Here is a 53,856-nt window from a genome sequence, read left to right as displayed (position 1 = left end):
ATTGTATTTCAGTGGCATGGATGTACTGAAAACCATATTTGATAATAAGCTTATCAATGAAACACCACAATGTTAAACGTCCATCAACCAATGCCGTTCTACGCACGTGACTTTCTTTCTTAATTTTTTTAATGCTATTTTCTTTCTTTTTCCCGTGCTCCAACATGCTTTTTCCGATTTGTTTGTGTGCTTTATTCATTTTACAATTGACACTATGCAGCATTATGTACAACCATTTCGAGCCTAAACCGGTAAAGCACTTTAATACATAAAAACAAACAAGGATACATCTCATCGAGTAGTACATAATCTTTTGATCATCTGTTTGAACGATAAAGGTAAAGAAAACGGCCTGACAGGTCGGTCTATGCGCACATGGGTCCGTGGGTTCGATCCAGTTACTTTTGTTTCATAGCTCGGAGGGATAATATTGCTTTGCTTGCTTGCCTATGTACAATCGATTTAGCCTAGGTGCAGGTCGTACGGAAATAGGTAACGATGATGTGTGTTTGTAAAGATTAAAGTAATGCAACAGCAAGGTTAGGTAGCAGAAAGTTAGTAATAGTGAAGCTGCACAGCTTTTCCAGAAGTCTTGTGAAGCATATGGCTGTCGTTTATCTGTTTAACATTGTTTTTTTTTTACATTCGATAATCGTGATTTGGCTTTTGTAACGTGTAGAAGTAAAAGGAACATAATATTAAGATTTCTCAAGAGTCTATATCGTTTGTCGTGTAAGTAAAACAAATCCTTTGCTAGAGTGTGACTGGTGATATGCATGTTTAAATCTCACACAAAAAAGGAGTTAAAAAAATTTCTAAAACTTTTGAAGAAAAATGGAAAAAAACGGTTATGACAGTGTTAGAACAAATGAAAACAGTACAAAAACAAAGTGCTGCAAAAAATGGAGACACACGTTTTTCGTTTCGTTTTTTGGACTCTATATCGTTCCGTTTATCCGTTGCGCAGTTTACAACGTTGATGTATCGAAGCCATACACACACACACAGGATTCAGCCTACCGGAACACGTATCGTTGCGGTTGGATGAATTTTAATTGGTGGTCACCGTCTAATTTATTTACATCGAGTTTCATTGGAAGTACTTGTAGAGGTGTATGAAGGTATGAAAGGGGTTTCTGATTCCTGATGAACGCTCCCGCTACAGTCGCCTACTCCCTGCCCACCAGTTCCCACGTGCCCACATGTTGGAAGCTTATGGATCAGTCTTGCTCGTACATTGTTTTGGTTTTTTGTGCTTTGTTTTTACGGTATGGTTTCGCCATCTGCCACAATGCGGCAACACTGGCAAAGTCAAACACAAGCGATACCTGGCGCTTTTCTTCTGCATTCGTTTATCCTACGCTAATAGGTACAACATAGAATCTTCTTACATACTAGGAACTAGGAACGACGCTCGCCCTCAGTACAGTCGGGTACGTAATGAGATGATGGCACTGAGATTACGTCTACCGTCAGTCAGCTTTCTTCTGCAGGTCATGCACATAATTGCAGTTTAGAATAAATTATTATAAATAACCGCCGCTCCACCAGCTTCACACGTCGTCCCCAACGTCGGACCCGGCACGATAGCTAATGACGCTGCGGTTTCCGGTGGGCAGGTAGACAACCACATTTGTATCGCCACCGTGCGCACCGGGCGGCGGCATGGTGGCGTGCGTGTTTTGGTACAGGTTAGCCATGGTCATTGCACTGGCGGTGGAGTGGTTCCAACTGTTTGTACTGCCCGGCACTCCCGTTTCACCTACTTTGATATAAAACTGCTGCTGCTTCTGTCCCAAGTTGTTTAGCGAAGACATTTTCTTCTGCTGCCCCGGATGCTGGACCGGCTGATTACCACGCTCGCTGGATGCCGTATCTTGCCTGGACGTGGACCGCAAACTGCTTACAATCGGTGTTCGGGATAGTTTAAAACGAGTTTTATTGGAACCATTTCTCAGTGTTCTCGGCATCTGCATCGATGCAGGAGGTGGTTGAGTGGAGCCACCCGATCGACCGAGGATGCATCCAGCGTCAGCAGCGTTGCTGCTATTACTGCTGCCACTGCTGGCACTACAGGCACTGTTGGCACCACTGCTCTGACCGTTCGAACTTCCGTTCTGACTCGGCACTAGGTGATGATATCCTCCACCGCTCACCGACGCGTTGCTAGCCGCCAGCAAGGACATCGTATGAGCTGCCAGCTTGTTCTCGGTAATATTAATTTTCTCCTTCGGATTGAAATATGATTCCGAGCAAGCGTTTCGACCGTAGCCCGCGCTGTCATTGTCCGACGGGGCGCGTGTGATCGAACCGCCCGAGTAGGCATCACCGTCGAAATACATTTGGCCGGCTGCCGCTGATGGCAGCAGGTGATGCAGGTGACTATCATTACCGGTTGCACTCCCCGGAGCAGTAATAAATCTCGAGTTTCCAATCAGTGTGGTTGTAGCGTACGGTGCGGGCGATCGAGTTCCGCCCGAACTGTACTCGCTCGGTGCCCTGCTGCCGCCCAGTTGCGCCGTAAGATGGTTCGCCCCTTCGTGGGGCAACGGATTGAAGGTCGATACCTCGGCGTAATCGCTTGGATAGTCTGTGTACTCTACGTAGCTGTTTGTGCGAGAAGCGAAATTTGAATGTAAAATTGTAAATAAAGCCAACGTCTCTCACTCCAACGCCCCAACCGATGTTGGAAGTTGGAAACCGAGTTTGCAGGGTGCATGAAAGGCAAGTGTGATTTTTCTCCCGCTTTGCCTACGACCGTATACTTACCGCGAGCGATTGTCGTGCAGCAATGTTTGCTGGTGTTGTTGCTCTAACGGGAGTGTAGAGGTCGTGCCTACTGGAGCGTAGTCCTGTATGTGGTCCTTGCTTCTTCCTGATGTCTGATATCCCCACACCATATTGGATGGATTCATCCAGAGGCTATCGTTGCGAGGTATCTTACGACACCTCCAGCGGGATGAGCTGTAATAGATAATGGATAAATTAAATTTCTATTATTTGGAGAATTTCTGGCATACTTCATTCACAAAAAAACCCCTGTCACGTTTAAAACACTTGCTCACCATCACCATCTTTGCTCACAAAAAATACCATTCATCTATTGCAGAAACTTACCACGTAAAGCGGCAAGCGCTGACTGTTTCATCATCATGTGCTTACGCTTGACGAACACCATTGCACCGAACGAGATCATCATGAGTACGAGTATGCAACCCAGTACCGCGATGAACCAGGGCTGCGTAAGGATATCGTCCATATTATTATGATTGATCGGGTATCGGTGAGAAGTTTGATCCAGTTGCTTGGTGATCGGATCGAGACGCAATGTTGCAGGACTGCTGAATGGTCCCAAGCCGGCGGAAGTAGCAGCGGCTATGCTGACCGTGTACGTTACACCTTCGGTCAAATTTGCAAGCAGCAGCGTTGATGAGGTTGCTTCAATCGTTACATTGCTAAGCACTTTGGAGTAGTTTGTACGCAAATCGACTCCTCGCACGATAATATTGTAAGTTCGGAGAATACCTAAGGAAAGATAAACTATCGCGGTTAGTGTTTGCGTTCAGCTTGAAATGCATGAAAAATTACCATTTTGTGCTTTTGCAGCCGGTGCTTTCCACTTTAGGTACACTGCAGAAGAGTTCAGCAGCAAAGCTTCCATGCCGTAGGGTGGTTCCGATGGTACTATTTTGAAAGAAATGCATGAAAAAAGCCTTGCAATCAAATCGATACGTATGACTAATCAGCAACGGTTCTTACCGTCTTCGAGTGTTCTTGCTAGACGGTAGTTCGATGGTTTGCCTTCGACCGTTTTGTAGAATGGTACCACAAAGAACTCGTACTCCGTGTACTTCTCTAGTCCCGTCACAGAACAAGACGATGCGCCAGCATTCAAAACGGTCATCATTTTGTACGATTGTCCTCCGGCTGCACGATCGGAGTTCGTGGTGGCTCGTGAGTAAATATAAAAACCCTCCACATACTTCCCATTGATGATCTGGTATTGTGCAAAAGGAAAAGACGGTATTTTTAAATAACCTGCTGATCGAACTCCATCCCCAACTCAACATTCCCTACCTCCCACACCAGCTTCATTGAGGTGGAATCGATTGCGGTAGCATTAACGAGCTCTACTACATCTCCCGACAGTAAACTGGCTCTGGCTTCACTCATGTCGATACCAGCACCAAAACTGTCACTCTGAAAAATAGATTCGACGTAAGATTTACCGTCGTAAGAAAAGAAAACAACAAACACGCAGTACGAGTGTCTTACCATTCCGAGCAGAATAGGTTCCGAAAGTGGACTTGGCAGTGATAAACCGTGAGAGTTTTCGGCACGAACTACGAAGTAGTACGTCACACCAGCGCTCAGCCCGGTCTGTGTGAAAATATTGTTTTGGAGACGATTCGCAACCTGCAACCAGCCTTCGGTTTGGTTGCGTCCAAACAGTTCCACCGTATAGCCGAGCAGGCTGGATGCACCGACCTTGCTACTGCTCGCCCAAGAGATTGTGATGGAAGTTTCGGTTATGTTCGTTACCTGTGGCTTACCGGGTGGCCCAGGGAAGGTAGCCGCTTCTGGTGCACGGTAGAATTTGATGTTTGGATTCGTTGGAACGTCAATCCGCAGCACTGCGCTCCAGGTAGTTTTGCCAGATTTGCTGCTAGCGACGCAGGTATACAACCCGCTGTCATCGATTTTGCTCAACTCGGCTATGGCCAGCGTTCCTGACTCGGTGATGTTTATCTTCTCTGTGGCTAATACCGGTATGCCATCCTTGTACCACGATATCACCGGCGGAGGCACGCCACTCGCCTTGCACGGCAAGATGGCAACGGATTTGATGGGCAACGTTTGATTGCATGGACCCTGCAGAATTAGGGGCGGCGGCCGATCATCTTGAAGATTTACGCTCAACACGACGCGCGTGCTGACGCTGCCGACACTGTTGACGGCACTGCACACGATCACCTTCCCATTGTCCATGCGGCCGATCTGTGTAATGGAGAGCACACTGGTACCGTCTGCGTTATGTGTAACCTCCAAGTTATCCATCCGGCTGCCCGGTAGCAGCAGCGTACGGTTGCCTTCTACCGACCAAAAAAGCGTTGGGTATGGGTGTCCGGTTGCCTGACATTCGAATAATGCTTCCGATCCTGGCTCGATAAGCAGATTTTTGGGCCGTACCAGGAAGCTGGGAGGTGCTGCGGTGGATGGGGCGAATGAAACGGGAGGTGGTTAGGGGTCACCAGAAAGTGCTTCGATTGTGGTCAAACGAATTAACGATGCAACTGAACGTTATATGTCTTAACTTACAATGCACCACCAATGTACCGGATGCGGTGATGGATCCGACAGCATTGTCCGCCTCGCAGCTATATTCGCCCATATCTTCGATTGTGATGTCATCTATTCGTAAGCTTCTGTCCTCCAGCACACGGACTCGTTCTGTTGGGGATAGGGCAGGCGTGCATACGTTAGAAAGAGCAGTTTATCTTTACCGAGTCTCCGATTTCTTGTTTTCAAGTACAACATATTCGGAAGCGAACATGGGGTTCAAATTAATAGAAATTACTGCCGTGATTTATGCTTCAATCGATAGCTCAAATGGCCGTGCGTCTGCAGCGTGGAAATGGTAGAAGAACACGAACGACTCTTCGGTATGACTGTTGTCTCATTGGTTGTCAATATCTGTGATAATATATACGTATATGCTATGCTTTCGACAGGATTGGCACAGTGGTTTCTATCACGGAAGGTTCGATGTCGGATTCGCATCGTATGCACCACGAACCATTTCGCGATATCCAGTGAAGAAAGTGCGAAATGAAATGCCAAGATCTTCCGAGGCTTAGTACCAAAAAAGGGGAGTAGACGAAAAATCAATCGATAGGTTTTGCTTAGGAAATATAAATCTTAAACAACATGATAAGCGCACTGCTGAACCTTGCTATCTACAACAGTTGGCGGTAGTTTTTACATCCTTATCTTTAAAAGGTTTTAGTTTTCGTTCGTAATTTTGTCCGAAAATACGTTTCTCTTCCAGCGATGCGCTTAGCACACGCCAAAAGATAACGCACCGAGGACACTTACGGTACGGTAGTATCGGTAATTAATTTATTTTCAACCGGGCCCGACCATACCTAGGCGAGTGGTGGTGTATATCCTGATGCGGTTCGTCTAGTTTCCTGTTTCGCAATTGCTTACACCAGTACAAACGTGACAACTTTATCCGGGCATTCGAATTTATGGGCAGCTAACCGCACAACCCTTTTAGAGGGATCAAAGTTGTACTCACGTAGCCATTTTCGTGGCTCATGGCCACGCTGACCGTACGTTGTTTGTTTTATGATAAACAAGCCAATAATAATACGACTAATGACAACACATAAAACACCATCCCATCCTACTCCCTACTAGTATTGGTCCATTCGCAGGTTCGCACGTTCGATTTCCAGCTTCCTGCACGGGGTTTCCGTTTTACGTTTCCGATTATCATGAAATGCGCTTCGCATACGTACCGAGCGGCATGTTGCCTCCGGAAGCGGTTCGCCTCCACAGAACATCTGGCAATGGTTCTCCTCCGACCCGGCACTGAAACACTACCGAGCTACCGGCAACAACGGTCTGATCCTGGGGCCCACGTATTAGAAATGGTTTCACTGTAAACAAAAGCAAAAAATCAAAAATACTTACTACCCCCATCCAAAAGGGTCCACCGAAAATGAAATCGTGTACCGGGTTTATCCCGGTGCCCACTTACCGTGCACTCGCAGAAAGGCAACGGTGGATTCGCGCACTCCAACTATATTCTTCGCCACACACTGATAGCGACCGTCGTCTGATTGGCGAGCATCTTGTATGGCCAAATTGCCACCGTCCACGATACGGATGCTGTGAAAGTAGTAATTTATTTGGACCGGTTACAATGCATTGCTTAGTTTAGTTGATGAAAAACGAGATGTCGGAATGCGAAAGATTAACTTTTACTAACGAGAGCGAGAGAGCTGCCAAAGTTCACGGACCCTTTTCGGCCATGGCCGGAAGTGTTGATAAGTATCATTATACCTCCATTATTCATGCAACAACAAAAAAAACGATCGCTCGCTGGAAGTTTGGTGGCACAAATAAAATGACCCAGCTTGCAAATGTTGTTATTCATGCCAAAGTTAATAAATAATGTGTAATGTGGTTGGTCGAAGGGACGGCAGGCAAACACAGCTACCAAACCTCTGTGTGACCGTGTGACTTACCGCTTGGAGCTGGATAGATCCAAAGTTTGTCCGTTTTTGCGCCAGGAAACGGTAGGTTCCGGTGAGCCTCTCGGTGGTCCGCATTCCAGCAGTACCGTTTCACCCTGCGCTACCCGTGTGTTTTGTGGTTCCAGGCGAAACTCTTCCCGCAGCACTGAAATCAAACATCACACGATGGAACGTACACGATAATTTTCTACATAAACAAAGTTGCAAATATCTAGCTTAATATTTAGGGCACCAAAAGTAGTGGGAAGTTAGTTTTGTTTCTTTACTTCCATCAACGAACGCTGGACCGGAGGGTTAGTGAACGATGCAGAATAAAATAACCGGATAGGTTGAGGAATTGACTTTTTACTCCGATACACCCAGAGATACATATAAATATATATAGAGAGAGAGTGTGTGTGTGAGAGAGAGAGCAATTCATATTGACGGAGTACGCTAGATGCACTGCGAATAATGTGCAAAAACGAAGTAAAATAGTCTCGAAATGCTCATTCGAGCTGACGGATTACCTTTGGCAGGAACATGTAAGTCCTTGGCTTTGGTGCAGAAGAGTTTCCCTGCCAAAGTTATAATCCACACCAAAAACCCCATGAACACTAATCTTACCCGGTGATAAAGACCAGGTATTAAAAACAACTTTTCAAACACGAACCATCCACGCCAAGTTTCCGAGTTCATACGTGAAACGGCAACAAATAGGATCGAAGTGTTTGCCCGGACGAGATAAAATGCCGCGCCACCCCGCTGCGTTCGGCCATCGCTGGCCGAACTGTGCTGCGTTTCGAGTAACTAATGTCACAGACTACGTTTGCAATACAGAACCTTCCTAATGTATCTTCTTCGATTTGCGCCACATAATGCCCCGGCACTGCATATCGCGCCGCTGTACGTACGATACGGTACACGAAAATGCTACGGGTAAGCTAAACAAGACCGAATGTCACGAAAATACGAACGCACGTTACAGGGTGTCGATTACATTCCACGGAACGTGACTTGCAAAACTTTACGCTAACCAATCTTGTATTCACCGTAATCCTATCGCAAAAAGTTAATGCAGAAGGACAACGACTATGTCCATGGTTGCGGACACGGCATAATGGCATGGTTTGCCAGCAAACGGCGCGTGATGCTGTTTCCGGTACGGAAACTCTCGCCCCTTTAAAAATCCGAACATAAGATTAATACGTGGTGAATTAGCCACGTTTTTGGCCGGGAGCCGATCGGGAGAGCATTGCGGGAATAAAATATGAAACCATTGATCCGTTCCAGGGCCTTCGTGATGGTGGAACAGCAGCGGGAGAGAGTGCAATCCACCTCGATTACCCGTGGACGCTTGTGGTGTATTATGTACAAGAGACTGTTCAATGAAGAATGACGAGCGGGATGGAAGGATCAACGAAATCATTTGTCAAATATCGTAATCCGCCCGATGCAGTGAGAATGGATTGTACAAATTGGATTAACTGGCGCTGAGATACATCCATGCTCTGCAGTAAACGCTATTAAGTTAATAGACAGCTTAAAGGCAAACAGTTAGCAAAGGAATCGATGTACAGCGGGTGTAAATTAGAAGGACAATCAGTTTGCGGTGAAAAAGCAAAGGCAGATTCTGCCAGTGACTATTTGACCAATTGTCGGATGCGATCGAAGCGATGGATGGTTCAATTTAAAACCAAAAAAGTACGATCCATCGTGGATCCCGGCTAGCTCATTCATTTATTCTTCGCGTTGAACGTATTGCAGCATAACCACTGCTGACCAGAGAACCACAACGGCGTCCTGTGACGTTAAAAACACAAGCAAGATTGCATTCTTATGCTGACCGGCCATCCTTGAAGGCGATCCCTGGCACCTTTTATTTATGACAGGGACTCGAATAAATATTCTTGCACATTTTTATCCGTTGAAATCTCCCCTTGGCCATTATTTTTCACACACTTGAACGCTTTTTCCTTCCCGCATGCTATCAAAGTACACAAGATGGTCCTACCGCAGGACGAGGACGATACGATACGTTTAGCGCTTGCAGTGGGAGCACTCTCATATGAAAAAGTGTAGTTATTTCAGCATTTTCAAATAAAAAAAGATACAGCAGCGTTCCAGCCAGCCAGCCAGCCAGCCCGGCGTACTTTAGTTTGTGGCAGTGCTGTGCTATTTTTGTGCAAACTCACTGGGTAGGAAAGATATGGCTGCATAATAAAAGATTCAGAACGGGCCATTAATATGCAGGCGGCGAAATTTGTTTCCCAAAGGTGTGGTGCAAAAGTGACAGAATCTACCCAAAACGTTGTTTAATGTAAACCTACACAAATAGTAGGCAATATACAGATAACAGATTTTTTGTCAAGCGTGAACTCTTAACATCCTTTTGTAGTGTTGAGCAAAATGATCGTTTGGTCGCAATCGATTGCGGAGTGGTCCGAAGAAAGATACAACATGATATTTGGTTGATTAAATATTGCCGTTTTATTGCATTTTTGAAATTGTGTCAACAGAGAAATGCAAAATCACATCGGAACCAAGTATTTCCGATTCCGAGCGCCCATCACTAATCCTTTGTGTTCTTTTATAGGTTGAATAGTTGAATAGTTGTACACAAAATTAATCTCCTGTATTTTGATACCACCTGACGTAATGCATGAACAGCAAATGATCTGTTCTTTAGTGCCCTTGTGAGCAACTCAACACATGATGGTGTGATTAAATAATTGGTAAAGAGCCACATGCGCACTTGTGCTGGACTAACGTCAGGTGGTAAGTGCGCTGTCAACCACTCTCAGACGATCCTCATCCATATATGAGCTCTATAAGTGCCTTTCAAATATTCGTCTCACAGCTAGACAATATGGAAGATGTTCATTAAGTTGATGTACAGCCCGTGGAGACAACAAAAAGGACAAACGCATAAAAAAAGGGTTTATGTATGGTTTTAGTGCTGTCAACCACTTTTGCTGCATTTGTTTCGATGAAAGTCTACATGCAGGCAAGCATTCTCGAGAGGTCTTGGTCTGCTATTTCTAGTTTCCTTGAGTTGATTTTTACCCGTTGCTGGATGGTTAAATCCTGCGTCCGGGCGTGTGATGATTGGCACCGCTATCGCTTTGGCTTTGGGTATCTCAAAGTAATTTATTCTTAATTCCGTTCGGCTTAACTCACGAAGAGAAAGCGAACGAAAATTTAATTCTACTAAGAGACTGGAATTAATACACAACGCACCGAGAGAAAGCGAGAGAGAGAGAAAGAGAGAGAGAGGGAGAGAGAGAGAGAGAGCAGAAGATTTGTTTAATCGCCCTCTGATAAAGCCACGACCAAAGACTTGAGCGAACACATACAAATACAGGTATAAAATGTGATAATTTGTGTTCAGTTTAATCGTATTAAAACATATGTTAGTAAAAGTCTTAAAAGAAGCTGTTTGTTTGATGCGATCAGCGATTGGAAGGAAGCAAATACGAAATTGTTTCGTATTTTCGTATTGTTTCGTGTAGTTTCGTATTGTTTCGGCGTATCAAATTGGGTGCCGGGAAAATTGTTGAGGGTTTCAAAAGTAAAATTTGAATCTTGTTTCTTTGCTCAAAACAGATATTAGCATATTGAAAACTAGCCATGTAACCAACCGTTTGTAACGATTAGATCGCGCTTTGCTCAAAGTTGGGTTTCGTTTGTAATTGCTACTCATTGTTTTTTGCTTCAATGTTCTAATGAAAGATATTAAAAAAAGAGTCCCACGTTCAGTTTGTTGAAGATTAAGTCCATTATTTCTAGCTGCGAATAACGTTTTCTATTCTTTCTTCGCCAACGCACCTAACCAATCTGTGGGTAAAGTAATAAATTTCAAAGTTTCCGGGTTTTCCTACCTGATACTTGGAGCGTTGCATTGTTACTCCTGACAGCACCAAGCTCGTTCGTCGCTTCGCACCAGTAAACACCCGCATCAGTCTCACGACGTGAGTGCACGACCTGGAAAATTAAAGAAAAATTGGAACCGTTATCAAACCCCAGCTGCTCAACACATAATTTACCATTCTCAAGGAAAACGAAAGCTAGCGACAGTTTTGATCCAGATTTTCTTTTGTGAAGAAAGTCTCGGTATCTGGCCCAGAAGACATCACCATTTCTCGATCTCGATCTGCATTCTTTGTCGCTAATTTTTGCACATTTTCAAATGGAAACGATACAGTTACTCTCGGATGCACAATGCTAGCGCGAATGGGGATGGTGGAAAATTCAAATTTCAAAATATAATTGCTTGTGCTTGTCATAAAATCATGAAAAAACCCAGCGACTTTTTGACTGACGGGGACCCCCCTCTCTCAAAACTGTACTCTCAACTGTATGTACACTAGAGCTTTGCGAAAATGCTGTTGTCGGGTAGAACGAGTCTTCGGCAGATTGCATACGTTGCACTTGGTCGCAAAATGATTTTATTACTTCGGGCGAAGGCCGCACCGAGCGGAAAGAAACGATTATTACTTGTGCCTGTGCATCCCGTGAGGCTGTGCACCATCGCAGTGATGATCGTCGTCGTTATCCACATCATTGTTCCTTCAAACGGTTTTTTTTTATGAAATCTTTCCTATGAACAAGGCTCCTCCAGCATGCTAGTTTGATGTCTGTATGGAGTGGCACAAAAAAGGATAACAGACCTGACGATGGCTCAATGTGCATTTAGAAGCCAGGAAAGACCCTTTTTTCCCGTCGAACGATATCATCATCATCATCATCGTCGTCGTCATGCTCGTTTTACATCGACACCGCTCGACGGCGCGCAGCCCGTACCGGAAGGAAGAAGGAAAATGAACCGACGGAAAAGTGTGGCGGTACGTCGATGAACTGTGCATGGAAAATCTGCAGCGTCCAATGTCACGTACCTTTTTGCCCCATTCTTCTAATGTGCCGATCGGAGCCCAGTAAATCGTTCCGAGAGTTGAGAAATTAAAAATTCAAATCGACAGCACGGAGAAATAGAGTGACACCGGCTACGGAAATGGGACACACGGATGGTGGCTACTATCATGCATTACCTTCAGAAAAAATAAACCCCCGGCGGGCAGCAGCATTTTATGAGACCCCGGTTCGGCTTTAATCGGTTCACCATCTTTAAACCATGTGATTGTTGGTGTCGGGACGCCTTCCGCTTTACAGTTGAGCGTTGCTGGATCGTGACGAGGTACGATGACGTCTAGCGGATGTTCCGTAATTTTGGGATACTCTAAAGCTGCAACGAGAGGATATGAAACGATTATTACCTTTAAGGAAGCAAAAACAACAGATTGAGTTATTGCCGATAAATTTACCAAGTATAGGATATAAAGGAGCATACAAAACATTTGTGTTCAATAGTACAAGAAATAGTTGCTTACAGCTAAACGTTCGTAGCGAATGTGTGACTAACAGTATGCACATTTCATCGGTGATAGTGTAAAGAAAATTATTAAAATTTCACCCAGAAAAGGCACTATCCAAATTTGCCGGCGCCTATTCGCAGTAGCGCAAATAGGTGGGTGAAATTGTGAAATGAAACAACAACATTTAGGTATGCATAATTGAAATCGTATTCCGTGTAGTTTTAGCCGTTATCATTTAAACTACAGCAACAGCAACAAAAAAGGCCACAAGGCACGTGTGTTATTTCCACGAAAGCTATGGCACAGTGCTTTTCCTTCCAGCACAGTGCTGCCTGTACGGAGGTTGGGCCTCATTCACACACACACACACACACACTCCGGGCATCCACGACTAGGGGCATCCTGTTGAGTGGCCTGCGATAACAGAGCCAAACTCACGAGCTCGCCGGAAACATTCTCACTAAACCATAATTCCATTTGCAATCCTGGTGGGTAGCGATTAACTGGGAATGTCACAGGCCATTGGAATAAGTTTATCGTTGGAGACAGCTGACATTGCTGCAGCGCACCCAAACTCACAGGTCCCACTTTTCCCAGAGGTTGAGTAAGTTTAAATAAGTTATCACAAGTATGCGATCGCTGTAAAAGTTTTACATCGCGCATCGCGCTCGCACAACGCAACAACAATCGCTGCACGTACGCAAATGTATTACACAGGAACGCGAGCAAGAGGTTTGTCGCAAGCCAGAACATCAAAACTTTTGTGCCAAGACTCGATTCGCACTCGCAAAACATATTCCGTAGAAGTGAATTTACCACAAAGGACGCTAGCGCATACGGCGGCGGTACGTCTTTTTATGCAACAAAAGCAGCATTGGCAGCCGGCGAAACCGCCAAGACAGTGCAGAAATTCTTGCGCATCGAACGCCCGTCATGCCAACGGCAGCAAGCAGGCGTGCCTCCCCGTAGCTGCATTGTAATTAACAATAATAATAATCTAAACTTTTGCCATATTTAATCCGCATGTTGTGTAAATCACATCCACACTCATGCCTTCGCGCGGATGTCTTTAACAGCACCCGAAGCCATGCGGCGTAACTAACAGAAGGAAATGTATGAACGATGCGATGCTTCGGCTTCAGCGCATATCAAGAGAAAGATTTATCACGGAATATGAAATACAATGGGATAGAAGGCGCACTTCCGATTCGTGCTGTGATGCATGAATTTTCGTTTACTGGTATGAAGGAAGATGCTTAGCTGGCAGCGCATTCGAGGTGTCACCTGGTACTTTGGATTAAAAAGTTGAGAAGCCTCGTGCTTATTAGAATTTACACTTTGCAGTATTGAGCTTGTTCAAATCCCATTCGCAACCGAAACTTGTTTCGAAATGGGCTGACAAAAAGCCCTCAATTGAACAGGGCATGATATGGTCGAATCTTGCCGCACGTGTAACACTGCCACACGTACCAAAGCTCAATGCCGAAGAAAGTACGGAAAAGAAAATAGTAATGATGTACTGTAGTGTCACTGGGGCAAGTTATGACTTCCCCGAGTACATTTACATGCGGCATGTTCGGAGAGCCGAATGTTCCGACCCATGTTGCCTGCGAGCGTGTTATAGACCAAGCAATAGATTCGTCCAACGAGCAAACCGCGGCTACCCCCAATAATACGTGCTAAATATTCAAATCCGATTGTTTTCGGATGCATGTTCATACTCGATTACGATGAGCTCGGAATAGAAAAACAGTTCGAATGGTTCGAAAGGCTTTTGTTTCACGTCGATAAACATGCTGATGGACATGGACGCGTAGTTCTCCGTCGTTCCGTCTACATCCACCTGCCTCATGCTTTGCGGTCTAATGGAATGACGTTGAGTCGGAGACGGTTATCCTGCCATATATTTGCTACTAGCTGTTTTGTTCCTATTTTATGACTCAGCTAGTTTATACTGTTTGCTGATAGCTGTGAGTTGTTCTCGAGTACCTGAATTTGTCAAATGTTTCGTGAAATATCGAAACTATCAACGAATGAACTCTCTTTGTTACTATACAAACATTTTTAATCATATATATAACTATCGCCTTTCATAATATACTAGAAATTCGAACAACACTAGTTTTGGTTATCTTTTTTGTAAAATTGTTTTGAAGAACTCGATTGAAGTTGTTACAGACAATAAAGTAATGTCTGTGAATTCGTTCGTTCCCTTTTGCGGACAGTTCACATGAAAAGCATCGGTTTCTAATCTCTCCAGGACTTTCGTCTCCCTGGTTGTGCTCTTATGCCGGATTAATTATCCAGCTACGAATAAATAGCTGGAAGGTAGAAAATTTATTAAAAAGGGAATGGTGGGGAACAAACTTTCTGGGGAAGAAGAATGGAATGATGCCTACACTGAGCAAATCAGGATCGAAGGAAATTCGAACTAAATAGGGAAACAATGTAGCAATAAGGCCAGGCCATTGCCTCACGTATACAAAAAAAAAAACAGGGAAACAATGTAAAGCAGTGTGATCTTTAGACCAAATATTTTTCAATCGATTATTTAGAGAGCCTTTGGGTGTCCACAGAATAAGAAGCAACAGATTCAGTACTCTCCTCAATGCTTTGCTTTTACTATTATTTGCTCATTAAATTGAAGTTCATTAACTCCAACTCTAATATCTACACGAGCTCTCGAGTTCTTCCTTTAAAATTAAAACAAAACAACTGAGAACAATAATGTCCTAGCTGATAAAATGATATCTGCCTTTACCATGACCCAATTAACCGACCATACTCTTATCTTATGTTCAAGTGACAACTGATAATTCTGAATTGATTTTATCTGGCGGTAGTATTCACCGCCTACTATCCGAATCGTTTATTTGATCTAGAACATTTATTGATGGATTCACCTATTGTCCTCCACAATTATGCTGCTACTTCCCGCTTGCTGGGTCTGCTGAGCACAGTTCGAATGTGTTCAAGATCACACATCGCGTAAACTTGCGTCAAAAGCTGACTTACTTATGAAAACAGACTGAATAAATAAACTGCCCTAGTGTGTGTGTGTGTGTGTGTGTGTGTGTGTGTAGGCCTTACCAGAAAATGGTTGCACCATTTTTCTTTCCATCCTCCGTTCCCTGCATCTATACTGCTATCGTATGCGCTTCGTACACTTTTCTGCTGTTTTGTTTTATTTTAATCTTGGCTATGTGGACTTCTTGGACGCTTCTTCGGCAATCCACAAATAAACATGGTCCGAATTTTCCGACGTTTTGTTGTTTTCTTTGATCTTCGGTTGCATTGGCTTCGCGTAATGTAAGCAATCCTGGTTTTATATGATTATAGAAATTTATCTCCCTGCAACCGAATGAGTTATGGGCAGATGTAAGCTACTGTCGAATGTCGCTACGTCAAAAGATGAATTTGATGGATTTATGGAGCTGAATCACTGTCTGTGAATTACCAAAAAAGATGGACTTAACGAACGAAAGTCCAGAACAGTTGTAAAACAGTGTCTATATACCTTAAATTTACGTTTCACTTTTATTTATTGCATTTTTCTATGATTTTGTTATTATTTCTCTATATTCCATCCAGAAAAACTAAGGGAATCACAAAGCAAATATTGATGACTTTCAATTGTGTATTTATAGAGGCTTTGGGTCTCATAGACCTCTTCACGATGACTTTCTATGATGGGGTATGAACGTAGCACAGCATGATATAGTGTGTGTAAAATATTTCCTATATACTACATGATGTGTATATTACGTCAATTATGAAATCATCCAAAACCCACCCGCGCCATCATATACGCTCGACGGCGAACGCCAAACACTGCTTTGTGGCGGACGTTTGCAAATAACGAGTCACTTATCTTGTCCTCTTGGCCCGAGAGCCAACATGCAAGCCACAGGCTGCAGTGCGTTTTCCCAGGTTTCCGTGTGCTACACTTTTTGTAAAGATCGAATAAAGGGTAAAAGGTTGGCTCTTCAAAGAAAAAAAGAAGGGACGAGGTAAAAGGTTTACACTATAAACCATGCTTGTGTGTTCCCTCATGGGTACACTCACCTACATCACGCTGATGGTAAACGCGACAAACAAATACCCTCGTCCTTCAACAGCGTTTGACTTAACCACGCCGAGAGTTGGTCAACAGCATAACCGAAGCGGAAAGGAGCTTCACATTATTCTATGGTCCAATTTTTTACGTCCAGTGTATTGCTGCTTGCCATCATCCTTTCCAGATTTTTTTTATACAAAAATGTTCCAAGTCCACATTACTACTGTGCTTTTTGGGTACGAGGGGTGACAACATTCTGTTTAAGGTTGGTTTTTTCCCCGCTGCCACAGCGTTGCCTTAGAATGCGTACCTTGGAAAAGAATCCGAACGAATGTAAGATGATGTTTTTTTTTTTTTGTTCGTTCGTTCGTTATAAGATGCGAAATCTTAAAATCATTTCCTAACTCGCTGAAAAAGCTACTGCAACGCACTTGAAAGGGACAAACATCTCGACGGGAAACAGTTTTTTCACCGGTTCGTCCTTTTACAACGCAAATAAATGCTTTTGTCAGGTAACACAGGACAAGCAGGAGACATAACGCTGTGGGACTGGGTTTATAAATGTGTGTTTATGCAACCGTTTAGGGAGCACGTGTTGGCGCACGATTATGTATCCCCGGACAGAGTATTATAAATGTGTTTGGTTTTTACCGTCATTTCATTACTCGCTTATGTAGGATGCTTTTGGTCAGAGTCAGCAGACCATTTGCTTTAAAAAAAAGTTGTACTAAGAAAAATGTAACAACATGTTTTAAGCTGCTTACACAACCAATGCATGTACAATTATGATTGGTACAAGTTTAATAAAATACAAAATGCATGAAAGAAGGGTTTAAGGCAAGACGTCTTTGGTACTGTTGTGATTTGGTACTATTTTATTAACAATACAATAGTCAGTGGCAGCAATCGAGTTTTATGCTTTACATTTTTCAAATTCAAATATTCTTTACCCGCAATGTCAAGTACGGTGGATTTCACTGGCAAACTGAACTTCTGATCGATATCCTGCGTTTGAAAAGACAATGGCCAAGAGGCACTAAACATGACAACGCAGCGTAAACAATGCCTTGGAAACTGCTGTTGTTTACGTAACGCAGCAAAAGCAAACAGAAATAATTATTAACTTCATCGTCTGGCGTTGCTCCGGCAGGTACGATCTTCGCGTAGGACTGGGCCTAAGCACACTGCGGCAATGTTTACTACAGTACCGAAAGCAAAGCTAAGCGATTTTACACCCGTTCTGAGGGGCTTCGTGTTTCAGCTTGCAGAAAGGTGAAGCGTACGTCTAATTATGAAAGCCAACAATATATAAAATCTGAACTTTAAAAGCTTTGCGTGAAAAATATGGAAAACAAAAACTAATTGAACGGCGTGAGCTTGCCTTTTTCACGAGAAAATATGCATGCATCATCGAAACTGTTAACTTGCACGATCTACAACATGATGATGACAACGCAAGGACACGGAGTGTAAGGACAGATTTGTAAACAAAACACATCACGGACGGTATTTCATCTGACGAACTTGTGTGAATGGTAAGCGCTTGGTGCGCTCACAGAAACCACATTGCTGTGGTCGGTGCATTTGTTTGTACTGGGGAACATTTTTATTGAGTTCTTTTCCTTTGCTTTGAGCCGCCTTCATCCGTTCTATTTGATTATACGCTGTGACTTGCTGGAGAACTTTGTGACTGTTGAGATGTTTGTCTTTTTTTTTTGCTTTCTCTAGGAAACATAAAGGAACATGCGGTTAGATAAATGCATTTTTTCGTACATATGTGATGTCGTAGGTTCGGGACCACCCATTAGCTATGCGGCTGAAAACTGTCAGAACTATGTAAACGCGATATCGGATATAAGCATTAAACTATGTCTAGGAAGTGAGCTATTGCTAGCACCATTTGAAATTCTCACAATCTTAGGAAAAACAACACCTATGCTGATAAATCAGTGTATCAGTATATCACGTTGTGTAACTATCATGAATATTGTGCGCTTTAAATAATTTCTAGATGCCTTTTCAATCAACTGCAAACTGTTAAAGCAAATTTACGATACGGTCATTAGTCCGATCCGTTCAACGACAGTTGCTAATTGATGAACCAATCAGTTGGAAAATTGCTCTCATTGCTAGAAACGCGTCAGATTTACTTCATTGACGTTGATGACAGTGTGAGAGAAATAAATGATTTTTTTTATGAATTGCATTGTATCGTACGCCGTACGTCTATTCATCAGTCTCTCAGGAAGACTGTGGATGAAATTTCCTCACGAGTTAAAGTGGGTGAAATTTCCGACTCATTCTCTGACTCAGGAAGACGGCCGGCGTTCATGCTTGATGTTCTCGAGATTGAAATGTGACTTTTTGGCTTGCAGTGTTTAATTAAAATTCATGATGCCTCTTTCAAATGTGCAGAAAAATGTTTTCATTATTTCGTATAAATAAAAATACGAAATAATATATATTTTTTAAATTACAAATAGATACAATGATAATGAAATACAATGTTAATTTTTTAAATGGGACCATATTTTAAATTAGCATTGAAGGACATACTATTTGTTTAAAGTCTTAGTTTAAGTTTTAAGTGAGATACCTAACATTTTCCCTCGTCGTTCCACAAAATAAAGTTTCAACCGTTGTATTTTGTATTCTAAGTGCTATTACAATGCTGAGCAAGTCACGCAAATGCTGTTGCCAAAATGAAATTATTTCAAAGGATAAGCTGTACCATTTAGCATGTAAACACGCTTAAAGACTGTGACCGACTATAACTTAAAACGGCATCAGGCGACAAGACGCGAAATGACTGTAGATGTGATTTGAGAGTTGAACAAATGAATAATGAAATGATGTTTACTCGTCTCGTTTCGCGTGGGATGAAAAAGCACAAAAATCACCCTACACACATGTGTGTGTGTGTGTACCCGGGGTAACGATACGCTCTTAGACAACGCCTGGTCGACCCTGCCGCTGTAATCATCATTGTTGTATGGTAAATATTGGATTTCCATCCTATTTTCATTTGCACACCTTTCCAGTGTATGTGTGTGTGTAAGTGCTGTATACCAATAGACGGTAGACGGTAGATAAATGGAAGTCCTCACGTTTGGCGTGAGGGCACACACATGACGCCCATGCTCAAAGAAAGCGTTGGTAAGTCAATTCAATGCGTTGTCTGCGTAGAATGAGCCGCTGCTAAAGTACCAGAACTATACAAGCTGCACACGAAAACTGTAAATCACTGTAGTACAATACTGCTGCGCTTACATTAGGAAGAAAGTACAAACGCCGCGTTGAGTGCTAAGCACAGTGCCATACGAGGTGGCACAATACGAATACGATAATCGGTAGAATAATTGTATGATACAATTCCACAAAGATTATTCTGCCCATTCTGCATATTTTATCTCAATGCCAGGCTGTTCCCGTTCCGGATGAATCAGCCCTTCTTCGTTTGGAAAATGAAGAGGTTCTGATTTCTTCGTCTAACATTTATGTGTTCATCATATATTTATAGGTTACTCAGCGCTTTTCGATACGAAGTGTTGGTTGCCCGTTATCGAACGACCATTCGCATGATGCTCCATCACCGTGATGATGATTGATTGGTGTATCTACGTATCTATCTATGCTATAATTCGATAAATTCTTATAAACGATTGAAGATACAAACCATTCGAACCTCTATTGTACCTTAAGCCAATCAAATCAGCAACAGGCACCATACAGTGCGCAACATTTCATTCAAGATTTCGGAACACGCAATGATTTATGAAACCAAAGAAGCATATGCTAATATAGCTCAACATTACCTTACTTTTTCGTGCAAGCTAAAAAGGCTTACGATATTGATAACGATCTTGCGCGCAATATCCCTCAAAGATGCCTGCAAACCGACGTCGCTAGTTTTTTCGTTATCGTTGTGTACTCAACAGGTTCTTCACTGTCACTCCGTAGTAGTGAAAAAATGAATAACCTGCTGAACCCGTATTCTAGCCCTTGAAAAACGTCTTTTAATTTTCTATCGTCTGCGCCGAAAATCAATTCTGCTCATGGTGAACGGAGTTTAAATTGAGTTTTAAGATTGCACATGGGCGGCATTTCGGTTCAGCAGGCGGGCAAATCCTTCCCCACTCCTGACGAGATCAAATTTGCGGTTCTCGTAATGTTCACCCTAAGCGATTCATTTTCGGAAAACATTCAACGTTTCTCGATATTTAGCACGGACGTGTTTTGAGGCGTTAGTTGAATGTGAAGCATAATTCTACCATCCCAATACCGTGCGGGATCTCCCTTTGTTCGGGTCCAGGGACCGAGTTTGTCAGTCAAGAGTCAGTGAAAATATCTTCACGCAATCAGCCAGATATGATTCAATTAGACATTGCTGAAGAGGGTGCAACCGTTCAAATCCTTCGCAGCGAGCCGATTGACGAACACCGACTGACAACCAGCCGGCACTAGACCACACCATAGGTTAACCCCCATTTTGTTGCACCCTGATCACAGTAGGTTATCAGCTTTATCAGACTTTCAGCATTCTTGATTTCTGCATCGCATGAATGGAAATGAATTATTTACACGAGATTTAAAATGAAACCGTTCAAAGGGATGCAATGCTGCGACAGATTTCGGCCAGGCAAGTGTACTGCTTACCGACCGCTGGATGTTCATTGGAGGTTGCTCCTTGCTCCTTGACGTTTGATGCACAGGCAGTTTGAAGCTCTACAGCAATGGACACGAAATTCCAATTACGGGTATGGACCTGTTTCATAGATTATGCTGTGCAACGAATATTTGGTGTAGTACAAATACTGAAACACTGGGCTTGCATTGAAGCGTGTGAGTAATAGGACACACATGCTAAGATTATGTTTACTTTCTTGTAAAGTTCAGCAAGGTGTGTTCTGCTTAGTGTGCTGCAGACGCTAACAGTAGTTAAAAGTATGATTTTTTTAAATTCAATCTGATAATATTATACACTATTTATCAATATCACAGGGGCGGTCCTGTAGCCTTGCAGGGCTTCACACGGCAAGACTGGGGGTTTAAAAATGTCATCCAAATCGCTTCCCCGTACGCAGGACTTAACTATCCAGCTACGAATAAAATCAAGTCTCCAAAAGCCAGAAATTGCCGGCCGAGACCTATCGAGGTTGTAGTGCCAAAGAAGAACATTTATTTTATTTATTTTTTAAATTAAGACGGCTTGAAGCCGTATTGTCAGCACCGCATGTGCTGACGAAATACAAATGTCCAAAAATACACAAAATTCACAAAAAAAAATTACCAAGGCATTTCCTCTCTGATACTTCGCCTTATACCGGGCGTGCTCGGTTGTGGATGTGTGGAGATTGCGGTGTGGTTGTCCAGTTCTACTGTTGGTCCGGGTCTATTGCTGTCTATGACTGTGTTGGTGGAAAAGGAGAACATTTATCAAAATAATTTCTCTTTCAGAGCAGTCAGAAACAAGGACATTCGAATTGAAAGCAAGCCCTAAGAAAGCCTTGCAGTCTTCAGTCTATGAGTTTTTAAATTGTATTTTATCTTGTGAAATCTTCCTCCGATTTTCTCTAACTTTGCACAAGAGACGCAACAGAGAAAAATCTTAATATCTCTCTAACGGTTTAATATCTCTCTAAAAAAGAAAATTCCAAATCATCTAACAAAATCTTCCAACATGCCATTTGATATATGCATTTAACCCAGCATGAAATTACATTATCATCAAAAAATTACCTCAAGTCAGTTTCTTTGCTTTTGTTTTTTGTTTTGTCTGTAACTGACTTTTAATGCCGCAGGGATATGAGAATCCTATTACTGAATGCGACACGGGGACTGAATGCGACACGGGGACTGAATGCGACACGGGGACAAACAAAAAACACAACATGAAGCTATTGAAATGGGTCAAACAATTACATTCCCATTTCCCGTTCAAACCCATCCGGGGTTTTTCTGTTTTATTCATTTTAGCTCTTTAGGGATGGTTAGAAAAACAATTTTTTTAAAATGATTTGTATGATTTATATGTTGCACAAAGTTTTATTGGTCACCAATTGGTGCTACCAATAATGAAGCTAGTGAATGGTTTTAGTGTTTCTCCACAAAAAATGAATATTTATGCCACTTTTGTTTATTGTGTTGTGCCTCTGAAGCACCAGAGTTTTGATTTATTGTGTCACAAACGTTCTAAATAATACGGAAAGTAAGCAGTAATTAAAAGATTACGCCATGCGTTATTTTATTACTGACCGTACAAAGGTTTCTATCTTCATGATAAGAGCCATCAATGTCCGAGAGCGGCCGTAAAATGCTACAAGGCCGATGAATTAATTTAACAGTATGGCTTGAACGATTACCGAACCAACCAAAAAAAGCACACACACACACACAAAACAATCTTCTCTGATAATGTTTACGGCTTCCGTACCATTCTTACTGCGGCTGGTGGTACAGATTCTTCATGCTTAAGGTCAAAAGCTGCCCCTGCTTTTGTAGGTGCGGCTGTGGATGGATGGGACGAAGTGTAGTGTGTGGCACAATTTCATTGAATCACATTTGGACAAATGGCAAATAATCCTCACTTCACAGGAATAATTTGGCCGGACGTACTTTTGAGTGATGAAAAATATCATTCACCCAACAACAAATTTGACATCAACAGGAGCGTTTTTCTTTTTTACGATTCGCCTCAACCCACGGCACAGGGCGCCTTTTGTTGAAATGTTCATTACAATATTGTCACAACACGAGCAATAACCACCGGAAGAAAAGTAATTTCTTGATTAGAAAATGTACCGCAACTGCCACACGGTGTGCAGAATTAATTTCCTTAAATCCGATATCATATTAGTGTTCATACCTCTCAGGCTAAGGACATCGATTGGGTTCACGGACCCCAAAAAACAAAAAAATATCGAATCATTTCTTGCAACAAAATATTGAACCTTCCTACTCCCAGAGTAGATCTATTGAAGGTACTCGAAGTTAACTCCCGGCAGCACAGAAGCAATCGATAGCGGTGAAAGCAATAATTACCTTAATGGAGATAGTATTAAATTAATACTGGCCCAAAATAATCTACCACCACCAGTAACATGCTACCACTTCATCATCCATCATTTACTTTCGTTTAATTAATGGACGGTAGCCGAAAATGCACTTTGATCATTGGATGAGCAAGTGAAAAACGTGATTGCCGATAGTATACATTACATTAGTCCTTCCCAGTTCCGTGTAATGTGAGAGAGTCGGTTCTCTAGTCGCCCACGAAGTGTAACGTGTACTTCGCAAAATTTTCCGCGTAAGGCAAAACCGTGTCTATCGGAATGATTTTATCCTCATCAATTAGACACTACTACTCAGAAACTCTAGAAAAGTTTGCTCTGATATGTGATATCAGCAGTTTAAGCGATTCTCTCCCAAAAACCCCAGATACGTTCGGTGTTGATGTGTGGACATATTTGGTGTGTTGGTGTTAAAAATAGTTCTGTTCCGGTAGGAAGAAAAACACAAGAACAACCCACCCAACTTAATCATAGCTGGATCGCGCACGCACACACACGTGCTAAACGTCAGCAACGCCGTTCAGTGTACTTCCTTTTCCCAAATGCATCTGAGCCAAGCTCATACAAAACCACCATTTAATCACACCGGTTTTGGAATACATTACAGTACACTGCCAGCGAAAGGCTTCCCCATATTCATGCTAATCTGCTCAAGCAGATCTTTTCATTAGGCTAATGAGTTGATGCTTGTCGGCTTTCTTGACTGTGTGTGCCGCTTTCAACGTAGCAGCACACTGTAAACATTAAATTTGTGAAAGATTTTTTCCCCATCCTGTGGATGTGGATTCCAGGATGAAAGTAACCGTCAACAGAATCAGCTGAGTGTAAATAAGATGCTATCAGCATGATGGCATCGAAAACTGCTCTCGTTCAGTGTTTTAGTCAAAGGTGGTGTTTCCGCACACGGCACACCATCTCCTTTTCTTCAAACAAAATATGGATTCACTCGTTTAAGGTGCACGTTAAGTTAATTATATTCGGCTAATGAAGCTGAACGGAGTCGGTCCGGTGGCCGAGGCGATTACGGTGCCGCTCTTCACGCAGCAGTACCGGGGTTCAAATCCCATGCAGACCGCCTCCCCGTACGCAGTGCTTACTACTTTGTTGCGGGTAAAATCAAGTCAAAGAAAGCCAGTAATGGCAGGCCGAGACCTCTAGAGGTTGTAGTGCCAAGGAAGAAGAAGAATGAAGCTGAACGTAGATTCCAAATGAAAAATTCGCTTCGTTTAAACTAGGCTGTCTGCTAACTGCAATACATTGTATTAATTGTTTCTACTAAAGTTTAAACCTTACTTCAGCACTCAAATACATGATTCTAACATTCCCGATAGCGAACTGAAGGTAAAATGTCCTTTTTTACTATAACGCTTTTTTCTCGCTATAAATCAAACATGACAAAAGCGTACGAACCACATAGCACGAATGGAAACTACAACTTTGCCAGCGAGCGAAACTTTTCCACTGATTTTGCAGAACATCGCCACCTGGTGAGTGACAAGAGCGAAACCCCAGTTTCGGAACCCTAAGCCAGCCAGATTTGATCCCGCATTTTGACGCACTTTTGGTGTTTTCAATAATCAACAATAGGAAACCCCTCGCAGCGTCATGATCACTGTCGAAAGGTTCGTGCAATGCAAGCCGTTCTACTGTATCATTGAAAATGTCGGAAAAAATCGGAGGCGAGACCCTGCGCAACAAACGGCAGGGTCCTTTTCCCATCATTTGAGGACCGGCCCAGGGGTACAGAAAATTATGAGCTGTCCCTCTGGCTGAACAACAACTCCCTGGTTGATTGGGTGGATCGATTCGCTATAGTTTTTTTTTTTTTCTTTCGTTACTCACCCTCCCGGAATTCTATCTTCAAATCACCCCAGACCCAGAGTTTTGGACCTAAAAAAGGACCCTTCTCAGTGCGTGTGCGCGTGTGGCCAACAGTTGTGCGGTAATCCCATCGATGAATCCGCATGGATTATAACGCACTAAAGCCATAAAGCCTGGATATGCAACAGCTTACAGGATTGGTGGAACCGTTTTTTTTTTGCTTTCCTATTTAAGTTTTAATTGGCTGTAGAGCGTCCGTTTGGGCCGACTGTGTGTGGCGAAAATTAGCCATATGTTTCGTTACATTTTCGGAACCAAAGCACTGTGAGCTAATGAAATTTACAGTTGATTAAAATTTGCTGGATTGGCGCAAAGTATAAGCGGGCATTTGTTTCGAAAGGGTAGCATTGCAAATACTTTAAGGACATCATTGTTTCAAAGTCACCAGCAAAAAAAAGTCAACTTAATTTATAAGCAAACCTTCATAAACACGGCTTAACCCGATACTCGCCCATGATATCACAATTTGTTGTACTAGCCTAGCCTGTACGTTTGATTTCATCCACGACAGCATGCTTCACATTCTTCAAGCAAGTTAATGATCAAAAGCATAACAGCAGCGCTTATATCAGGTTTTCCAAACTCATTGTGAGTAAAGGGGTTCCGTAGGGTTAACGAAAACATCAAATGCGAACACAGGCGAAAACAAACGATTCCAAGAAAAGGGTAACATGAGAAGGCTTGCGAAACAATCAAACAAGATCAATATCTCACCTACTTTCGTATTTTTGCCAAGAAAGCATTAGCTTCAAAAATTAATTAGACTCCTGGAATGACTGCAGCGTTGGGATAGGGTTTATTCAAGCCACCACGTGTGAGCACGAGGCTCTAGCAAGGCACTAGCAAATCCTTATTCTTCCGGTATGGATTAACTTTTGTTTTCTTCCCCCTTTTGGTGCTTGAATGAAAACGGTTCAAGGGTTGTTGTCAGCTTTTGTGCTACATGGCCAATGCTGCAAAAGCATGAAGAAACCATCAGAGTTTCAGGGGAGCATATCACCATCCAGGGGAGGCATATCAATGAAAATAAATATGCTGTTTTAACCACAAGGCCCCTGACGGGGCACAGTACCTTAACACAACGGAAATTATTGATGAAGGATAAAATTGCACTCTACAAATGAGGACTCCACTAGATCCGTATCCGTAAGGAAGCAAACACTTGTTTGCAATGTTTTCCGTATTTGTGTGACACAAGAAATATAATTACGTATATGTTAATAACTCACTACCACCACACATTGTACATTCGTTCACATCAGAAGTCATTTCATGATCTTCAATTACGCTAACGAAAATACACGTTACAATGCTACCGAAAAAGAATGGATGAGGTGATCATCTTCTCAGCACAATGAAGCAGAGGAGGCAGGCCTTACAAGCACATGAATAAAGCACATCAATAAAGACGCCCTATCATGAATTTTCATTTAATCTATGCAAACGATACCATTTGTTACATCAACTCACCTAGTGCTTGCGTTGAAATGCCACTGCACATTAGCAGGAACCATGCCACGAAATGATGAATGCCAACATCAGTGACAAAAGTCATTTTGCTTCCGAGTTGCTCGGTCCCAACCAAGCGCGTTGTTTCCCGTCCCGTCGCCTGTCGTCGTATTATTTCGGGCAGGTTTAATAAGATAACATATATGCTCCTTCAGTTACAGCTTCACTTAACTTCACTTCACTGTGCTTCCCCGGTTGATTATCGATCCATCTTATTTAGCATGAATATTATCGCCATGAGATCTGCTTCACTTTCATACAGCAGCACACCTCACTAAGCACTGCACATTTTAAGATATATATATTTTCACTGCCAGCATAAAACAATAGGCAAATATTTTTCATTTCATTATATACTGGCACTGATCGACACTCTTCCAAAGTAATATGATTATCTGCCCAAATAAACACACATGCACATATTTTATGCACGACTAATGAAAGATTCGCATGAAAACGAAAAACAATTTGTGCAATGACTTAAGGATTTCACTTCAAGACTTCAAACAACAACTCTGCTGCTAGACAGCCGAGCCCGACTGCACTCCCATGCGCTTCCGTGTAGCACCAATACGGTTCGGGTTCCTGTGGCGTTGCTGTTCACTGTCTGATTTGTTGCCTGTATTCACTACCGCAGAATTGATTGAGTGACATCGTCTATCTTTTGATTAAAGAGGAATATTATTGATGTCTGGCCGATGGCGTGCTGTCACATGATGTACCATGCTCTGCCATCACATCTCTCGGGCAAATACTCTCATCGCAGGGATGCTCGATGATATCATGAGTTATGAAACTTTACGATGGAGCTATTCAGGAAGTGAATTCAATTATATTGCTGGAGTATTGCACGCACTCACACACATTCGTATTACCAGTTCAGCTCATCTGATCGAAGGAGCAGTTTACAGTGCGAACCTGTGGATGGGAAAATACATAATATGCATTTAGTACGTTGTAATTATTTTCAACTATTAATGTAGATCAATTTGATACAGTCTAGGGTAGCAATAAAAATGCTGATGGTGTGCAAATGCAAATGTCGAGTTTGTGGTGCTTTGGGTGATTCTAACAATCTTTTGTTGGTCTGAAAAACATTATCCATGACTTCTACCATCTAACCACATGATGCCAAGCATATTGTTCACGACTCCAAACTGTTCCAAACCAGCGAGAACCGTTCACACGCTCTTACACATAAAAGCGCTGGCAATAAACCGTAAAGTGTAACACGAAGAAATCTTCACCAACTTTAACGCTTCGCAGCACCGGCAGCAACAGCAGCATTCCCATTGTTGAGAATCTTTAATGAATTTTACTTTTCATCATTTTTTACAATCGTTTCCCGGTGCTGCTCTAATGCTGATTTATTAAACCGCTGTATTTTTGTGTTGCTTACTAAACTCTAAAGAAAATAATCTCTCCACCGCTTTCGGGGCACTTCAGGGTGGAAGGTGCGTTCTCGGGTATAAAATCACCCCAAGAAACAATTTGCAGCAGGAGGTAAAAGACGAACGAGGCACGGAGGAAAACCCATCTGAGCAATATTGTTGTTGCCCCCTGTGATCCTTGGGCAGGAGGTGGCAGCACTGGCAAGGACTACCAACTGATCCCCCGGTATCATGCTGCTTTATGAATCTCCGGGTTCTGCTTCCACACGCACCTTGGTATGCTTTCACCCGAAGTCGCCGGGAAATAAGCGAGACCGTCGGCGTGGTTGATTTTTCAATAGCTCTCTACACATTTTCCGTCGACACTTGAGCACAAACAGCACAACACTCCTGAGCAGCCAACCACCGTACAACCCCACAGTCAATTCAGCCGCGTTTTGATAGGGATGATAACTGTGGAATGTAAGCTACTCACCACGGCCAAGCGCATACAGTACGGAGGCGTTTATCATCATTAGTGTGACTGCATTCTAACAACCGAACCAAAGCGTAGTTTTAAGCCATTGCTGCTGCTGTTGCTGCACCGGGCGTCAAACATTACACGCATTACACTGTCCGTCCAACCCAATGCAACGTAGTGAAAGGTGTCTCTAGCAGTGATGGTTGGATGAAAAAGCTAAAAATACTGGTAAAACGCCCATAAATTATGATATCAGACCGCAGAGGAGGTCTTGAAGTATTGCGCTCCGAAGTGATTGGAAGTCGCGTCTCATCGAGTTGGGCCCTCGGAGTCTCGACTGAGTGATATTATTTCCCAACACTTTCTTCCATACAATCCACATTCGGTGAGCCATAACACGAGAGATGATCGAGCATATTTTCATCAAACGCGTCTCCTCGTCTTACGGTGGTAATTAAAGCCGTGAAAACATACACCTGCTTGTCCTACAAATTACTGCTAAAATGTACATGTGTAACTTTTCTCGAGCACGTTTTTCGACAACCGTAGCCGCTTTCTTCTATTAGCCGACGACCATCACTCATCCGTTACCCGTGCGATGGCCGTGTGTCATCGACTCGCAATTTTAGTAGCCGCCGCTGCATTAGTCATCAATGGTGCGTCTCCCATGCAGCAAATGCTTTAATCGCTGCTCGCGCCAGTATCTTTCTTTCTATTTATAGTGAAAACTGATCTTTCTTGCACACACTCAAACGGTCACTTGCCATCTTCCTTGTAACAGCTGAGACAGTTCATGCACTTAGCGCGTTGTGCTGTCGCTCTTCTTTTTTCGAATTCCTACCTACCGAGTGTCCTTGTTGATGAAGCGTTCTAAATAGTGTCTACCATGCGAAAACAATGGTAAACCGGGTGCAAAAAATACTTTCAAACTTTCATCTCCACATAGTACAAGCAGACATGTGCTTTGATCATAGAGCGATCGTTTCAGGCAGTTGCTAATGCGAAATGGCATACAGCATCGAGCGGAGAAGAGCTACATGATTTCACGTCACACGCTGAAACAACCAAACAAGGAGCAGTACCCGATAGGTTCGATGACTAATTTATGGGATTCCAGCCAGTTTTTTTTTCCTTCTTCTTCTGTTTGCCTTCCCACGCCACGGTGTGCAGTCGTTGTGCTTTGCCATTTGCGCAAGCATTACCGACGGCATTGATCAGGGACAGATTGAGTGTTAAAAGTGAAGGAAGAGAAACTGATATGTGAAAACAAAACATGCAACACAGCTGTGGCCAGGGAGTTCCATCCCAAAACTGGATGTCCTTCCCTGTTTCTATGCCATACAATTCACCGTTCGCGCAGCAGGGCTATAGAGCTGTGAACTATTTTGCAGTTCCTTCAGTGCGTAACCAGCCACTTCCAAACTTTGTTTATGCTGTACCCGAAAAGATATCCTGCGTGAAGCAGACACACACACGCACACAGACCATTCCTCCTTCACCATAATGCACAGCAAAAAAAAGAAGGAAACTACAATGCTCTTGCATGCTGGTCCGCATTTTGTGCTAAGAAAACATACAAACGATTCGGAACGATTAGCCGGAGGTTTCCGCTGAAAAAGTGGACCGAAACGAGAACAAGCGAGTGCGACCTTTCCCACAATAATTCCTGGTGCTGTTGCTGCCATTGTATCAAGAGGGTGAATATGTTTTTACTGCTGATCTGGCAATAAGATTAATGACCAATGCAAAGCGGAAGCCCTGCGAAATTTGTACAGGGGAAAGGAATATTGCCCAGGAAGGCTAAGGAGAGGACCCAGCATAGATCTCACTTATTGGTTGGTTACAAGATAGCACATGCATAGTAACGACCTCAAAGAGTATCGCCCAACTGATCCGTTTTGCGAATTAGCACAGTTCCTTGCAACAATCAACATAGACTTTGAAAGAATGTGATTGCTTATCCAAAATAGCGTTTCTAGGATTGAAAAGATACGATTAAATCATTTAAATGGCTACGAATGGGCTATGTCCGGACAAGATAATGAAAAAAGGGGCATTAGAGCAATGGTCTGTACCCTTTTCATTTTTAACGAATAAAAAGTCTATCCTGCCCTCGGTGCTTGCTTACTTTTTCCTTATTTTCATCAAGCGCAAAAGGAAAAATCGGGCGAAGGGAGCATTCTGACTAGCGGTGAATGTGAACTATGCCTAACTAATCTAACAACTCGTTTTCAGACGATAACTAGTTATCGGACAAGCGGCGTGCTGTGCGGCAAGTTGAAAATGTTCAGACTAATCAAATTCTTCCTAAAGTTATAATCAACCAAGTGCCTGTAGCATGATCGGCCATCTATCTTATCAACACTTTTCAGCAACAACAACAACAACACGCACCAAGAATCCTAATGTGGCGCCCTAAGGCAAACCATTTAGTCCAATGCTTAGCTCGGTAGTAGCATCGGCCTGGTCATTTTTATATTCCTAGACTCCGTTCTCGAAATTGCGCTGCAAACTACCCGTGCCGCCCTGCTTGGAACGCGCCCCCTCCCGAAACCTGATTCATCATTTCTTCCGACCGCTGCTGTCTGTTGTTTAACTTTCGCGAGCGTGTAGACCCGCAACTTCGTGGTTTGCTTGGGCTATCGCAAATCTCATCAGCCGCGACCATGTGCTGTTCCGTTTTGGGCCAATAATTGCATTGCCCTTTGGCTGCTTTTCCCATCAGTCTAAGGCCGAGGCACAGCTGTGTGCGTCAATATTTGTCCGCGCGGTTGCTAATCACTCTCTCTTTTCTCTAGTGCTCTAGTCAGTGAGTTTATCGCGAAAACAACATCTTTGAGGGATGATGAGCTACAGTTTTGGGCGTAAGACACAAACAAACAAAGAATATGAATCAGCGGTTTTTTTTGTTATCATTGCCTAATACTTTTGCTTTGTTTAAGGATTGAGTGCTATTAGAAATCTATGAATTTTTAGCGAGTAGCAAGTAGAAGTAGAAGAAACCATGAAATTCTCAGCAAATCTATTTCAAATATGTTTCCAAATTTTTGCCTCTCCTGTAAGAAAACTAACTAAAATGAAAAAGAATTCTTAACTTTAAAAAAGTATCACTACCGGGGAGCGCTAATGAGAGCATAACAAAAACCCTTCACGAAACTATATTGTACTCCACCAAAAAAAAACATCAAACAAAACAAGCAACAAGTCATGTGCTTGGGGTCCCTCCCGTAGCATCCGAAGAAAAAGAACCTTGAATATTTTAATAATAAAACGCCCATCAGGGCCCATGAAATTTCTACGGAAGTTGTAACACCAGCCAGCCGGGGCGGGCAATAAGCCATATAGATAGACATCAAAGAGCCCGCTAAAAATTAAGAAGAGTTCGGATCGTCTTTCATGCTCTTGCTTCGGTCCGTTTTCAAACCAAAGCTTCTTTGCTACCCGCAGAACCTCCTACCAAGAAGTGGATGTTTTGCTTTCGGGCCCGACACTACATACTATCAGCCTTTGCTTTCTTTGCTTAGGCTTTGCGCTGTGTTGCTTCATCTGTCAATCAAGAACGGTTACAATGACAATATTTTATTAATGTCGCCCTTAATACCTACTACCGTATCCTGTTGCACGAACTGGCGTGGCAAACAAAAACAAAAATCTTCGTGTATATGACAGCACCGCCGCATGGTATGGTCAGGGACAGTTGACTGACAAACTTATAAGAAAACAAATTTTTTAGACCTTTTTCGCTATGTTTAATATATGCGCACATGAGCATAAGTATTCAATCCTTTTTTAGATTGCTTTTTTCATCGAAACATTTGCATCAACTAACACCGAGCATTCATTCAGACAAAGTATCGGTTGTGTAACACTTTCTACATAATGAATTTCTACACGTAAGGACGTAAACGTGCAAAGCAAGCACAGATGTATAAAAGAGTTTGCAAAACCTTCCAAACGAAGAGAAATCTCCAAATAATCACCTTATAATCCTGAAAAATTTGTTCTTAATCCTTCCGCAGGGAAAAGCTTTTGCTTTTACACTCAATCCTTCTTCTCATTGCCAGTTCCTCGGCGTGGCGCTGATGCTTGCCGCTTGCTGTCAGTACATTGCTGCAGGGAAATCTATCTTGCGACCACGATGTACTGCCGGTGATCAACCGTACTTTACTGATATCTTTTTTTTATTATTTTGATAAAAAGTGAATTCTGAGCTGGAATCTGTGAGCAGCACACTCGTAGATATGAAATGTAATCCGAAAGCACTTCTTGCGACTTCGGGTAAACACTTTGCACCTCATGGTGGTTGCTTACCACGGTTATCCAGCAGAGTTCCAGCAACGACGAGGTGGTTACGTATGAGGCACGGCTCCCGAAACCATTCCCGCCAATAAAGACGGAGGATAATCCTTTTCTGTAAGTCTGCCTTTGTTGTTACCGTAGTAACAATCAGATTATTTTCTCATCGAAAAAATATGTATTGCTACATCCAACAACAGCTCGATGATGATGAACACAGGCGGATGCTCAAGTGCTTAGCGATCCTTAATTTATCCAACTCAATAAATTATGCTTTTACCCATAGTGATTTACACACGCACACACCCAGCTATCTTCACTGAAATTGTGAATTCACAAACTTTATAAATTACCATACTTGCACACCAGTTTTCGTTCTTGACACTTCTCGTTTATCGGACTTAACGAATCCGTATTTATAGATGTTTAATGTACGAACTGCATCCTTATATTTGGTCGCACTTTTATATCTTAAACAAATCACTCTGATCGGTACACTGCATATCATTACTAAGAATACGCACAAACGTATTCAATTATACGATAAGCGATGGAAAAAGCCAAGCAGAAACACAAATATTGCACCCGGATGGAAATAGGAGAACCGTGGGCAAATTGATTGAAAATTAGTACACTGTTATGTTTTACGCAGAGTGCTTCCCACATAACGTACGTAAACGATCACTAGCACGCAAAGATGCATTCTCCAACATTCAGTACATTCCGCTTGGTGTTTGTTTGACAGGGACTTGGCGCATCGTATAAAACTACACAATGCGCTAGCCTTTGCCGCTTGCTTTTATGTTCACCGCATACCACTATTGATTAACATTCGTTCCATCCAAGGTTAAACCACTATTTGTTGTTGTTTGAAGCAATCAAAACTCACGAAACAGCAGCTCTTTTGCCCCAGCACCACTATTCAGCCAATGGGAAACAACACGACATTTTTCACGCGCACCTCGAACAGCGAGACCACCAGGTTCCAAAGACAGGCTACGACTGACATACAGCGCTGCATGTGATGCTGTTGGCCCTTTCCTGGCGCCTTGAACCGAATGAACGATTCCGAGCCGAGCGCAGTACCAATTACAGCAAAGCCAGGGTTCGCATCACAATTCCTTCGGGCATTAGGAAATCACTTTTTCTTTCTCTGTTCCCTGTGCAATGAGGAGGGTTGTTTTTAGTTCATTTCCATTACAGGGAATGCGAGAAATATTTTATTTCATTAATGTTTTTTCGCACAATACGGCGTGTGACCGTGATTATAAAAAAATAATTAAGTTTTTTCGCTATAGAACAGCTAGGTCCTATAACTTTTGTTTCATTGCGGTGTTTTTATTAGAAAAAATGAAAACAAAGTTTGTATCTAGCGGCTGCGGGCCATGGGATGTTTCCGAATACCAATTTCAGCTTCCCATGAGTGTTTGGGAAATTTTCTCTCTTTGTGATTGCTTTATGAAAACCTACCTGCACGGAGCCAATTTCATTTCAACAATTTAAAAAAATTTGTAACGTGTGATCTAAGGACACCTTTTAAATCTACTTCGGTCAAACAGTACCAAATTCGCTGAAAAAAAATTTTTAATTTTCTGTTAAAATTTTATAATATAACAATGATTTTCAGCTTGAGCATCAATGCCTGTAGTTGAAACAATAATTCGTGTAAAAAAAAATATGTTCTTTGTAAAACATATTTCATTGCGGCCATCAACAAACCCTGCATTCCCGAACAGCTGTTCCGGCTCGTGCTCGGCCTTCGGCCAGGCACCGGCGCGGATGAACCGGCGTACGAAAGGGCCCACATGAACTACGCTTGACAGGAGTTTCCTTTGCTACGACGCAGCAGATTTCCGGGAGCATTACGCATCGCATGGATGGAAAACCAGGAAACCGAGCATCTTTGTTGGAGGTCACTCTTTTTCCACTGAGCACCGAATGAGTGATTGCCAGAAAACGTAAACAAAGCGTGTAAAAGCCGGTAATAAATTTCTGCTCTGTCATTAAATCCTTACTGATGTCGCGGTTTATACGAATGAACAAATGAATCATATGCTGCCAATGCACATATGGTTCTATTAAAATATTACAATAATACTCCAATGTTCTACCTCAATAAATCTATATGTATTATACCATTTACCGAGCTTCTGAAATATCAAACTTTCTTTTTTCCCATAACTAACTAATTTTAGCAATGCGTCCAGGATGAATAAAAAAACTAACTAATTTTGAGAAAACATTCTTCCCATAAAGTAAATACACAGGAACTCATCCATACAGCAAACAACCACAATATAGAAAGCAACAGGAGCCCGTTGGATTCATGGACACCCCATCGGTGCAATCCACCACAGCACATAAACTAAAACTATCTACGCCGCACACAATCTGAAGGACGATTTTACGTATTTCTAATCCTCCTACATAATCAAATTAATCCTAATGACCGTAACTTTAATTGAAACGGCACACGGTTCCAGCCTTCCACCGACGCCGATTCGAAACCACCTCCGTCCGTGAGGACAGAGTGATAGGCAGCGCTATCCCCACCTCCGAAAGGCAAAATGTCTCTTGGGTGTATGGTCCATTATTATCTCACTAGGAACAGCCACGCGTATCCTTGCGTATCGGTGTAATTTGTTTTTTGCCTACTGCCAACCAGTTATCGGTTCATCCTTTCGGAACCTTCGACCATAACTTCATTTTTTTATCCTTCATATTTAATCTCTCACTCCAGCAGCAGCAGCAGCAGCAGCAAGGCGTCCGGCCGCCTGTCCGCCCCTCAGCATGGAGATTGCGTGCACACTCTTGCACAAATAGCGTAGAATCTGTGGAGCCTTATCATAATCATCATACGGCAGTACCGCTACCGGCAACTGTCGACATGGTGACGGTATCGCCATAATAACGCATAATACCACAAAATCGGTTTAAAACGGATTAAAATATGTTTTATTATGCGAATACCCCTTTTGCGCCACAGGTTCCTTGTTTCGAGTGTGTGTGCGCCTGTCCAAACGGTAGCGACAGTTTATTGACAACAGTTCGGTGACAAACTCGTACCATAATGTTGCTAGGATGAGAAAACGAAAACAGGCTCTTTTGAACGGCAATCGACATCAAAACCAATTGAAACGATTGTCGTGCTATTGGGGACATGAAGGGGCTTTGGAAAAAACAATGAAAAGAGCACAAATTTTCACAAACAACCGAAGGCATCAAAATAATTCCTCTCGAAGGAAAAGAATAATTGGGTAAATTACTACTTGTAAAGTCCGGTCCTTTGGTAGTTTTAGGCCATACTCGTGCCGGTTTCACCACACAACAGGACCAATTTTCAATCCCTTCCGGACTGTCGTTTCCCCGTACGTAGGACAGTCAGTCCTGTCTTGATGATGACTTTTTTTTGCTGTAACGGCCTCTTTCGGTCATGTCTGACAATAATGGCTGACTAAACTTATTGATACAACGTAGTTGGATAATCAAGTCCTCAGTCCGGATGAGATTTGAACCCTGGCACTGCCATGTTTTCGTCAGCGCAGTCTCCTTTGCTGCCGGGCCGTTCTATATGAATTGCTTTGGACAAAGCAAGTAAAAGAAAGTCAACAATATACCATACCATTTACCAAAAGACCTACTGGCATACTAAACAACTTGGAACATTTCTAACGTTCCATTTAAGAAAAAGCTATATAGTTGGGCGGAAACATTAGCACATGATTGGTATGCGGCATGGTGTCTTCAGCTGCACTAAAAACAACTTATTACTGTGGTACTCGGTTATGTTACAGATTCAGGTGCGTGTCACAATCCAACACACATTCTTTTTCCCACAACCAGGTGCAAATCTGCGCTACACATGATGATGCGCTTGACTTATTAAAACATTTTGATCCCATCACAGGTAGATACCATTCCGAAGGTCGCAAAGAAACACGTATACAGTATAAACAAATACAATTGCTGACCCTAAAAAATATTCGGCGAAGGAAACGGTCAACGAAAAAAAAAACGGTTTTGTGTGCTGTTGCTCCAGCCAATACCTTTGTCGGCGTATTGCACTGTTTAATAGCACTCATCTTGGGCCCGTCGTCCGTCCTGCACGCTTACGAGGATTGTCGGTGGAAGGATTTTTTTTTTCAACACATTTCTGTTGTTCTGAACCGGGCAGATCCTTGAGAATCATTTTCCATTGCTTCGAGTGTGTCCTTCAGTGCGATGCACGGAGAAAATTAGAATCGTAGAAATGCTGGACGGGCTGTTCAGTTTTATGACCCGGGCTTATTGTTGGTCGGTTTTCTGGAATCTGGAATCTGTATAAAAGCAGGGCAGAAAAGGCTGCTGTGAGATTGTTAAAAAACCAGCTGTGTGAAGGTTCCGATCTCAATATCCGAAATAATGTTCTGCAGTTATACAGCAGTCATACTTTCCATTTGGAGTTTCTTTCCCACTAATATCCGCGTGATTATCGTTGCGCACGGTATTTAAAAAGCTACTGGCTTAAATCGTCCTGACTGTATGTTTCGCTTTTTAACCTAAACCAATGACAGTAAAAATTGTGTGCATGTATGACCATGTTTGAAAAACACACACACACACATACTACAAACAAATATATGTACCGGGGCTGTTTATTCTCGGCATGTAGCCTCGCCCAACATTCTGTTAAGCCACTTCAAATCTCGTAGGCCATAGATCGGCCCATCAATTTCAAAAGCGCTAGATACTCCGTTTTTCGACTCCCTTGTCAACCGTTTGACATTAAAAATTATGTCATGTTTATGTTGACATAAGCATCTTCTTCCATTTGTTCAAAGTGTTTTTGTTTTGCGTCAGGGCTCAGGGCTGCATTAGGAGCGCCAGGAGTTCGCTCCATCACCCGGCCGAGTTCGCTTTCACTCAACGCCGACGCCGCCTAGCTGTTGCTGGATCGCACTCGCCGGCAAACGGGAGGGATTAAGTTATTTAGCTCGTTAATTTATGTTCGTTTTCTCGAAATCAATAAGCTCTTTAGAGCCCTTAACGGAGGATGAATGTGCGAAGATTTCATGAGCGGCTTCACGTCACGTCGGACCTGCCGTTCGCAGCCGTACATCACTACACTCCCGGCCGTCGGAGGAGAGTGAATGATAAAATTTACACCATGACAAACACGGTGCCACTGGGTCAAGCTTGACTACCTACATATACACCTAACCGGTGGTTGTGAAGGAAAATCGGTTCGTTATTCACAACATTTATCGGTGAGATTTCTAGTGTTATGTGCTATTTTCATCATTCCAATAGCGACTGCAAATGTTTTTTGCCATCCATCGCTGTACCAACATTAGTGAATCGTTGTAATACAAAGTAATGACTGCAACCAATATAGTGTCAGTAAAAGTTATGTCCTTCCGTCCCCGTACCGGCGTGCAGAAATGGTAAGTGAGAAATGAAAATGAAGCCCTCGCCTGACTAGCGATATATATTTTACATAAATTATGTGCACCATGCACCCCCGACGGAAACTCGTGAGCTGGTGCTGTTAATGTGCAGGACGTGTGCGGGATTTTAGTAAAAGGTTAGTGTTGTGCCCCCTGGTGACACTTTCATTATCCACCGCACTTCAGAGGATGGAAACGCTAACGCGGAACCGTTTATGGGTGAAGGAGGGTCGTCGCTTTTGGACATTTCCATCGTAGATGCGTCGCGGCGCTTCAGAACCGAAAATCTCAACTCTCGATTACAAACAGCTGACAACCGGCCGTGGATTGGGATAAGAGGGAGCCGCAGACTCGTGTCTGAACGGCGGACCAGCGCCACAGTTCAGACGCACGGAACATGCTATATTTACACGAGTCCTCCTCAATCGGCTAAGCTTGTGTCTTCACACTGCGTGTTTAAATACGCGTTGCGGTCCTTTTCTTCACTGGCTCATCCCTCCGCATTACATTTAGCTATTCTATCGCTTCCTGTCGTGAAGCGTTTGACTTACCAGTAACGTAGGTGCATGATAAGTAGCAAACCACTTGAACGAACTGACACGCCGGTGAGCGGTAATACGAGTTTCATTTCACATGCAAGAAATAGACACAGAAAGTCATAGTCGTTCGAAAAACGATTTTAAAACCAACTGTAGGAAGGGAAAAGATGTGTGCGCACTGTAAAAACTATCACAAATGCGGACGATGGCACGGCTGGCGGCTTGTAGCAAAAGCTTAGCTAGCAACTATCTCAAACATTGTGCCATAATACAACGTCTTGTTCGAGCATACATGCTATTAATCTTTAATGCTTCATCTTTAGCATAAGCGCAACGACGGAAATCAGATATCATCACAGCATAAATCTTATGCGAAAAATCTACGCACAACGGTTAATCATTTCGATAAACGTATGCAAAACACTCACTATTCGGTAGTGGTGTAATAATGGCGTAAGATTATTCGACACAATATTTCGCACAAGTCCTCGTCATTAATCAAACGAAACAATAGCCACTCATCTGTAGAGGCCATTAAAAATCACACACACAATACTCGACAGTTTCTCGAGTGTTCAGCTGTTGCAGGCAATCGACCGACCGACCGACCGACCGACCCTCTGCGAGTCCTAATCTCAACTTGCAAACGCATCCACGGTGCCTGTGGTGGTGGTGTATGTGCGCACGCACGATAATCCCTCGAGAAACATGATGAAGGTGGCAATAGAAAAGTAATTCAATTCCCATTCGATTTCCCAGCCATAGGCGCTTGTGACGACCTTGTAATTACGTTCCCTGATTCTTTTTTGTTGTTTGTGTGTGTATGTGCTTCGCCGCCATGCTTGGCGGTATGTTGCAAGTTAAACAGTGTCCCATCTGCAGGACGCGCAAAAGCCATATGACGAAAATCGAGTAATCGAGGGTGCCAATTATTGAACCGCTCCGTTCTCTACCGTTTGCTAGCGGCTTGATGCAATCCTGGGAAAATCCGCACCACAGGGTGGATAATTCAGATAGGATGAGAATCGAAAGCGGAATTCGTTCTACGCTTTAGTATTTGAAGTATTTACAAAATTTTATACAAACAAATAATTAATGATTACAGAGTTTTCATTTCACGTGGCGTGCAATAATTAAAGAAAAATTAACCATTCACCAGGCTTTAGACAAATTAGACTACATCCGCAAGCTAAGATTGATTGCCAAATTGCACGTTCAAAGTATCTGTGTGTAGTGTTTGTGTAGGTCCAATGGTGCCAACCTTGGCTTGTGATATTTCATCCCTGTCAAATAAGGTGCAGGGATTCTGGGCCAATCCATCCAGGAACTTTTCCTGAAACGATAGCTTGGAGCTATAGCTAGGAAAACCCATGCACATATCCAACCCATCCGACCATTACATGATAGTATCACGTATCTCTGGGGAGATCGTGTTACACGCTTATGTCAAAATTTCACACAAAATCGCTTATGATTGCCTGGGGATTGCACATAAATACTCTGTTACCCTTAACAATGGGAAGAAGAATGTTTGGACCTTGCGAAAAAAATAGAATGTACCACACAGCGCATGATGTAACCGTTCCTTCGCAAAACAAAACAAGAATCATTGAGCTATACTCGGTCCCAAACTTGAACCGGCAGCCCATCGTGAAAGTTATGCTCGGTCCCAGTTGCTCCGGTTGCTCGGTTGGACGTCGCTCCGGGAGATAAGCAAGCAAGTGGCTGATTTTTGTATATTCTATTGCGTTGTTTCAAGTGGATTGTTTCTTTTAACAAAGCAGGAATCTCTCGCACTACCGTCGCGGCCAACAGCTTCCCATGTACAAAATCCCTGTGCGTTGTTGTTTGTCACAACAACCAAACAACAAACTCAAATTGTGCAGTTCTTCATGCAGCAAATGGAGCATGGAGCTGTCCGTAGGTGGACATGTGTCCTGTGGCGATAGAAGTGTTTTGTTTCAGCGCTTCCTCGACGCAGCTGTCCTGTGAAAAGAAAGGAGTTTTGTCAGTCATTTTTTAAATTATCTTGTGTACATTTACATTTTTCTTTTCACAGGATGCTTACTGTGTGGCCTATCGGTTTCATACTTTAAATCGCCGCAAGGACAACTGCCCATTATTGTGCAGAAGGCCGCATTACAGAAACATCGCAACAAGTAGATGCTTTCTGCTTTTGTATCTATTTCGAAGTTGCTAATAAGAGCGTCTTCTTGTAATATCGTTTTTGTGTTGTGTACACTTGATGTCAGCGCAAAAAATCCCCAAAAAAATGTTGTCACAAGCATCATAGAAAAATTAGTCATGAAAATCGTGTAATAATGACAATAGGGCTTTAACATTAGCTCTATTTTAAGAAATGTTTTAGTTCTGGCTATTGTACAGAACATTCTGCAGGGTCTATTTCACTGTAACAGCTATCGATATGCAGACGCGCGTGTAGAGCAATGACGAATTTTGTGACAACTGCGCCGTGTGCCATCCCTTCTAATACTATTCCTCTTGACGATCCTAAAAACGCCAGATATTTCAGTAAAGTACGATGGCAGATGAGCGTAACGTTGCCTTGCAGATCCGTAAGTAACGTGGAACGGATAACAACGGAACGAAAAGCCTTGGCTAAAAGACCAGCTTCAATGATCCAGGAAAACTAGAGTCTTGCACTATGACTTCCCATCAGACGCGTTGCCACTGCGTACATCTATCTCATCCAGCGTCCCTAGCGGAACAGCATCCATTAACAAGCGACGCGTGGTTCTGCGTCATCGTCGCCATCCTTTCACGGGTTCCTTTCGCACCCCGTGTGTGTCATCCCGAGACGTTTGTTATTATGCGCCCCGTTGTGACAATCGCCACAAGCTACCATGTTGTGCTAGCAATGCTCGTTGCGCTAGCAAAGCGGATATTAAAAATAATGACAATATTTATTTTTAAATGTTTTTTACCCAATAAATCGCTACACCCTTCAGCGGTTCAGACGCCGAAAGCCCTTTCGATGATGCTCCGAGACGCGCTCCGGAGTTTTTTGAGCTGCAGCCCGGTACGCACCTTTGAAACGATGCATTTCTCTCTCTCCCTACTTGTGGATGAAAATTAATGTCAGGGTGAAAGTTCGAACATCACTAAAGAACTGGCATTCGCTGCGACACCCTGCGTGCAAGAAAGGGATGTTTCGATTCCTCGAGGGTCCTTTCCGGGAGGGTGACATGCCAAGCATTACATGTGTAGTCGCAATTAACTATCAACATTGTTCAAATGCTGAGGCTTCGTGCTGGGACGAGCGGTTCATGCTTAGCTTCATTTGAATGAAAACAAAACATTTTTCAATTTTACCATGTTGCAGAGCTATCGCCTATCACCACACCACGTTAATCAAAAAAGAGGGAAAATGAATGCATACTTTTTTAAAGTGACATTTTTTTTCCAAAGAGTGAGGAATTTATAATTATGTCCGCAGTATTTTGAAGGAAGTGTGAAGTATTTGACACCTTTTTGGTACATCATAAATCATTACCAAGCATCGGACAATGTTAGGTTTTAGTTGAATTTAAAAGATAAAACCAATTCAAAGGTTTCCTGAACCAGGGCGACCAATTGGTGAATAGTTTTTAAAGTTTGCTGAAAAACAACATGTTTTGCCATTCTCATCCTTACCCTCGCATTAGGAAATAAAGACGGAACTTCAATCGTTTGCTGCATATGGAGCCCAAATGTCTCCCCCTTTTTACTTAACTTTGAATTGACGATTCAAGTTTGGCCAAATTTCTCCACATGTAACCCGTTCCGTCGTCGACAGCGTCCTTTGCTATCCCGTCGTCCTTTGCCGTCGGCTGGACTAGGGCGGACACGTCCACAGTTGCATGCACAAGGAACTTGGGACCTTATTTATAGCAATTACGTTGCTAATCTAAATCAAACGAAAAATCAGAAACAAACCCGCACAGGGAGCGATAACCAACCAATTGCCAATATTTCTAACTTCGAAATGAAATAAATTGATTTTGCTAGCCAGCATGATGCGGCAGCTGTGCCCGGAAGAAAAGGCCACGCGATTGTGACTCGTGAACGTCTTCACATTACGCCACAAGACGAACCGCCTACAGAGGCAACATGATAAAACAGTGGGACTTTGGTTGGGGGGGTGGGGGGGGGATCCCATCCCGTTCGCAGGCATGTGTAAGGGTTGGAGAACGCTCCGATACGTACATCCCCCAGAAACCGGGAGTGATAAACGTGATTTTCATCACAAGTGACCAACTGTGGCTGACGCATACGTGTGCGTACCTACCTGAAAGTGTTACACGGATGCCCTTCTGCCAACAAGGATGGTGAAACGTAGCACACACATGAAAGGCTAAGCAGACCCCAGGCACCCTCCATACGGATAAAGCTGTTCCGGAACGGCCATTGATATCGTTATATAAATCACCATCATACTGGTTGCAGATGTTTTTGAAGCGGGAAGAAACTAAATGTGTCAAGATTTTTCGACAATATTTTATTTCTCAACTAGAAATACCAACAAACACACATTCCCAACCCACAAGACGAAGAAGTAGAAGGCACAGTGGTAGAAAAACAAAACCAAAGGAACAACAAAAATTCAACGGTACAACCCAAACAGCGTAATGGCTCAAAACATTTAACAGTGTAATTAAATATTTAAAAACAGATCCTTCTAGCTTTGATGTGCTTTATCGCTTGGTTGTGATTTGAGCAAGTCGAATGAGCTTGTTTATTTCGGTACAGTTTCCACTTAAGCATTGCTGCAATTTCCTTTTAGTACTACACAATTAAGGCCAAGGAAAACAAATTAAATGCTTCGGAGAACTCCTGTGACTGAGAGCAGTGAAGGTTGTAGAGACTGTGGGCTATAGCTATAGCTTTTTCTACTCTCTGGCCATGGAAGCACGTCCTAACCGTCCTAACTATACCACGAGTATAGACAGTTATGGCACTCTCAGACCTCTCAAGGTTATAAAGCCAAAGAAGAAGAGTTATCTGGTCATGTTGATGAGATTCATTAGTATTTATTTAATGTAAAAATACTATAAGAATTTTTTTATTATTTAGATTTTTTTAAACAGCGCAAAAGAAAGTAGTACGTTTAGTACAAATACACAGATTCAAATGCCGTTTATTCAACACAATCGTTGCCTCTGTTTAGCCAAAGCTCTAGTACATACTTTGGTGATGTTGTATCATTCTGAACCCAACAATTGACGTTTGGCTTGTCAATGTGGATTCATCCCATCGCACGGGCAACACATAGTAGAGAAACTTCTGTATTGTTTTTATCTACACCAAACTTCATTTATAGTTCCCTGAAGAGATATACCTATCGCTTGCTTACCTATGGCTATGCATTTCCCAAATGGTGTAAGCTGGTGAAAGTCGGTAAGTGCTGTAATCCAGAAGTTCCGAAGTTACTTTCCGCTATTCTTTTGTAGTTTTTCTCTTCTCATGATCACTTGCGATGAACTTTCGTGCTTAAACAGATCGAAAACAGCTCCATTGCGTTGTGTAAAACAATAGTTTCTAAAAATTTCTTTGATTTTCTCCTTTTGTAATTATATAACCTTTAATAAGATAAGCAAGACAGTCAGTATATTATACTTCATTAGAAAAAATGCAATAAAAATGGCAATACTTTTTTGCTGAATGAAGTATGAATTCTATATTCTATATTATATATATATATATATATATATATATATATATATATATATATATAGAATATATTCTATATTCTATAAGCAAAAAAATCATCTATACAGCCATTACGTGACTCTCACAATCCTCTCAGAATTCTGCCTCAATTCGGGGAATTCACAATCCTAAATGTTTGGCTAATTCAATTGTCTCTAACGAACAGAAGTTCATGATTCATTTATCATTAAAGCACGAAACCCCTTCTCGACAGGGTGATAACAGAGAGTGAAACGGAATAAAAAATGGACACTCGTATAGAAGGAATATATCGATCTCATTAACGGATCTTTCGAAAACATATCAATTTTAAGGGTTAAAAAACATGTCCATAAGAAATTTATATTATCAATTCTCTTCATTAGCTATTCTTCTTATGTATCGTTGTTTTACAGGATTTTAACAACGTATCTGTAACATAAGTTTCTTTTTTTTAAGAGAACGCATTCGGATTTCGAGTACTTGTACAAGCAATATATCTCTTTCCTTCCTATTCAGATGAAGGCACCGGTGTGACCACTTCACTGTGAACCTTCCGTCACATCATCAATGGCTTCACATCCCAAACAAGGATTACAACCTGGATTAATACCTGCTACGGAAAGTGACAAGCTTTTGTTCAACCTTCAAAGGACATCATCTTCAGGACGAACGTATTGTTCCGCGTTCTGTGAAACATTTTTGGATAGTACCTTTTTTTTGGTCGCCTTAAACATTCGATAATGAAAAGCAACGTGGGTTGAATGCAATTGGAAAACTGCTTTACAATATGCATCTTTCGAAATTTTGTTACTTTTTCTTCTGCTGCCTGGTACACATCTTTTCTACATTTATTTTGTCATTACAAACGAGTGATTTATTATAGCACTTGGAAACTTTAGCGAACGCTTGCACAGCAGATGTTTCTACAGATTTTGGGTTCCCATTTGACAGAAAGCACAGGTAGTGAGAGTTATCATTTTCCGTTTCTTCTTTGCCCATTCTGCTGCTTGGTGATGGGTTTTTTGTTGTTATGAATTTACTTCTCCCAAATTTTACCGCGCCGCTGTGTGTCAGTGTGTGTGTGTTGATTGGCACACCGATTTCTCGCGCTTACTAAGAATCGACACAACGAAGCTCCAATAACGCCAATCTCTTGCACACTAGCAATTGATGCGTTTCTGTACCGGCTATAAATTTATAACAGTTTTCTTCCCTTCGGGAAAAGTTTTTCCTCGGCCACTCGTGTTTCCATCTGACCGTGTAGAATTGTGCCGGGCATGAGGTTCGCTGTGCGTAGCGTACCCTCTGCGTCAATGGCATTTGGCAACGCATTTTGGCCGTAGCTGGAACTAAATGTTTGCAAGATCCCTCTGCCATTTTGACTCTCAAACAACGCATGTTCACACTTTTGACACACTTTTGCAGTCAGTGGTTCGATATATATTTCGCTCGCACTTTCGTTCCGGTGGCACTTGGTGTAGCGTTCGTTCTCACATAAACCCCATTTCAAGTGCAAGGAACCAAGGCAAGAAAAATCTCAAGCCTTTCAAGTGTCACTCATTGGCAGGTAATATTATGACGGGCACGCACCAGCATTAAAGTACCACGATTCTGATTTTTATGACTGCGTCAATTTTGCACGCCTTATTCAGAACAGATATACTGCAGGATGAGAGCTTCTGCCATGCATAAAACGGGCTGCTCTTATAAGAAGGTAAAAGTGAGTGTTCTATATACTGCATATGCACACATTTAGCAACATTAGAACCTGATGTAACAAATGTCGTAGTGTTAGCCATTTTATCATCCCGATCTTGTTCATTAATGAAATAACATTGATAATGCGCGTGCATCAAACGAATCTTGATTAATATAAACCGTCGGCCGTCGTCCGTTTACTCCCAGCGCGCGCAATCACTCTACGAGATAAGCTACCAAGTCGGATGAGGGAAACCTTTCAATTCTAATTGCAAGGCCATACTTATTCCTCCACTCATCCAGTTGCCGAAAACTGCATTTCAGCAGCTAAAAACCCCACGTACCAAAACTACCGATCTTCTTGTATACGTAAAAAAAGAGCGTCGTTCTACCCGTTGATTTCTTTCCACATTATAACCCTTAAAATGCACAACCGTTGGCCACTGTTCAACGGAAAAACTGTAGCGAAACGAAGCGTGTTGATACTTTTAGCGATAGATTAAACGGACCAACCTTCTTGACATGAGACATGGGCAAGCTTCATGGGAATTGAGGCACGCTGTGCGATTGGACCACCGTTCAGGTCGCGTGCCGAGGTCGTTATCAAGCGACGCCGTTTTAATTTTCCTCGGAGAAAGCGTCCTCCCATTTCACGTTGACAAATATTTCGATCCCCTGTGCGCTTAAAAGTGGGAGTGTGAGCGAAACTTTTGAGCGATTTCAGTGATTTATGTGATGATCGGAAAGATTTTTTGCAGCAGCGATTGTTGTGATTAACGAAATAAATAAAGTGCGACAGCGGACGCCCATTGGGTAAACACCCAATTCTTTCAAGCAGTTCTTACACAACTTTCAAGCATAGTTCCGTATTTTATTTATTTATTTTAGAAGTCCGAGCTAGTTATTTCAAACAAAGACTGCTCAATTACTCTAACTTATATATACTTTTTTATGCAAACCATTGATTATAATAATTTTTTTTAAAAGAATGGGAACCCCAATATTCTAACATTTCCACTTTGAACCGTAATAACGAAAATGATATAAATGGCTAAAAATAAATTGATTCATCTTAACATTCCGACCCTATGCGCGATGCGCTGCGTTCGGTGTTCCGAGCCTAATGGACGATGAAACCATTGATTATTCCCACGATGAAGAAGTAAATTTGATCCCCCTCAAAGACCTTAGCTGGATCATAAATATTGAAATTCGTTGTAAGTAGCAAACTTTTTTCATCCTGCACCACCGGCAGGATGCAGGCAAAAATACCCACTCAGGAGCGAGTGTCCATGGACTTTTGTTCTTGTCCTGTCTGTTTCATTTATTTATCTTATTTCGGATAAGAACTTTCCTTTTCTTTGGTATTGATTTCGATGTTCTCTTCATTCCGGTTGAAGTTACAAGTGCTGTCAACTGTTTTGCTGTTCGTTGTTTCGTTGGTATTGATTTTTATTACTGGACGTATTGAGTTGTATTTGGCAGACAGCAAATTACTAAAACTCGATATTTATTAGCAATTATCGGTATCGGTGGATGAGGTATCCAAATCGAACGCAGAATTGAACAATTTCAAGGAAACTACAAAAAAGTACAGTTTTCCAATTGAATATTACCGAAATATTTTAGCAACAAAATAATTATAAATTGCATAACAGGCGGAACCAATACTTTTGAATTTAATCATTCGCCTTCAAATTGTAGTTTAAACTCCCCCGGGGTACATTATTTTTACTATTGATCTCGCTGTTGTTCAAGTGGAGATAAAAACTGACTTCATCCCAAAATAAAACCTTCACAACATGTATGCATGCACTGATTGCATGGTAATGACCAAAAGGACAACGCGTGTTGCGAACTGCGAATACGGTTTGTCTTGAACACAACTTCGGGCTAAGTGAAAAATAATGAGTTCTACCAAATTGCTGCCAATTGTTACTTTCAAGTACATGCGACCACAGCCGCTGGGCTGGGAAATCGGGCTGGCGATTGCATTGCGAAACATGCCAGTGTCACGTAGCAAAACCAACCAACATGCCATTAAAAAATGCTCTGCGAAGAAATTTGGCCCACTATATGCCAGCACATGCACATGCTGGCGGGAAGAAGTCAACAAGCTAGTGGTGCACTCTTCCTGTGCTCTTATAATTAGCGATAATTGTTGTGTGCGAGTGAAGTGACAAACTCTTAAATTTGCTACTCGCGCCGTCAGTGAAAGAGTGAAAGTGGCACACACGCACGCAGTTTATTTATGAATCTCGCGCTAGCAACTGTGAATCGAACTGCCGAAGAGTCCTTCTGGCAAAGAGGTACTGTTGCCAGTACTGTTTGATTTGTTTGATGATTGGCTGATTGGGTCTTGGGTAGTTGTTCATCCAGCCGGAACGATGCGGGTCCTGTGTTTTCTGTTCAGTTTATTGGTGTTGCAAACACTCTACAGACTTGCCCAAGTCCTTCCCACAGTCTTAAAGCGACCATATGTAACTAGTTTCATGCTTGATTTATATACATCATTCTACTATAAACCTCCGTCACTTTCACTTTCTTTTACTTGGCTGTCCATGTTAGACAATTGTATTGCCAGCAGTCCTAGTGAATTGTCCTGGTTGAATTAGCCTAAATGCGATACGTCAATCATTTCAAAGAAAGTTAATGTTTCTGTGATTGCTTTGGTCTCTTCTTTACGAGCACTGATCGAAAAACAAAAGCAAATGTACAAAAAAGCTATTTATGTCACTTTCAAAGACCTACGCATTGATTTGGATTTATGTGTATATTGATTGATTCTTAAGCCCGTAAGCGCCATTTGCGCTAATATTTTGTCGACAAAACTTCAACACCTTTCCGCCAAACCAAAACCGTTCGAACAATGGTTCAATCCGCACAGATAATTTGTGTGTTGGTTATGTGCGACATTATCGGCAGAGCTGTTAGAGGCGGAGGCCATTTAAGCTGTCACTTTTGGAGACATTTGGTTTTCGAAAAACGATGACAATATTGCGAATTCCCTGGGTTAACCGACATTGACAGTAAAAAGGTAGTCAAATATTCATCAAATCAGAATCATCGCGTTTCGCGTCGGTCGCCGCTCTGCAGCTTAATTTGATTAGCTCAGAAACAGCAAATGGGCGGATCACTGAAAGATTCTGCACCCTTCCGAGCGAGCGAGCCCGTGACGTCTGCTTTGCGCGCATATATCAGCATCAGTCACACCAATGACAGTGACGAATGCGAACTAAATCTATTCTGTTTAATTCGCAGTACCATGCAGCGATTCTATTTAATCACCACGAGCTTCAAATTAGGCAACTAAATGGTGTGTGTGTGCGAGCGTCACACTGTGTGAAAGGGTGCTGCATTTTGTTAAAGTAAAACAACACTTGCATCTGTTCAATTCAAGGGCTTGAAGGGCTTGAAGAGTGTCCGTCGTCAACATTCAGCCCTCTGCGTTAAGGCTGAAGAAGGAATGTCTGCGTGCTGTGAAGATAGATGCAAATACCTTTTTCATATTTTTCATAACAACTTACTAAAAACAACAACAAACAACAAATTTTAACAATTTATAGCATAACATGCCGAACAAGCCGTTATTTTATCCCTCGCTATTTTACACGAGAAATTAAAAACATAACTATTTACGGTTCTGCACTGCGCAATTATTGATCAAACAAAGTTGAATGTCTTACCACTAATCCATAAAACGTGCAAAGTTCACCGGGATTACCGAGCGTTTTGGCCTTGGCCTGGGTTTACGGTCACAGGATGGACAGCATAGAAAAACTTATCATACAAACAAATCATTTTGAATTCACAGAAAATGCTGACCGATGGGCGCACAACTACATTAACGGTTTATCGAAGTTCAAATAGAAAATTTGTAATATGTTTTAACAATACCAACAACTTAAAGTGCAATGGAGGAGAAGTCATAGGTGAATCATTTAGGAAAGCAATATGAAGTTTCCTGTTTCTCACAACAAGTCACGCTTTACGGAAACTTTAATTAAGCCACAACAGTATAGTACAGTAAAGGGCCCAGTGCTACTACTTTGTGGAAACTGATCTTGTGTGATTCAAGACACAAAGACACACACACACCCTTGTTGTAAAGTGGAAACCACAGCTTGCCAATTTTAGATTTAATGGATTTTCCGAAGGATTACTTTCGCTTTAACCAGCCGATCCCAAAAACCTCTAGCTTGAGCTGTTCCTCGGAACGTAAATGAGAATGTGGTTTTGAATTAATTCGAAAAACCAAACTGAAAACAAAAGGAGTACGCTTCTTATGATTTCTTGTGGTTTTGTTTCTGTAAATTCTAGACTCCCTTGAGTCTTTAGTGCAGTAGAGTTAATTCGATACCATTATGTACGAAACTTCTACAGTATCATGTAGCCAAAACTTTATGTACATGTACATGTTTGGTTACAAAATAAAATTCCACTCTCTGTTAAGATGCACAGCATAAGTCGTGTAGCACTATCCTCCAATAATTAATTATGTTTGTAACTTGCTTGTATGATACAAAATTTTACTTGCTCTCTTTATAGATGCCCTTTTGTCCTTTGAATCATAATTCTGTCCCTGACGACGCTCCGTGGGGCACACAAACAGTTGCTCGAAAGCAAACAGTCTTCAAACAATTTTTACCCTCCAAGTAGCAATGGTGGCTAATTGCGGTTTACCCACAAATTGCTAATTATTTAATGAATTATAATCAAATTAATACTCCGGGCAAGGATGTACGCACACATTCCGATGGTAACGGATCTTAATTGGATTTCGCTCACCAAATGAACACACCCTTTAGCAGTAAAGAGTGTACGGCAACGTTAAAAGGAAAACATTAATTTTCTTGTCCGTCCGTCGCGTTCATGTTGATTGTCAAGACGGAACAGTATAGTGGTGTCTGAACCGTTTGGCGATTAAACAGATCATGGTTACCAGCACATGTACTTACTTTCTCTACAAACTCGTCGCAAGCTTTCGATTGTGTAGGTCAACCAGAAATAAATGTTGTACTGTTTATTACATTATTTTTTCAATAATTTTCAAATAATAAGGCCGCGTTATAGGAAACAGGGATTAGAAACAAAATATTGCAACAGCATTCTGTCAGCAGAGCTATAAACAATTTAAAATTGCCTAATGAAATATAAAACACATTAGCACTCCATTATGATGCCAGCTTACATACTGCTACCATCGTCTCTCATGCAGCTAGTACGGGGAGACGAAACAAAACTTGTATTGTTTTGTATATTTTACCAGGAAAAACTGAACAATTTATTTTCCACATGCGGCGCGCGCGCTGATGTAATTTGTGAACACTCAGCCAGCAGCAATCACGGAATAATTTATTTTTATTATTATCTCTTAATAATTGCCACTCGCTTCGGGCGGTTTGCCAATTTGACAAATGTATATAAACCAAGTAGTCTGCAGACGCAATGCTTCCCGCTGTCTGTACTCCGTACCATATCCCGTTGGAACCTCCTGTTCCATCATTTAGAAATGCTCCCGTTGTTGGGAGCAAATGGGTCCCAGTCAGTCCCGGCCTAAGTGAGAGATAATAAAAAGTGTTTGGGCACGGGAAATGGTGCTGGCCGCAGTAGGTCCGGAGAAATTTGTACTCCAGAAAACACACAGCGGAATCTCGTGCAGCATTTTATCTTTTCTTGCCGTCTAAGCAAAATGTCTCCTCAATCATTCCAATCGTAGACATGTGGCGCCTTAACCGAAAACTCACAAAAACCTGTATCGTACGACATCGAGTTTTGTTGTGATGGTTTTTTCATCTCATATACACCCGTCTGCCGACCGATGGTTCGGGATAGTGTATGTACGCTTCCCACACCGAATACACAACCCTAAAATACCAACGATTTCTGCTGTTCGATAGTGAGTTGTCTTTGATATGAACAAAACCCAATCACAAAAGTCATATTCCTCACACGAGCTGGATCAGAATCTATGAATGAGGGATTGGATCCCCACTGCATCAAGCATTCGACCACCACCATATACACTATCCCGAGTGTTGGTCGTAAAATGCACTAATTTAGTAACTATACTCTAAGTAGTTGAAATTGAAACAACCAAATAAAACATCTTCACGGAAAACATTACACAGAAATGTGCATGTTCGTACATTCCCCAATAAATACCGGACATACAAAGAAAATACTTTAATCGAACTCAAAATACCCGTAAATACAACACACACACACACAAAATCTCTCTCCCAATTGAACTCACTTGGTCATAGGGCACGGTTTCAGCAAATATTTGTTGCAGCAAAAAAACGTTTTGATTCATCACATCGCTCGCCGTGGATGGAGCTTCAAAGTGCTCTAATAAAATTGTTCCCCGCTTCGGAATTTGACGTCCATAAATTCGAATGCCTGTTTTTTTTGCTAACAATTAGATCAAGTTTTTGTACGTTCCTGGAGGAGGAATATTGATTTGGATGGACTGTCATACGCACAATACTGAAACCAATAACGGCTCATTTCCTGGTCGGATATTGAACCATTAAGGACTAATGATGTTGATGGCGGCAGTATGACACTCTCACCTAAGGGGACAAGTTTTTACAAGGGGTGTGATAATTTGTTGACTGTTTGTATTTTAAGTTTGGTTCGTCTTTTTTAAAGCTTTGTGACTGAATAAAACAAGCTTCAAATAACCCACCCAACTAGCGCTTACAGGCGAGACTCTAGTGGGTATTTTAAAAATTTCTCACTCTAGCCGGTATTTATAACCGATCATGTGACGCATCAAACACACTCAAAATTGGGTATAGATTTCTGACCTTTTTGACGTACGTACACCCCTGCTAAAGAAAACGTCTGGACTTAAGACGACAACTAAATTCGAACGTCTCCCGTTCCGGTGCCTCAACCACTCTGTCGGCCAGCACGGATTTATTAACGGGGCTATTACTTCCGGAAATTGGTTCCCTGGGAATAAATAAACGATTCCTGCAAAATAAATTCTTCAGCAACTTCAGCATTAGCAAAAGATTGTAAATACAGGTCGTTTTTTTTAGGTTGTTGTTGCGTCTAACTACTAGCCGAAATCCGTTTGCTTTTTTCCGCTTTTCATTGCCACGACTGTGCATAGAAAGCGGTCGCCGTAGCCATCCGTTTCGCCATCCAAAGTGTTGACCCAAACCAAAAAATACCTGTGCCTTTTTCATTCACGTCAACGAAACACATTTGG

At 42.2% G+C, this 53,856-nt stretch overlaps 1 protein-coding gene across 1 annotated transcript; it reads right to left on the bottom strand.

Moving 5' to 3' along the window:
- Nucleotides 1-2,824: 2,824 nt before the first annotated feature.
- On the bottom strand, nucleotides 2,825-34,320 carry LOC118511006 (roundabout homolog 2). The gene is made up of 14 exons (XM_036053523.1): nucleotides 34,170-34,320; nucleotides 27,095-27,414; nucleotides 12,293-12,486; nucleotides 11,126-11,228; nucleotides 7,257-7,410; nucleotides 6,767-6,897; nucleotides 6,525-6,665; nucleotides 5,320-5,451; nucleotides 4,276-5,207; nucleotides 4,078-4,200; nucleotides 3,760-3,997; nucleotides 3,589-3,684; nucleotides 3,118-3,525; nucleotides 2,825-2,964 (listed from the first exon to the last, which is right to left on the bottom strand). Exons 2-14 carry the CDS (start codon nucleotides 27,177-27,179, stop codon nucleotides 2,912-2,914), a joined length of 2,790 nt encoding a protein of 929 aa, XP_035909416.1. The 5' UTR covers nucleotides 27,180-27,414; nucleotides 34,170-34,320; the 3' UTR covers nucleotides 2,825-2,911.
- Nucleotides 34,321-53,856: the final 19,536 nt, after the last annotated feature.

The sequence above is a fragment of the Anopheles stephensi genome, chromosome 3 (assembly GCF_013141755.1).
Source record: "Anopheles stephensi strain Indian chromosome 3, UCI_ANSTEP_V1.0, whole genome shotgun sequence".
In the NCBI taxonomy this organism is placed as follows: Eukaryota; Metazoa; Arthropoda; class Insecta; order Diptera; family Culicidae; genus Anopheles; species Anopheles stephensi.
This window is presented reverse-complemented; position numbering and strand designations above follow the sequence as displayed.

What these genes read in the sequence shown, in the direction of transcription:
- LOC118511006 (XM_036053523.1), bottom strand. Translation starts at nt 27,179, where the DNA reads ATGACTTTTGTCACTGATGTTGGCATTCATCATTTCGTGGCATGGTTC. An exon ending in GATCTATCCAGCTCCAAGCG is followed by an intron (nt 6,898 to 7,256) that starts GTAAGTCACACG and finishes CTACTTTCACAG; the next exon opens with CATCCGTATCGTGGACGGTG. An exon ending in CGGAGGCAACATGCCGCTCG is followed by an intron (nt 5,452 to 6,524) that starts GTACGTATGCGA and finishes TATCCCCAACAG; the next exon opens with AACGAGTCCGTGTGCTGGAG.